This window comes from Zea mays, chromosome 5, assembly GCF_902167145.1.
Source record: "Zea mays cultivar B73 chromosome 5, Zm-B73-REFERENCE-NAM-5.0, whole genome shotgun sequence".
Classification (NCBI taxonomy): Eukaryota; Viridiplantae; Streptophyta; class Magnoliopsida; order Poales; family Poaceae; genus Zea; species Zea mays.
In genome coordinates, this window is record NC_050100.1 from 221,368,605 (window position 1) to 221,436,474 (window position 67,870).

At 45.9% G+C, this 67,870-nt stretch overlaps 4 protein-coding genes across 15 annotated transcripts; 3 read left to right on the forward strand and 1 right to left on the reverse strand.

Moving 5' to 3' along the window:
- The first annotated feature begins 6,472 nt into the window (after positions 1–6,472).
- LOC100384835 (uncharacterized) lies at positions 6,473–8,215 on the forward strand. The gene is made up of 2 exons (NM_001177272.1): positions 6,473–6,755; positions 7,221–8,215. The coding sequence occupies exons 1-2, from the start codon at positions 6,501–6,503 to the stop codon at positions 7,893–7,895; spliced, it is 930 nt and encodes a 309-aa protein (NP_001170743.1). The 5' UTR covers positions 6,473–6,500; the 3' UTR covers positions 7,896–8,215.
- A 21,344-nt stretch (positions 8,216–29,559) lies between these two features.
- On the forward strand, positions 29,560–33,242 carry LOC100383728 (Transmembrane amino acid transporter family protein). Its single transcript, NM_001176365.1, has 12 exons — positions 29,560–29,840; positions 29,976–30,232; positions 30,321–30,535; positions 30,796–30,819; positions 30,944–31,124; positions 31,214–31,433; positions 31,536–31,671; positions 31,773–31,792; positions 32,037–32,182; positions 32,429–32,472; positions 32,722–32,784; positions 32,893–33,242. The coding sequence occupies exons 1-12, from the start codon at positions 29,653–29,655 to the stop codon at positions 32,983–32,985; spliced, it is 1,587 nt and encodes a 528-aa protein (NP_001169836.1). The 5' UTR covers positions 29,560–29,652; the 3' UTR covers positions 32,986–33,242.
- A 2,694-nt stretch (positions 33,243–35,936) lies between these two features.
- LOC100194283 (uncharacterized) lies at positions 35,937–39,839 on the reverse strand. Of its 12 annotated transcripts, none has more exons than XR_004858123.1 (7): positions 39,348–39,839; positions 38,721–38,826; positions 37,864–37,952; positions 37,404–37,665; positions 37,033–37,128; positions 36,782–36,920; positions 35,937–36,668 (listed from the first exon to the last, which is right to left on the reverse strand). XR_004858123.1 is itself a non-coding variant. In XM_035967735.1 (6 exons), exons 2-5 carry the CDS (start codon positions 38,807–38,809, stop codon positions 37,047–37,049), a joined length of 522 nt encoding a protein of 173 aa, XP_035823628.1. In that variant the 5' UTR covers positions 38,810–38,826; positions 39,348–39,839; the 3' UTR covers positions 35,939–36,920; positions 37,033–37,046. The 12 variants fall into 12 exon arrangements, 5 of the variants coding, with proteins under 5 accessions (XP_035823628.1, XP_035823627.1, XP_035823629.1 ...); XR_004858122.1 differs by having other exon boundaries at positions 37,010–37,128; XR_566521.3 differs by having other exon boundaries at positions 38,721–38,821; positions 39,348–39,550.
- A 16,314-nt stretch (positions 39,840–56,153) lies between these two features.
- LOC100281927 (uncharacterized) lies at positions 56,154–59,927 on the forward strand. The gene is made up of 3 exons (NM_001154846.2): positions 56,154–58,264; positions 58,628–58,901; positions 59,359–59,927. Exons 1-3 carry the CDS (start codon positions 56,316–56,318, stop codon positions 59,689–59,691), a joined length of 2,556 nt encoding a protein of 851 aa, NP_001148318.2. The 5' UTR covers positions 56,154–56,315; the 3' UTR covers positions 59,692–59,927.
- The last annotated feature ends 7,943 nt before the right edge of the window (positions 59,928–67,870 follow it).

Below are 67,870 nucleotides of genomic sequence, written 5' to 3' on the forward strand. Positions count from 1 at the left end.
GGCTGGTCCCCTTGCAAAAAAGTGTGGCAAAAGCCTCCAAGCGAGTATTAGTACTTCCTTGGAGGCTCGGGGGCTACTGTCGGGGACCATAATTAGGGGTACCCTCAAGGCCCCTAAATCTCAGCTGGTAACCCCCATCAACACAAAGCTGCTAAGGCCTGATGGGTGCGATTAAGTCAAGGATCGGTCCATTCAAGGGACACGATCGTGCCTCGCCCGAGCCTAGCCTCGAGCAAGAGAAGCCGACCTCGGAGAACCTACGTCTCGCCCGAGGACCCCCCCCTCCAGCAACGGGCACGCTATCGGCTCGCCCGAGGCCCAGTCTTCACCGAGAAGCAACCTTGGCCACATCGCCACGCCGACCGACCAAATCGCAGGGGCATTCAATGCAAAGGTGGCCTGACACCTTTATCCTGACGCGCGCCCTCCAGTCGACAGAGCCAAAGTGATCGCAGTCACTTCGCCGCTCTACTGACCGGTCTGACAAGAGGACAGTGCCGCCTGCGCCGCTCCGACTGCTGAGCCACCCGACAGAGTGAGGCTGACAGCAGCCAAGGCCGGCCTCGGGCGTCATAGGAAACTCCGCCTCGCCCGACCCCAGGGCTCGGACTCGGGCTCAGCCCCGGAAGACGGCGAACTCCGCTCCGCCCGACCCAGGGCTCAGACTCGGGCTCAGCCCCGGAAGACGGCGAACTCCGCTCCGCCCGACCCAGGGCTCGGACTCGGGCTCAGCCCCGGAAGACGGCGAACTCCGCTCCGCCCGACCCAGGGCTCGGACTTGGGCTCAGCCCCAGAAGACGACGAACTCCGCTTCGCCCGACCCCAGGGCTCGGACTCAGCCCTGGCCTCAGCCGACGGTCTCCGCCTCGCCCGACCCAGGGGCTCGGACTCGACCACGGCCACGGAAGACAGACTCGACCTCGACCTCGGAGGAGCCTCCACATCACCCAACCTAGGGCGCGGACCGACCACGTCGACAGGAGGCGCCATCATTACCCTACCCCGAGCTGACTCAGACTACGGGGAACAAGACCGGCGTCCCATCTGGCTCGCTCCGCCAGATAGGCAATGATGGTGCCCCGCGCGCTCTGTGACGACGGCGGCTCTCGGCCCCCTTACGGAAGCAAGAGGACGTCAGCAAGGACTCGACAGCCCCAACAGCTGTCCTCTCGCCAGGCTCCAGCACTCCTCCGACGGCCACGACACCACACGAACCGGGTGCCAAACACCTCTCCGGCTGCCACGACGGCGTGTACTTAGGGCGCTAGCTCTCCTCCGCTAGACACGTAGCACTCTGCTACACTCCCCATTGTACACCTGGATCCTCTCCTTACGCCTATAAAAGGAAGGACCAGGGCCCTCTTACAGAGGGTTGGCCCGCGCGGAGAAGGACGGGACGGCGCTCGCGCAAGGCCGCTCGCTCCCACTCCCGCGTGGACGCTTGTATCCCCCTACTGCAAGCGCACCCGACTCAGGCACGGGGCTAACACGAAGGCCGCGGGATCCACTCTCTCACGTCCGCCTCTCTCCGGCTGCTTTCTTTCCCCCCTTCGCGTTCCGCCTCGCGTCGACCCATCTGGGCTGGGGCACGCGGCGACAATTTACTCGTCGGTCCAGGGACCCCCGGGGTTCAAAACACCGACAGGTATAATATCTTACTAGCACCGACTACGTGCGGGTATACTTGCAGGCACATAATTACATAAATATTATATATATATATACAATGTATAATGTACGATATGGGTAGTTCACGGGCACGAGAAAACATTCGTTGTATTGATAATTAAACCCGAACCCATGGCTATTGGTACGAATTCGCGTCCAAACTCACACCATATAAGATTTATATCTCTGGACACACAGACAAAATATGCCCGTTGCCATTTCTAATAGAGATGGTGCCACACATTTCCGACCAAAAAATAGGGACAACGCAATGGAAAAATAACATGATGAAGATTACTTAGGTTAGAGATATCATGGCACTTAAATGGATGTGAACGTCAAAAATGATCCGATCTAGTTTAAATTATTATTTTTTTTATAAATTTATGGGAATTATTGGGGATTGAAAGAATATCCACTTCAAATATTTTTTAGGCTGCTTCAAAAAACATGGTTTAGAAGTGCTCTAAATACTTCAAGTCAACTCCGTTCTAGATGAACGCTCGTTTCCCTCCCGGCGACTACTTGCATCCATTACCGGCTATTGCTTCCATTACCGTCCGCGCTTAGCACTAACCACAGTGAAAACTGCGCCACTAACCGCAGCTTTAACCCCAATTCCATCAATTAGCGGCGACTGATAAAGTAATTAAGCCGGTGGCGAAGCATCCTCGTCCGCGTCCGCATCCGCACCGATCCGGTACGGGAGTTCTCGGCTCCGACGCCCCACGCGGCCCCGCCTCGCGCTCCTTCCTCGAACACCTCGCCGCCGGCTCTCCTCAGCTCCGCCGACTCGCTTCGCTGTCCTCCTCGCCCCCAGCCTCCTCCTGATCCCAGATTCGCCTCGCCGGCCCCCGGCGCCCGCCACGAGCGCCGTCAAGCGAAGCCGTTCTTCCCTGGCGCGCGCCGCTGGCGTAGCTGCCAGGCTCCTTCCGCCGAAGCACATCGCGGCCAGCTGGCGCTCGTCGTCCACCGTCGTCGCGGCGGACTTCGTCCTCCTCCCGGAAGCACAGATCCGCACAGGCTCGGCTGCATTTCTCCACTTGCTGGTAAGGAAGCTCGCTCCGATGGATTACTCCGAGGGTTAGTTCCGCCCTGGTCTTCCGTTTCTACGCTGCCAGCAATCAAGTTCCAACAAGTCGTCGATGGACTGCGATTTGTTCGCTGCGTGGTGGAGCAGCAGCACCAGATTAGTCTCCAGGATTTTTCGGGGGTCAGCTGATGCCCCGGGCCCGTCGCCAGCGAGGCCAGCCATGCCGCTTCACCAGAAGCAGGCGGGGCTCGCTGCTAGCAAGCTGGGCGTGGGGACCTCGAAGAAACACAGGGCTTTTGTCGCAAGCGATGAGCAGTGGTACAACAAGATTTTTGATCCGTCAAGCGACTTCATCTTGACATGGAACCGCATTTTCCTCTTCTCCTGCTTCGTCGCGCTATTTATAGACCCCCTCTATTTCTATGTGCCCAAGATCAGCTACGGCAGCCCCAAATTCTGTATCGGAACAGACACCCGTTTCGCCGTCGGTGTTACATTCTTCAGATCGATTGCGGATTTATTGTATGTCCTGCACATCATAATAAAGTTCAGAACAGCATATATCAATCCAAGCTCGACTCTGAGGGTGTTTGGAAGAGGGGATCTTGTCACAAATCCCAAGGAAATTGCGTGGAAATATATCAGATCTGACTTAGCTGTTGATGTGGCAGCTGCTTTGCCTTTGCCACAGGTAAATTGGTACTTCTATTGTTTTTTGTTCTTATTAATTATATAGTATACTACTTATGACCCTTGCTGATAAGCTGGTTTGTCATGAGTATTTGCTATTCTTGATCTTATTTTAGGCAATTATTGTCTACATACAACCAAACCACCAAAATTCACCGGGCAGACTATGCTAATAATTCTAGGTACACATATATATGTTGAACTTGAACCTGGGTTTGTAATTACTCTTTGCTGTTCTGATGCAATTCAAACAGGCTGTCGGGGCAGGTCCCTTTATACAACTTCTAGAAAACGTGTTATAGATATTTGTTAATGCTGCTCAGGTAACACTTAAAGACAACAATTACAACCATTTCCATGTTCAATCATCCTAGCCTGATTATCTGTGAAGAAGGCATTCCATAAATAAACAGTGCCATTTTCTTCTGTGATCTATGTTCAACTTCATCTTAAAAAATCGTAGAGCTGCGTTCCATTTCATTAAGAAAAATAAGTAGCAGGGGAAAGAACCCCAGAGTACAGCACGCCTAAAGCCTATTACATGAAAGAGAGAGGGAATACATGACCAGGACAGCCAAGAGTTATCCTCTCCTGCCTACTGCCCCCTCCAGCAGGGAGCGGAGACCCTTAGCTCCAGCCTCACAAGTCACACCACAGCGAGCCCTCATTGGCAATATTTTGGAGCACCACCGAAGCGTCCGGTGCAGAGCTCTCAAAGGTGCAGGCATTTCGATGCTTCCAAATCTCCCAAGCTACAAGAAAAACTAGAGTGTTGAGGCCCTTTTGTAGTTCCTTTGGTGTCAATCTGATGGAACTACTCCACCACTTCATAAAGCTGCCATTCCAGGGTTGAGGCAAAACAGACCCAAGTCAAAGAGTAGTAGAAACCAAACTTGTTTGGCAAAGACACAGGAGACCAACAGGTGTTGTATTGATTCAGCCTCTTGATCACAGAGAGGGCAAGCTGCAGCATGCGGGAGGCCTCTCATCGCAAGGCGGTCTGCATATTTCTTTTAGTTTGTGCACTTCTAGTTTGTGTATCAAAAAGTATGTGTACATACATATTTCTTTTGGAAACAAGTAACTGCATCCATTTCAATACGGTTTCATTAGTATCGTTGTTACATCATTGACAAACACATGTCATTGTGTGTCCTGTACTGTACCTATGTTAAACTTTATTTCCTTCGTCCCAAACTATAAGCCACTTTAATATGTATTTAGACATAATATATATCTAGATGCGTAGCAAAAGCTACGAATCTAAAAAAGCCAAAATGTCTTATAATTTGGAACAGAGGGGTAACTTCCTATTGCTTCTTCATTTCCTTTTGTGTTCCAGTACTGAACATCGTTGAAACATCAGTTTCATGTTAGTTTGTCAGTTGATGAGCTTACTAGTTACTGCAATTGGCTTTTAAATATGAAACTTCTATCATGTGCATAACATCTGTCTACTGGAAGCCTAGGACCTTTTATTTTGCTCCCATTTAATGAATGCCATCGCCCCTGCCAGTTTTGGTTAAAACACCTAGTTTTTCCTGGTTCCCTTTTATTGAGCTATATACGCCTTAGAGGCCAAAATAATAAAGGAAAAACATTTTCCTGTGCTCTCTTTGGGAACTCCACCTATGTTGTTTGAAATGGTCCATAAAGCCCAGATGAAGGCGGAGCCAGTCATATGGACATAGGGGTGACAAAGGGGGGTTCTAAATTTTACACTACAAAATTTAAGGATCGAATCGGATTAGGATCGGACCCTATTTCTATTCATTTTCGAACTAAAATTTATTTAGAGTCCTACTATTTTGTGAAGAAGCATTTGGATCGCGATCCGTTACCACCCCTATATGGACATGGAACCCAATAGAAGATTGTTGGCATGTAACCCTCCTTTCGGTTATTATCTGTTTCCAGTTTGGATTGTACCTTTTATTTACACATCTTCCACTGTTTGTGCAGATTATTGTCTGGTTTGTGATACCAGCTATAAAGTATTCCTCTGCTGAGCACAACAATAACATTCTGGTGCTCATAGTTCTTGCTCAGTATCTTCCAAGATTGTATCTCATATTCCCCTTAACTTATGAAATTGTCAAAGCTACTGGAGTTGTTGCAAAGACTGCTTGGGAAGGAGCTGCATACAACATGGTGCTCTATCTGATAGCTAGTCATGTATGACACTCATATGTACTTAAGTGGTTTCATCATTCCGTATCTTGATGTAACTAATTGTTAGATGTGATGCAAATCATTCATCTTTCCCCCCTTTTCTTTCAGGTGCTAGGTGCACTGTGGTATTTGCTATCTGTTGATCGCCAGACATTCTGCTGGAAGACGAACTGCCTGAATGAAACTGGTTGTGATCTTAAGTACCTAGATTGTGACACGACACCAAATGCTACATGGGCGAATACGACTGCTGTCTTCAGTAATTGTAATGCTAGCGATACCAATATAAGTTTTGATTTTGGCATGTTCGAGCCTGCATTGTCTAATCAAGCCCCTGCTCAAAGTTTTGCGATGAAGTATTTCTATTCCCTCTGGTGGGGATTGCAGAATTTAAGGTATGTCCATAGCAGGCATTTTTGTAACTATAGTTCAAATTAGAGTGCTATATGGAAACTTATCTTGTGTGTTCCTTTCATAAACCAGCTGTTGTTTACACTGTATGGGTTAGGGACCTTGACAAGAACAACATACTGCATCTTACTCTTGATTTTGCAATCGCACTTTCACATTTAAGCTTTGAAAGTTTAACCTAATTCAGTATTTCTTTAGTGTGTTCCTCTCTTTTTAACTTTTACAGTTCTAAGCTAATAACTTTATATATGTGGATTTGCTAATGTCCTATATATTCTTTCATTCTGAAACAGCTGCTACGGTCAGACTCTTACTGTGAGCACCTATCTTGGCGAGACGCTGTATTGTATATTCTTGGCGGTACTTGGTCTTGTCTTGTTTGCGCATTTGATTGGAAATGTGCAGGTACTTTTTATCCACTCTACTGCATACTTTATATTGTACAGGCTTTTTATATGTGAACAATAATACTCGCTTTGGATAATTTATTAATTTTGACATAATTTGGAATTTTCTGTCTTACAACATGATGATTATTATCAAGACCTACCTGCAATCTATTACTGTGAGGGTTGAGGAATGGAGATTAAAGCAAAGAGATACTGAGGAATGGATGAGACATCGTCAGCTTCCTTGTGAACTGCGGGAAAGGGTGAGACGATTTATCCAGTACAAGTGGCTTGCAACAAGAGGAGTGAACGAAGAGTCAATATTGCATGCTCTGCCTGCAGACCTTCGACGTGACATTAAGCGCCACCTTTGCCTGGGTCTTGTTCGACGGGTAAATACTTCTACATGCTTTTGTCAATGTACATATGAAATAAACTTTTGAAACTTCTATGGTTGGATGATGGTTACCACCATTTCATTTCTGCATATACCAAACTTGTCTATCACCATTATAGCCATGAATGTATATGTATCCTTTTTATGTTAGAAGTTGACATCATATTTCTAGTGTCGCTAGAGGAATTTGAGGTGATATGCTTCTCATGTTGAGGATACACTTGTAGTCAGGAAATGTCTTGGTACAGCTACAATGTGTGTTATGGCCCTGTTTTCACTATAAAAAGGAATTTTTTTCAAGTACACCACTCAAATGTTGCTGAGAATCCAGAGTAACATATTTTAGCAATACAAGTATATATCCTTTGCCCCCTGAAAAAGATTGCATCGTAAATTTGAACTACACATTGCTTTCTACATAATTGCATGGTAAATCTCGCTTTGTATCGCAATGTTGCAGGTTCCTTTTTTCTCCCAGATGGATGATCAGCTTCTTGATGCCATCTGTGAGCGTCTTGTATCATCACTGTGCACAAAAGGCACATACATTGTCCGTGAGGGTGATCCGGTGACAGAGATGCTCTTCATCATCCGTGGAAAACTGGAAAGCTCCACAACAAATGGTGGCCGCACTGGCTTCTTCAATTCAATCACCCTGAAACCCGGTGATTTCTGTGGCGAGGAGCTTCTTGGATGGGCTCTTGTCCCCAGGCCTACTACAAATTTGCCGTCATCCACTCGGACAGTGAAGGCACTGATAGAAGTAGAGGCCTTTGCGCTCCAGGCGGAGGATCTCAAGTTTGTTGCCAGCCAGTTCAGGCGGCTGCACAGCAAGAAACTGCAGCACACTTTCCGGTACTACTCGCACCACTGGAGGACGTGGGCCTCATGCTTCATCCAAGCTGCCTGGAGACGGTACAAGCGAAGGAAGATGGCAAAGGACCTGAGTATGAGGGAGTCATTCAACTCCGTTAGATTAGACGAAGTGGATAACGAAGATGACGATTCTCCGCCCAAGAATAGCCTTGCTCTAAAATTCATAGCTAGGACTAGAAAAGTGCCTCAGAACATGAAAGAGTTGCCGAAGATAACGAAGCCAGACGAGCCAGATTTCTCAGCTGAACCCGAAGACTAAAGTTGTCTTTGCTTATGCTATCATGTACAGTGGTCATAGCTGACTATTGTGAATTGCTAGTCCTATTTGGTTCGTGATGGAGGTTACAAGCCAACTAGGTATGGTGGGTGAATTGAACTTGGGTTGACGGTGCCATCTGTGGATGTGAGGAAGGTAACTCAGAATATCAATGAAAGCGTAATGAAGCTTCTGACTGGTATATAGACTGAATGGTTGTAAGTTAACTAGTTGCTACGTTCATGTTGTATATTCAGACATCTCTGTGCCTATAGATTTCTTGAAAAAAAAAGGAAAGAAAAAACAAGAATACATCATTACATAGACTGTAATCTTAAACATCTGACATAAGGGTGTGGCTACGTTGTCCGTGGCCGTGGAGGACTGTAAATCATGAGGGTGTGGCTTCTGGTAAAATGGCTAGCACCACGCAGTGATGAGAGATATCTCGTTGAGTCATCAGGGCGCAGATTCGAACAGGGGCGGAGCTAGGCCGCGGATTCGAACAGGCGCAGAGCTAGGCCTGTTTATCGGTGTCAGCTGACACCGGCGGCTTTTTGCAAAATCAATGAGAAATATTTGATATGCGTTGTTTATCCATAGAGCTGATATCAGTGTCTAGTGGAATCGGCTCCTTCAGCTGGCTTCGCTCCGCATTTGTGAGACAAAGGTTTATCTTTTTAAAAATGCCATGTACAATTGCACCTGTGGCTGCTTTCACGCTGTAATGTAATATTTGTAAACTGTATCAATGTGTTGTTCCTGCGATATGTTATCGTTAATGGCACGGTAGACGAAATTGTATTGCAATCAATTGTTGCCTGACCTCAGGGTCTGGGCATATTGTGCAGGCCAACACGATCTGTGCTCGTGTAATAAGCTGCTAGTTCGTTCGTCAGTTCGTGCATCAGGCGATTTGTTTGGTATGAGCTGCTAGTTCGTTCGTGCATCATGCCATTTGTTCGGTTGGCTGCGGAAGGCGTCGAAGCCGAGTTGCTAACTCAAGATGGGCCATGCGCTTTTCAGTTTATCTGTCCTGTCTCTTATAAGTATATACTAGTTAGTTACTCGTGCGTTGCAACGGGACATAGATTATCATTTAGTAAAATGTTAGTGCATAATATATCTAGAGCATACAAAAGAGATATAGAAACATGAAGGAAAAAAATACACGGAATAGTAGTAAGAGAAGTAATCATGCCAAACCCTAAACCTTTTATCATTGATTCAGTCAAATCCGCATGCAAACTGTCCATGACTTGAGTGCCAAGTAGTATGATCCGTTGAAATCTAAAATGAATCAGAAAACCTCGAGTGGTACATCTATTAAGCTCTTGGAAGTTTGGCATAAGATGTATACAGTTTATCTCTCAGAAAGAAAGAAAACCAAAAGAGATCAGTTCTCTCATCTATCATGTATTGTACCATAGTGACGTGAAATGAAATCTTTTCAAATACAACTTGTTTATTACAGTTGATATAAGCATAGGGAAAGGAGACAACAAAACATGTACAACTTTATCATATTGTCACAACAAACCTGTATTGGTGTGTATCCATATACGAACCATGAAATCAGAACTATGAACTGAACAAGCTGAGAATTTCAACAAATGAAAGAATTGTTGTCATTCATCAAGTAGAGTTGACAGACCAACTAACCGTATCCTTTCTCACCATGTGTATTGCAAATGCCACATCGTCACGTATCTTGTACCATAGAGAGAAAAAATTGCATGAAATCGTGTTTTTATATATAGAAAAAGGAAATTTTAATTCCTACAGACTACAATGGAACTCTTTACTGCAAAAAGTTGTGCACACAAGATCTATTTCCCTACCATTAAGGGCACACAATAAATTAAATGTGGTTTTGAAAGGGAATTAGGCTTACACCTAGTTCCTAAATAGTTTTGGTGGTTGAATCGCCCAACACAAACAATTGGACTAACTAGTTTGCTCTAGATTATATGTTCTACAGGTGCCAAAGGTTCATATACAACTATACTAAATCGACTGTCCGGAATACCGTAGATTATTCCGGACAGGAGAAGCTTTTTGGAAAAACAGGCCAAGCGCGGACCGTCCGGGCCCTTGCGGCGGACCGTCCGCGACACGAGGATGACACTCGGACAGAATCAATGCGAAAATCCAAGTCTGCACTATGGACCGTCCGGAGAAAAGGGCGGACCGTCTGGGTCCTCGTGCGGACCGTCCGGCCTCTAGCGCGGACAGTCCGGTAGGCAAGAAGCCGAAAAACCCGAAGGTGACGGGTTCAGAGAAATGAATTATAGAGTGCCTCGCGGACCGTCCGGAGTGCACGACCGGACCGTCCGCGACTGGCTTTATCTGACATCTGACGACGCATTAAATGCAATATAGCCGTTGATATAGCCGTTACTGCTGACCGTTGCATTTTCAGCCGTTGATCTATAGGGGCGGACCGTCCGGACCTGGCACGCGGACCGTCCGCGCTCAGCAGAATGGCCCAACGGCTAGGAAGTGGTTGGGGGCTATAAATACCACCCCAACCACCTCCATTCATATCATCCAAGCATTCCAACCTTCAACATTCAATACAAGAGCTAGCAATCCATTCCAAGACACATTCAAAGCCTCCATCTCTCCAAGTTTCACTATTGAGATAAGAGATCATTAGTGATTAGTGGCTTGAGAGAGAAAGTGATCTGTGTGTCATTTGTCGCTCTTGTTGCTTGGCTTTTTTAAATCGTGCTTTCTTGATTCTTTCATTGCGATCAAACTCACTTGTAATTGAGGCAAGAGACACCAATCTTGTGGTGATCCTTGTAGGAACTTTGTGTTCCAAATGATTGAGAAAAGAAAGCTCACTCGATCCGTGGATCGTTTGAGAGAGGGAAGGGTTGAAAGAGACCCGGCCTTTGTGGCCTCCTCAACGGGGAGTAGGTTTGCAAGAACCGAACCTCGGTAAAACAAATCCGCGTGTCACACTCTCCATTTGGTTGCGATTTGTTTTCCACCCTCTCTCGCGGACTCATTTCTTTATCACTAACGCTAACCCGGCTTGTAGTTGTGTTTATATTTGTAAATTTCAGTTTCGCCCTATTCACCCCCCCTCTAGGCGACTTTCAATTGGTATCGGAGCCCGGTGCTTCATTAGAGCCTAACCGCTCGAAGTGATGTCGGGAGATCACGCCAAGAAAGAGATGGAGACCGGCGAAAAGCCCACTACAAGCCACGGGAGCACTTCATCGGAAGAGTCCCGCACCAAGCGGAGGGAGAAGAAGAAGAGCTCCTCCAACAAAGGGAAGGAGAAGAAATCTTCTTCTCACCACAAAGAGAAGAAGGAAAAATCTTCTTCCCACAAGCCGCATCGAAGCGGAGACAAGCAAAAGAGGATGAGGAAAGTGGTCTACTACGAGACCGACACTTCATCAACATCGACCTCCGGCTCCGATGCGCCCTCCGTAACTTCTAAACGCCAAGAGCGTAAGAAGTTTAGTAAGATCCCCCTACACTACCCTCGCATTTCTAAACATGCACCTTTACTTTCCGTCCCATTAGGCAAACCACCAACTTTTGATGGTGAAGATTATGCTAGGTGGAGTGATTTAATGCGATTTCATCTAACCTCACTCCACAAAAGTATATGGGATGTTGTTGAGTTTGGTGCACAGGTACCGTCGGTAGGGGATAAAGACTATGACGAGGATGAGGTGGCCCAAATCGAGCACTTCAACTCTCAAGCGACAACAATACTCCTCGCCTCTTTGAGTAGAGAGGAGTATAACAAAGTTCAAGGGTTGAAGAGCGCCAAGGAGGTTTGGGATGTGCTCAAAACCGCGCACGAGGGAGACGAGCTCACCAAGATCACCAAGCGGGAAACGATCGAGGGGGAGCTCGGTCGGTTCCGGCTTCGCAAAGGGGAGGAGCCACAACACATGTACAACCGGCTCAAAACCTTGGTGAACCAAGTGCGCAACCTCGGGAGCGTAAAGTGGGATGACCACGAAGTGGTTAAGGTTATTCTAAGATCTCTTATTTTCCTTAACCCTTCTCAAGTTCAACTAATTCGTGGTAATCCTAGATATACTAAAATGACCCCCGAGGAAGTAATCGGGCATTTTGTAAGTTTTGAGTGCATGATCGAAGGCTCGAGGAAAATCAACGAGCTTGACGAACCCACCACATCCGAAGCTCAACCCGTCGCATTCAAGGCGACGGAAGAAAAGGAGGAGGAGTCTACACCAAGTAGACAACCAATCGACGCCTCCAAGCTTGACAATGAGGAGATGGCGCTCGTCATCAAGAGCTTCCGCCAAATCCTCAAGCAAAGGAGAGGGAAAGACTACAAGTCCCGCTCCAAGAAAGTTTGCTACAAGTGTGGTAAGCCCGGTCACTTTATTGCAAAATGTCCATTATCAAGTGACAGTGACAGGGATAACGACAAGAAGGGCAAGAGGAGAGAAAAGAAGAGGTACTACAAAAGAAAGGGCGGCGATGCCCATGTTTGTCGGGAATGGGATTCCGACGAAAGCTCAAGCGACTCCTCCGACGACGAGGACGCCGCCAACATCGCCGTCACTAAGGGACTTCTCTTCCCCAACGTCGGCCACAAGTGCCTCATGGCAAAGGACGGCAAAAGGAAGAAGGTAAAATCAAGATCCTCCACTAAATATGAAACCTCTAGTGATGAAAATGCTAGTGATGAGGAGGATAACTTGCGTACCCTTTTTGCCAATCTTAACATGGAACAAAAAGAAAAATTAAATGAATTAATTAGTGCTATTCATGAAAAGGATGACCTTTTGGATTCCCAAGAGGATTGTCTAATTAAAGAAAATAAGAAACATGTTAAGGTTAAAAATGCTTATGCTCTAGAAGTAGAAAAATGTGAAAAATTATCTAGTGAGCTAAGCACTTGCCGTGAGATGATTGACAACCTTAGACATGAAAATGCTAGTTTAAATGCTAAGGTTGATTCACATGTTTGTAATGTTTCAATTCCCAATCCTAGAGATAATGATGATGATTTGCTTGCTAGGATTGAAGAATTGAACATTTCTCTTGCTAGCCTTAGAAATGAAAATGAAAAATTGCTTGCTAAGGCTAAAGATTTTGATGTTTGCAATGCTACTATTTCCGACCTTAGAAGTAAAAATGAAATATTGCATGCTAAGGTTGTAGAACTAACATCTTGCAAACCCTCTACATCTACCGTTGAGCACACTTCTATTTGCACTAGATGTAGAGATATTAACATCGATGCTATACATGATCACATGGCTTTAATTAAACAACAAAATGATCATATAGCTAAATTAGATGCTAAAATTGCCGAGCATAACTTGGAAAATGAAAAATTTAAATTTGCTAGAAGTATGCTCTATAATGGGAGACGTCCGGGCATTAAGGATGGCATTGGCTTCCAAAGGGGAGACAATGTCAAACTTAGTGCCCCTCCTAAAAGATTGTCCAATTTTGTTAAGGGCAAGGCTCCCATGCCTCAGGATAACGAGGGTTACATTTTATACCCTGCCGGTTATCCCGAGAGCAAAATTAGGAGAATTCATTCTAGGAAGTCTCACTCTGGCCCAAATCATGCTTTTATGTATAAGGGTGAGACATCTAGTTCTAGGCAACCAACCCGTGCTAAGTTGCCTAAGAAAACTCCTAGTGCATCAAATGAGCATGACATTTCATTTAAGACTTTTGATGCATCTTATGTTTTAACTAACAAATCAGGCAAAGTAGTTGCCAAGTATGTTGGGGGCAAGCACAAGGGGTCAAAGACTTGTGTTTGGGTACCCAAAGTTCTTGTGTCTAATGCCAAAGGACCCAAAACCATTTGGGTACCTAAAGTCAAGAACTAAATTTGTTTTGTAGGTTTATGCATCCGGGGGCTCAAGTTGGATACTCGACAGCGGGTGCACAAACCACATGACTGGGGAGAAAAAGATGTTCTCCTCATATGAGAAAAACCAAGATCCCCAAAGAGCGATCACATTTGGGGATGGAAATCAAGGTTTGGTCAAAGGCTTGGGTAAAATTGCTATATCTCCTGACCATTCCATTTCCAATGTTTTTCTTGTTGATTCCTTAGATTACAATTTGCTTTCCGTATCTCAATTATGTCAAATGGGTTACAACTGTCTATTCACTGATGTAGGTGTCACTGTCTTTAGAAGAAGTGATGATTCAATAGCATTTAAGGGAGTGTTAGAGGGTCAGCTATACTTGGTAGATTTTGATAGAGCTGAACTCGACACTTGCTTAATTGCTAAGACTAACATGGGTTGGCTCTGGCACCGCCGACTAGCTCATGTTGGGATGAAGAATCTTCATAAGCTTCTAAAGGGAGAACACATTTTAGGACTAACAAATGTTCATTTTGAGAAAGACAGAATTTGTAGCGCATGCCAAGCAGGAAAGCAAGTTGGCATTCATCATCCGCATAAGAACATAATGACGACCGACAGGCCACTGGAGCTCCTGCACATGGATCTATTCGGCCCGATCGCTTACATAAGCATCGGCGGGAGTAAGTACTGTCTAGTTATTGTGGATGATTATTCTCGCTTCACTTGGGTATTCTTTTTGCAGGAAAAATCTCAAACCCAAGAGACCTTAAAGGGATTCTTGAGACGGGCTCAAAATGAGTTCGGCTTAAGGATCAAGAAAATTAGAAGCGACAACGGGACGGAGTTCAAGAACTCACAAATCGAAGGCTTCCTTGAGGAGGAGGGCATCAAGCATGAGTTCTCTTCTCCCTACACTCCACAACAAAATGGTGTAGTGGAGAGGAAGAATCGAACTCTATTGGACATGGCAAGGACCATGCTTGATGAGTACAAGACTTCGGATCGGTTTTGGGCGGAGGCAGTCAACACCGCCTGCTACGCCATCAACCGGTTGTATCTTCACTGAATCCTCAAGAAGACATCATATGAACTCCTAACCGGTAAAAAGCCCAACATTTCATATTTTAGAGTCTTTGGTAGCAAATGCTTTATTCTTGTTAAAAGAGGTAGAAAATCTAAATTTGCTCCTAAGACTGTAGAAGGCTTTTTACTTGGTTATGACTCAAACACAAGGGCATATAGGGTCTTTAACAAGTCCACTGGACTAGTTGAAGTCTCATGTGACGTTGTGTTTGATGAAACTAACGGCTCTCAAGTAGAGCAAGTTGATCTTGATGAGATAGGTGAAGAAGAGGCTCCATGCATCGCGCTAAGGAACATGTCCATTGGGGATGTGTGTCCTAAGGAATCCGAAGAGCCTCCAAATGCACAAGATCAACCATCCTCCTCAATGCAAGCATCTCCACCGACTCAAAATGAGGATGAAGCTCGAGTTGATGAAGTAGAAGATCAAGCAAATGAGCCACCTCAAGATGATGGCATTGATCAAGGGGGAGATGCAAATGAGGAAGACAAGGAGGAAGAAGAGCAAAGGCCACCACACCCAAGAGTCCACCAAGCAATCCAACGAGATCACCCCGTCGACACCATCCTCGGCGATATTCATAAGGGGGTAACCACTAGATCTCGTGTTGCTCATTTTTGTGAACATTACTCTTTTGTTTCCTCTATTGAGCCACACAGGGTAGAGGAAGCACTTCAAGATTCGGATTGGGTGGTGGCGATGCAAGAGGAGCTCAACAACTTCACTAGAAATGAGGTATGGCATTTAGTTCCACGTCCTAACCAAAATGTTGTAGGAACCAAATGGGTCTTCCGCAACAAGCAAGATGAGCATGGTGTGGTGACAAGGAACAAAGCTCGACTTGTGGCCAAAGGATACTCCCAAGTCGAAGGTTTGGATTTCGGTGAAACCTATGCACCCGTAGCTAGGCTTGAGTCAATTCGCATATTATTAGCCTATGCTACTTACCATGGCTTTAAGCTTTATCAAATGGACGTGAAAAGTGCCTTCCTCAATGGACCGATCAAGGAAGAGGTCTATGTTGAGCAACCTCCCGGCTTTGAAGACAGTGAGTATCCTAACCATGTCTATAAGCTCTCTAAGGCGCTTTATGGGCTCAAGCAAGCCCCAAGAGCATGGTATGAATGCCTTAGAGATTTTCTTATTGCAAATGGATTCAAAGTCGGAAAGGCCGATCCTACACTCTTTACCAAAACACTTGAAAATGATTTGTTCGTATGCCAAATTTATGTTGATGATATTATATTTGGGTCTACTAACGAATCTACATGTGAAGAGTTTAGTAGGATCATGACACAGAAATTCGAGATGTCTATGATGGGGGAGTTGAAGTATTTCTTAGGATTCCAAGTGAAGCAACTCCAAGAAGGCACCTTCATTAGCCAAACGAAGTACACTCAAGACATTCTAACCAAGTTTGGGATGAAGGATGCCAAACCCATCAAGACACCCATGGGAACTAATGGGCATCTCGACCTCGACACGGGAGGTAAGTCCGTGGATCAAAAGGTATACCGGTCGATGATAGGTTCTTTGCTTTATTTATGTGCATCTCGACCGGATATTATGCTTTCCGTATGCATGTGTGCAAGATTCCAAGCCGACCCTAAGGAAGCTCACCTTACGGCCGTAAAACGAATCTTGAGATATTTGGCTTATACTCCTAAGTTTGGGCTTTGGTATCCTAGGGGATCCACATTTGATTTGATTGGTTATTCGGATGCCGATTGGGCGGGGTGCAAAATCAATAGGAAGAGCACATCGGGGACTTGCCAGTTCTTGGGAAGATCCTTGGTGTCTTGGGCTTCAAAGAAGCAAAATTCGGTCGCTCTTTCCACTGCCGAAGCCGAGTATATTGCCGCAGGCCATTGTTGCGCGCAATTGCTTTGGATGAGGCAAACCCTGCGGGACTATGGTTACAAATTAACCAAAGTCCCTTTGCTATGTGATAATGAGAGTGCAATCAAAATGGCCGACAATCCCGTCGAGCACAGCCGCACTAAGCACATAGCCATTCGGTATCATTTTCTTAGGGATCACCAACAAAAGGGAGATATCGAGATTTCTTACATTAACACTAAAGATCAATTAGCCGATATCTTTACCAAGCCTCTTGATGAACAATCTTTTAACAAACTTAGGCATGAGCTCAATATTCTTGATTCTAGGAACTTCTTTTGCTAGATTGCACACATAGCCCATTTATATACCTTTGATCATATCTCTTTCATATGCTATGACTAATGTGTCGTCAAGTATATTTCAAACCAAGTCATAGGTGTATTGAAAGGGAATTGGAGTCTTCGGCGAAGACAAAGGCTTCCACTACGTAACTCATCCTTCGCCGTCGCTCCAAGCAACTCTCCATTCTAGGAGGAGAAAACATGAGCACCAAGCAAAAGGACTTCGTCTTTGGTATAATCTTAACTCATTTATTTATGACCAAATGAGGAAGATAGCACTTCGAGGGCTCTAATAATTCCGTTTTTGGCGATTCATGCCAAAAAGGGGGAGAAATGAGCCCAAAGCAAAAGGACCACACCACCACCATTTTCAAAAACTTAAGTGTTGAATATTTTCAATTGGTATCCTATTGTGTTCAAAAGGGGGAGAAAGTAGTATTTCAAAATGATATATCAAAACCCTCTTGAACACTAAGAGGAGAATTTCAAAAAGGGGGAGTTTTGTTTAGTCAAAGGAAAAGCATTTGAAACAGGGGGAGAAAATTTCAAATCAATCTTGAAAATGGTTTGCAAACTCTTATTCATTTACCTTTGACTATTTGCAAAAGAACTTAGAAAAGATTTACAAAAGATTTTGCAAAAACAAAACATGTGGTGCAAGCGTGGTCCAAAATGTTATAAGTAAGAAACAATCCATGCATATCTTGTAAGTATTTATATTGGCTCAATTCCAAGCAACCTTTGCACTCACATTATGCAAACTAGTTCAATTATGCATTTTTATATTTGCTTTGGTTTGTGTTGGCATCAATCACCAAAAAGGGGGAGATTGAAAGGGAATTAGGCTTACACCTAGTTCCTAAATAGTTTTGGTGGTTGAATCGCCCAACACAAACAATTGGACTAACTAGTTTGCTCTAGATTATATGTTCTACAGGTGCCAAAGGTTCATATACAACTATACTAAATCGACTGTCCGGAATACCGTAGATTATTCCGGACAGGAGAAGCTTTTTGGAAAAACAGGCCAAGCGCGGACCGTCCGGGCCCTTGCGGCGGACCGTCCGCGACACGAGGATGACACTCGGACAGAATCAATGCGAAAATCCAAGTCTGCACTATGGACCGTCCGGAGAAAAGGGCGGACCGTCTGGGTCCTCGTGCGGACCGTCCGGCCTCTAGCGCGGACAGTCCGGTAGGCAAGAAGCCGAAAAACCCGAAGGTGACGGGTTCAGAGAAATGAATTATAGAGTGCCTCGCGGACCGTCCGGAGTGCACGACCGGACCGTCCGCGACTGGCTTTATCTGACATCTGACGACGCATTAAATGCAATATAGCCGTTGATATAGCCGTTACTGCTGACCGTTGCATTTTCAGCCGTTGATCTATAGGGGCGGACCGTCCGGACCTGGCACGCGGACCGTCCGCGCTCAGCAGAATGGCCCAACGGCTAGGAAGTGGTTGGGGGCTATAAATACCACCCCAACCACCTCCATTCATATCATCCAAGCATTCCAACCTTCAACATTCAATACAAGAGCTAGCAATCCATTCCAAGACACATTCAAAGCCTCCATCTCTCCAAGTTTCACTATTGAGATAAGAGATCATTAGTGATTAGTGGCTTGAGAGAGAAAGTGATCCGTGTGTCATTTGTCGCTCTTGTTGCTTGGCTTTTTTAAATCGTGCTTTCTTGATTCTTTCATTGTGATCAAACTCACTTGTAATTGAGGCAAGAGACACCAATCTTGTGGTGATCCTTGTAGGAACTTTGTGTTCCAAGTGATTGAGAAAAGAAAGCTCACTCGATCCGTGGATCGTTTGAGAGAGGGAAGGGTTGAAAGAGACCCGGCCTTTGTGGCCTCCTCAACGGGGAGTAGGTTTGCAAGAACCGAACCTCGGTAAAACAAATCCGCGTGTCACACTCTCCATTTGGTTGCGATTTGTTTTCCACCCTCTCTCGCGGACTCATTTCTTTATCACTAACGCTAACCCGGCTTGTAGTTGTGTTTATATTTGTAAATTTCAGTTTCGCCCTATTCACCCCCCCCTCTAGGCGACTTTCAGGTTTTCAATAACGCCCAATGAAAATGCATAGCAATGCTAATCAATCTAATACTAAACATCAAGCAGAAAGTGATGTTTAGCCGTTTTCAGGTGCAAGCAAATAAAAAGTACATGAAGGAATATATCTAGTATGAAATTGACCCTAACATGTGCAAGTATAAGGAAATTACTACTACTTTTAGCTTTATCCAATAGCCTATCTTTGAAGGAGTGAAATACGCAAACCGTAATAATTTATCTAGTGGAGGTGCACATAGCTGATCACCATTTTAGTGAATCTACCAAAACATAAAGTTACAAAAAAAGAGTAAGAATTGACTTGACAAAAACATGCCAATTCACTTTTTCACCCATAATTATCCTTTGCCAAAAGCAGCGCTTGTGCACCATTGGACGATTGGGTGGCCAACAAACATTTAAGTATAAAAGAGTTCTTTTTCAATAACCAAGTCAGTTTGTTGCTTTTCCAAATCTATTGCCACGACAAGCCAAATGTTAATATGAATAAAAAATGGGATGTTCAACACTCCAACTTAGGCATTTGGATATGGAGTGCATGGTGGCCAGAACATTTCAGAGCAAATTTTTTACATAGTGGACATTTTTACCACTATCTTGTCAGAGTACTGTCAAGAAACAACACTAAGTTGCAGATTAATTTCTATAGCAGTCATCAGGTTATTTGATTTAAAATGCACCATAGAGGATGGAAGGATCGAGGAAAGGCTATTTGATTTTTATGGCCTGAATGTTTCATCTTATAACCATTTTCCTGCGACTATCTACAACTATTCACCCTAATTTTGGCCCCAAATATCCCACTATCTTGCCATGTCAAAGTCAGTGTCTGAAGAAAAAATATATCGCCGTGACTGTTTAGAGCCTAAATGGCCTTCTCGACACCATTGCTTAAATTTTAATGAAACTTATCTCACGTTGATGGAATATGAAGGGCATAATGGTGGAAAATGCACCACCAATTTAATGGCTATTCCTAACTTAAACATATGGCTGTATTTCACTTGTAGAGATGCGTCACAACTAATAAGCAACATAATTTTAGGTAGTTGCAACTTACAAATAGTCAAGAACATACCTCGTGTTTCATTTTGTCCTGGAAAGTTGATGGAAGCATGTTTGGAAACAACTGTAAAGTAAGAACTACCAAACAACTGAGAGATAAAATGAGCAATTAAATTGGATCTGTTGGAAACTGTTTGAACACAACAAATATAGTCATACAAATATAGTCATCAGTTACACACTGCAAATGGTGAACTAACCGCTGAGTTTCAATGTGTAATGCATGTCAGAAATTACAGCTACAGATTATAATAAGGATTTGATGAATTAAGTTGAGCATGAGAGCAAGGAGTCCTCAACGCAAATGAAACGATCCAATAAAAATGTAGAGAAAAAAGTTAATGGCAAATAAAAGGGGAAAGTTGTTAACCAATAGCAGTCTTTGAGCCGACATACTCTTCCAATCACGATCAAAGCTACAAGAAATTAAAAAATGAATTTGAGAAATTTCGTTGAATCATCCAAGTCTATGGAGGCCTATAGACACCTGCTGCTGGGAGCCGGGAGGTCTCTCCCACCAAATTTCGTTGAGCATGAGACTGCTTCATGATCTATGGAGGGCATGCGGCGAACGCCTCGGCTCGGCATCGCAAGCAAGAGCGCCGGGAGGTCTGCTCGGTGAAGGTGGCGGCGCCAGTCTACCTAGACTGGTCCGACAAGCCCATCACCTTCGACCAGGCTGACCACCCCGACCATGTGCCGAGCCCGGGGAAGTACCCGCTCGTCGTCGACCCCGTTGTCGGCAATGTCAGGCTCACCAAGGTCCTGATGGATGGGGGCAGCTGCCTCAACATCATCTACGCCGAGACCCTCAAGCTCCTGCGCGTCGATCTGTCCTCCGTCCGAGCAGGCGCTGCGCCCTTCCACAGGATCATCCCTGGGAAGCGCGTCCAGCCCCTCGGGCGACTCGACCTCCCCGTCTGCTTCGGGACGCCCTCCAACTTCCGAAGGGAGACCCTGACGTTCGAGGTGGTCGGGTTCCGAGGAACCTACCACGTCGTGCTAGGGAGGCCATGCTACGCGAAGTTCATGGCCGTCCCCAACTACACCTACCTGAAGCTCAAGATGCCGGGCCCCAACGGGGTCATCACCGTCGGCCCCACGTACAAACACGCGTTCGAATGCGACGTGGAGTGCGTGGAGTACGCCGAGGACCTCGCCGAGTCCGAGGCCCTCATCGCCGACCTGGAGAACCTCTCCAAGGAGGTGCCAGACGTGAAGCGCCATGCCGGCAACTTCGAGCCAGCAGAGACGGTTAAGGCCGTCCCTCTTGACCCCAGTGGCGACACCACCAAGCAGATCCGGATCGGTTCCGGGCTCGACCCCAAATAGGAAGCAGTGCTCGTCGACTTTCTCCGCGCAAACGCCGACGTCTTTGCGTGGAGTCCCTCGGACATGTCCGGCATACCGAGGGATGTCGCCGAGCACTCGCTGGGTATTCGGGCCGGAGCCCGACCCGTCAGGCAGTCTCTGCGCCGATTCGACGAGGAGAAGCGCAGAGTGATTGGCGAAGAGATCCACAAGCTAATGGCAGCAGGGTTCATCAAAGAGGTATTCCATCCCGAATGGCTTGCCAACCCTGTGCTTGTGAGGAAGAAAGGGGGGAAATGGCGGATGTGTGTAGACTACACTGGTCTCAACAAAGCATGTCCGAAGGTTCCCTACCCTCTACCTCGCATCGATCAAATCGTGGATTCCACCGCTGGGTGCGAAACCCTGTCCTTCCTCGATGCCTACTCAGGGTATCACCAGATCCGGATGAAAGAGTCCGACCAGCTCGCGACTTCTTTCATCACGCCGTTCGGCATGTACTGCTATGTCACCATGCCGTTCGGTTTGAGGAATGCGGGCGCGACGTACCAGCGGTGCATGAACCATGTGTTCGGCGAACACATCGGTCGCACAGTCGAGGCCTACGTCGATGACATCGTAGTCAAGACAAGGAAGGCTTCCGACCTCCTCTCCGACCTTGAAGTGACATTCCAGCTAGTTCGTTCGTGCATCATGCCATTTGTTCGGTTGGCTGCGGAAGGCGTCGAAGCCGAGTTGCTAACTCAAGATGGGCCATGCGCTTTTCAGTTTATCTGTCCTGTCTCTTATAAGTATATATATACTGTCAAAGCAGGTTGAGGATTCTTGTTGTCTCACTTTACTCCCATGTGTGTGGCTGTCTGTCTGGCCATAGATATATACCATAGCGCTAGCTGTACGTTGCATGCTAATTCGCACGATACAGTAGGGGCTGTAGGCACATGCCATTCCATATATCCGTCTCCCCAATACGCCGCGCGTACTTGTCACGTAGCCGAAAAGGTGCCCTGTCCGTCCCCGTCCGTTCTATCGTCCTGCATGGCATTGCATGCATCGACCGCGCGCCTTCGTTCTCCCCCCCATCCACTGATGCACCCTGTCCCTCGACGGCTGGACGTACGTCGTCGTCCACTCACAATACTATCATGTGCATCAGTGCATGTGATGTGCCCACGCTAAAGTTGAGAGATACACAACTGTTTATTGCAAGCAAGCAAGCAAGCACATCCGGCCATCATGTTTTCCATATAGAAATAACTGTACGTACGTACGTGGAGACATCCGGTACGGTCGTCACTCGTCAGCTAAGATACATACGTACGTAGCTGATGCTGATCAATGATGAGACGACGGACATAGGAGTTCCATCGATCCGTCCGGCACTCCAGTACAGTACTGCACTGTATACACATCTGCATGTACGTTCTCCTCGTCCACAGTCATCCAGCTGCAGGCGCATGCACGTACGTTCTCCTCTGCTGGTTGCTTTGTTTTGGTCGTGAGCACCCATCACCTGCTACTACTCCTCCCGATCGATCCAGCAGTGCACTGTGCACAGGGGTCTCGTTGATCCTACCTGCTACTACTCCTCCCGATCGATGCTCACCGATCCATAGGGTTGAAAACGGACGGACCATTTTCTACATTTGATCCGTATTTACGGAAAAATATGAAAAAGGGATGGAAATGGGAGATGGCTTATTCCGTCCGTTTTTGCGGGATCACATTTTTCCGGATTGAACCCGTATTTATTCTATATTTGATAAATATGCGACGAGCCTAATATTCATTATTATATAAACTAAAGCCTCGTGTATTTAGGTGACAAATTATAGCATAATTGGCCATTGTAATCACCGACTCTTTTCAATGACAAGTGATATAAAGTCTTAAATAACATCGGATGTAGCTAAATGTACACATTTAGCAACCAAACAACAATAAAATGTTACCTCTCTATATATATTTGTTTTATGTTATTGTTCTGCCAATCAATCACTAGTCAAACATCAATAACATTTCTATTTGTATTAAATTATAAGTTTCGTTAGTATTTCCGTTTCCGTTTTGTTTTATGCTAACTCTGGTCAGGCGCGGACGGTCCGCGGCACAGGGCCAGACGGTCCGCAACCTGGTGCAGGAGCTCGGGTTCCCTGCCTAACGGTCGGACGGTCCGCGCCCTAGGGCCGGACGGTCCACGACCTGGCGACAGGGTCGTCTTCCTCCTCCTTGCTGGAATCTAGATCTCGTCCCCTGGGGGAAAAGATCTTAAGGTGCTCCGGGTCGACAGGTCACCCGGGGTGTCCCCAGACGACGTGGAGTCGCCTAGGAATTAAGAGATCAATTCGAGGAATAGGTCTTGGATGGACAACTAGATCTTGCCCCCGGGAGGGGTGAGATCCTAGGGTCGTCTTGGGATCGGCAGACCACCCAAGATAGATCTAGACGACGTAGAGTCGAATAGGGGTGGAGGTGGATATGTGGAAGACTACAACTAGAACTATGCTACATCTACTCCTAGAGCAGGAAAAGTAAATAAGGTAATTGGTTCGATTGGAATGTGTTCGGTGGTTCTCAATCGGCCGTACCCCTTTATATTTATAGGGGAGGAGGTCTGGACCTTTTCCTAAGAGATAGCCAACAAACCCCCACGTGATTAGATGGATAACCACGCACGAGATAAGGATAAACATCCGAGTTAATCTAATCTCGGGACACGCGGACCGTCCGGGCCCAAGGGCCGGACCGTCCGCTCATTTTGGTGCCCAACATATGCCCCCCTGCCTTTTGGTGGAGCTTGGCGAACCAAAAGCATCAGTGAAAACTTCGGAAACAATTGACCTCATGAGCTTTTGTTCTCAAAGTAAGGACTCAGCTCGATGCAAGTCATCGACTCTTGCGATCAGATAATATAAATAATTGATGGAACTTTAATGCACAGAGGCCGTTTCGGATCGCATCCTCTTCGGCCATGTCTACCTGATCAACCTGTCAATAGGCAAAAACTTATGGTGCCCCCTAGCCCAAATAAGCAAACGGATTGGGCCAGTAATACGAATTCATCGCCGTACCACCCCACACATGAGCAGGACAACACATCGGCGATGGATAGAACGGGACGCACCATGCTATCCCTGGAGGAGGATGACAAGGCGATCTTGGTTGTGCTACCTTTTGGGTCCGTTTAGTCGGCTTTTGCTTTTGCACAGACCGCCCTTTTGACTTCGTCTGCTTTATTGGCCGGTTGTGTGGAACGTCCTTCTTCGTATATTTGGCAAGCAACTGACCAAAAGTAGGGCCGACTCTACTGAGTCGTCCAGACGTCTTAGTAGTATTTTGTTTCCTAACACTTGTTTTGGAACCTTGTGGTCCGGTGGTCTGAGGTTGCTGCTTCTGACTGTCTGCAGACTGTCCGACCATTATAGCCGGACCGTCCGCTCCTGTCTCGGACTGTTCGGCCTTAGTACCCGGATCGTCTGGCGTACGTAGGACAGGTGACCGTGATCGGGTGTCCGATCGTGCTTGCCCCCCGGTGCCTCCGGTCTTTCTTTTGTTCGGAGTCTTCCGAGTAACCATTATGTGTGACATATTTGGTGTACGGGGATCACCAATGACGATATTTTTATCTTTGCTTTTATCGGCCGCACAGGGCCGAACTATGACTTTTTTGCTTGTCAGCTCTAATGTGGTGGCAGGGACAGGTGGCCTGTCAATCCTCACCTCCTTTTCAAACCTCAACCGGCCTTCGTTTATAGCCGATTGTATTTGCCGACGAAAGACAACACAATCATTGGTGTTATGAAGAAAGGAGCCATGCCATTTACAATATATACGCCCTTTTAATTCTTCAACTGGAGGAATTATATGTGATAATTTAATATTACCATGTTTAAGCAACTCATCAAATATTTTATCACACTTAGTAATATTAAATGTGAACTTAACCTTTTCCTTTTGTGTCGAGTGCGGGTGAGAGCGAACAGAAGGTTTGGCCTTAGTGGGCCAAACAAGCTCAGGGACATGTGACTTTTTTGGTTCTTGTGGCTTGGGTGGCCGGTTATATATACGCCGACCTTCCACACTAGACGGATCACAGGTGACTTCTGGTGCTCCGGACGGTCCGACCTGCACAGTCGGACAGTCTGCGGGTGGATCGGACGGTCCGGTACTATCCTCGGACTGTCCGGTCACGTCAGGCAACACCTGTAACCCTTGCGGTGGGCTCTGTGTAACTCCGGACTGTCCGACGTAGGGTGTCGGACAGTCTGACGGAGGGTCGGACGGTCCACGATTGTGTGCGGATGGTCCGGCCGTGCTCAGGGTTGACTCACCATTTAGCGAAGATGGTGGTGACGGTCGTTCTGGATATGAGTCCATCGGCACACCAGAATATGGCTGGGAAAACCCATTTGTCGCCGATGTGTTTGGCGCAATTGTTTCAGCGCCTAATTTATGTGATAAAAAATCAGGCATGTGAGTTTTTCCTAATGCATGTGCCATCCTCTCTATATCCTCCGTAATACTTTTAATCCGATTATCAAAAGAAATTTTAATAGATGGAATATCATCGGCTGACCTGGCATCACCTATCGTAGGGAGCTGTTGCAGCACAGCTAACATATACTCGGCGTTTATCTCCCTTTCTTGGACGGTCTTCTGGTGGCAGTCTACCCTGAAGTGCGAGAGGTACCACTTATCCGCCACCTTGAGCACCTGATCCTTTTGTCGGTGGGCCTCCTCGTCTATTTTCTTCATGTCATCTTCTAATCTTTTATGCTCAGCGGCCGATAAATTAGTCAGCCTTTTGTTGCTGTTTGGAGAAGCACCGTTGAGATCTTTAGAATCGGCCATGTAAGCCTGATTTTGTAGATCTGCAACTTCGTCCCCAGCGGAGTCGCCAAAAAGTATGTTGACGCCTTTTTGGAGGCGTCAATCACTCAAAAGAACCAGCGGCGGTGCTCTCTGGTCAGGCGCGGACGGTCCATGACCTGGCGCGAGGCGGCGGTGCTCTCTGGTCAGGCGCGGACGGTCCGCGGCACAGGGTCGGACGGTCCGCGACCTGGTGCAGGAGCTCGGGTTCCCTGTCTGACGGCCGGACGGTCCGCGCCCTAGGGTCGGACGGTCCGCGACCTGGCGACAGGGTCGTCTTCCTCCTCCTTGCTAGAATCTAGATCTCGTCCCCTGGAGGAAAAGATCTTAAGGTGCTCCGGGTCGACAGGTCACCCGGGGTGTCCCCAGACGACGTGGAGTCGCTTAGGAATTAAGAGATCAATTCGAGGAAGAGGTCTTGGATGGACAACTAGATCTTGCCCCTTGGGAGGGGTGAGATCTTAGGGTCGTCTTGGGATCGGCAGACCACCCAAGACGGATCTAGACGACGTAGAGTCGAATAGGGGTGGAGGTGGATATGTGGAAGACTACAACTAGAACTATGCTACATCTACTCCTAGAGCAGGAAAAGTAAATAAGGTAATTGGTTCGATTGGAATGTGTTCGGTGGTTCTCAATCGGCCGTACCCCTTTATATTTATAGGGGAGGAGGTCTGGACCTTTTCCTAAGAGATAACCAACAAACTCTCACGTGATTAGATGGATAACCACGCACGAGATAAGGATAAACATCCGAGTTAATCTAATCTCGGGACACGCGGACCGTCCGGGCCCAAGGGCCGGACCGTCCGCTCATTTTGGTGCCCAACAATTATGTATCATCTAAGCATCATGCATAAGCAAAAGCTAGTGTACAATTTTTTTTTGTATATCAAACTATCAAAAAATATGAAAAATCTAAAGAAATTATATATTTTTTATTTACTATTGTTACACCAAATTTTAAGGTCTAATCCATCTTATGTCAAACTCAAAATTAATAGCACTACTTGCTAATTAACTGCATTTGATTATTTAACGGAATAACATCTATCCTGCCACTGCTATATACAATCCTCAAACGAGTACTGCTAGTTATTTCATTTTTAGTCACGTGAAGCTTCGCTTGGGTGCATACCAGGGTTAAAAAAACAGTGGGAAACCGCGGTCCAGCCCAGGAACAGTTTACCAGTCGGTTTCTCAATAGAACTAGATATATGTGTCTATGCGTTGCCAGGAGAGCTAAAAATCTGTATAAAATATAGATATGTAACGACAACTGTTATTATGATATACAAAATTCGTGTAGCAAAATATTACCTTAACACTAATATTATACTCTAAGTATAAACTGAATGCTTTGGTATCTATTCACAGTCGAAGATTTAACTGGGAAAACTTGATTAATCATTCACTGCCCAGATTTTTAACCGGGAAAACTTGATTAATCATTCACTGCCAGTTGCAGATGCAACTGAGAACACAACAAGAACCCAATTTGGAAGGACAAGAAAGAACCAAATGCACACGGTTCAGCTCATCCTTCCGAATTGAACATCCATCAAAGCTAGCATAGTATAGCTATATGCATTGATAAGTAGGTTAAAATAGCTCAAACAATCTGGGAGATAAATAATGTACTCCTGTGAGTAGCTAACACGACATTTGATATAGGTTTCAGATCCTTACTTCTCACATATGAGCATTCATATCTGCTAGTTATAAGCAGCATGTTGTAAAAGTGTTGTGGAAATGATTAAATAAATTTGTCGGTAGTTGATAGTTAGTCACCATTTTCTATATATTGTGCATAAAGAGAAGTAAGCCTAAGAAACTGAGTATATCTATTTAAAAAACTTGATCAACTTAGAAGAATTTTTAATTAAGGGTTTTTAATTAAGAACGCATACAAAAATTTACCTCGACAATGACTTAGACTTGATGGGTCGAGTCTGGGCGTACATGCATACTGTCGACCGGCTGAGCTACACTCGGCTTCTTCAAATTTTTATTTTAATTAAGAACACATGCAAAAAATTTATCTCAGAACACATGCAGCGTGAGGGGAGAGAGCCATGGGGCCTGCCTTCAGCGGCTTGCATGAGTGGATAAGGGGGGTATCCATAGCTTGCATAGTTGCAACGTGAGTGGGAGAGCAGGTGCATGCCCACACAATAAAGTGAGCGGAGGCATGTTTTATTCTACGTTACTTTCTTAATAGTTAGTAGAGATTTGGCAGTCCTTCGGAAGTTTCACCGGTTTCTTTTTAATTTAAACGTCAAACCGGTTGCTTTTCCAGTTTTAGTGGTTTTTTATTTGAAAACGGTTTAGCAGACTTTAGGTGGTAATGGATCAAGATCCAAATGTTTTCTCCAAAATTAATTTGAGTCCTTAATTAATTTTAGTTTTAAAAAATAACACTCTTAATCTTATCTAATCCTTAAATTTTATAGTATAAAATTTAGAGCTTATTATTACTACCCCTATGCATACTACGTAATGTATTTTACCTTTTTTTTTCCGTTCCACTCATACTCCTACAGTGGTAGTAGCTAGACAGCAGCCCTTATCCGAAAACTTATTTGGCCAACGAGGCCAAGCCATTGTTTTTTGGCGTATGATTTCCCGTCATTATTGTTTTTTGAGTTTGTGAAACTTTTGGTCTATGGATTTTTGTGCATGCATGCATATGCGTCATGGATGAGGAAACTTTCTTTGGCAGTTTACAAAACTGACTCGATCTCACTCTGCATGCCGCCTTGTAGTAGAGTGAAAATTTGACTCTGCATGTACTCCATCCGTTTCTTTTTATTTGTCGCTGGATAGTGTAATTTTGCACTATCCAGCGACAAATAAAAAGAAACGGAGGGAGTATCAGTTTGGAGCATGCAGCTTCAGACGACCGAAAACCCCATATGCAAGTACACCGCCAGGTCAGTGAGCCCCAAGCCACGGCACTGACGGCAGTCGGCAGCAGCGGCTCGGTCAGGGCCACGGCCCACGCCACTAGCCGATCGACGGCGCTCGCCGGGTGAAAAAACTGCATATATTTTGATATTTTTATAGTTTTTTCAATAGATTCTAAGGCCAACTGCCTCCTCCGAGCAGGTCGCTCGGTCTCGCTCTCGCCGCGCGCTGCGCGTATGCGCTTTCCCTATATTTCGGCGCCGCGCGCCCCCTCTTCCCTCCGCCGCCGCACCGCGCCTCGCCAAAAAAAAAAAAACGTTCACAGCCGTCTTCCCCCTCGCTCGTCTCCAAACGAGGTCGCTTCACTCCTCCAAAGTCCAAACCCGGGGCATTATCGCGCGTGAGGTAGGGCGAGATGGCGGCGGCGGAGGAGGAGGAGGAGTGGGAGGATGGGCGTTCGGTGATGCCGGAGGAGGAGGACGGAGACATCGAGGACGTCCCACCGCCGCCGCTGCTAGGCAGGAACTTCGGCAGCGAGGACGAGGACGAGGACGAGGCGGGCTCGTTGAACTCCCAGTCCCAGTGGTGGCCGCGGAGCTTCCGGTACGTCCGCGCGTGGTGCATTCTCTACGATCTCATTCCTGCCTCGAAAGCCACGGGCGATCTTGTTCCGAAACGATTAACAAACGATCGTGTTGACATGTTACATGTCGTTTATGTTTTTTCAAACACCCCTAGGGAAGCGACTGACACCTATACCATTGCCGCGCCCCCGGGCCTCCGTCACCTCGTCGTCGGTGACTGCAATGGCCTGGGCTCTGACCTGAAGCTGCCTCTTCTGTCGGACAAGCTAGATGGGAGGCAAGATTCATCCAACAACTTGCTGCCAGTAGCAGACCCCTTCGGTTCAGTGCTAAGCGACGGGAGATTCTCAGATAGAGTGCAACAAGCCCCAACCACTCCAGGATGCAATCTGACGCAAACCGTGTTCAATGGTACAGTTCTACCCTTGCAATATACTGTAACTGAAATGACACTTTCCTAGGGTTGGACGTGTCTCATGTTTTGTCTTGTCGTTGGCAGGGGTCAACGTGCTTGCTGGCATTGGCATTTTCTCTGCTCCATACACGATTCGTGAGGCCGGATGGGCCAGCCTTGTGGTTCTGGCTTTTTTCGCTGTGGTGTGCTGCTACACTGGAGTTCTTCTAAAGTACTGCTTTGAGAGCAAAGATGGTGTCAAAACTTTCCCAGACATTGGGGAGCTTGCCTTTGGAAGGATCGGCCGGTTTCTCATTTCTGTAAGTCCTGGTTTTTGTTAGCATGAAATTTAATTTATTGCACAGATCTTACAGATAAGATTTTAGAACGTGTGAGCACCGAGCCACCACCTCTTCTCATTTTAAAAATCAGAAATAAAACACAGTTGGCGATTTCTATATTCCTTTCATGACTATCTCACATTACGTAGATAAAACAGAGTCGTCGGCACAGATAAACCATATATATATCGAAATCTCCAAGACTCTAACCATTTGATATTTGTGTTTTGTTTGTGCAGATAGTTCTGTACACCGAGCTCTATGTAAGGAACCCATTTTCCCTGGCTTATATTGTGCATAATTTTGTTTTTTTATTGCAGTGTTGGTGGATAAACACAGTACTCCATTATTTTCACATTCGAGTTATCTATGATTTTTTTACTGCAGTCCTTTTGTGTGGAGTTCGTTATTCTGGAAGGTGATAACCTGGCATCAATTTTCACGAGCACCACTTTCGATTGGAATGGGATTCATGCCGATGGCAGACATTTCTTTGGGATTCTATTTGCTCTTGTTGTCTTACCCAGCGTGTGGTTGCGAGATCTTCGAGTAATATCTTACCTTTCAGGTCTCGCTGCTCTCATCCAACTTCATTTTCCTCGATCTCGTCACTGATATGATAAACTGGTTGATTAACGCACCTAATTATTCCTTCAGTGGGTGGTGTGTTTGCAACTCTTCTGGTTTTCCTATCTGTTGGTGTAGTTGGTGCTACTGGCAACGTAGGGTTCCACTTGGCAGGGAAAGCAGTGAAGTGGGATGGTATACCATTTGCAATTGGCATTTATGGTTTTTGCTACGCTGGACACTCAGTGTTTCCAAATATCTATCAGTCAATGTCCGATCGCACCAAATTCAACAAGGCACTCTACATATGGTATGTAGATAACTAAGTCAATTCGAACTGCATTCTGGTGGGAGTCACTCATGTGGTTCATTAATGATTTTTCTCAATGTTATGTCTAACCGTGTTGTTCAGTTTTGCAATATGCACGACAATTTATGGCGCTATAGCTGTTATTGGCTACCTCATGTTTGGAGATAAGACTCTCTCACAAATAACTTTGAATCTTCCGAAAGATTCATTTGTGGCAAAAGTTGCACTGGGGACCACGGTAACTATTATTGTTGGTTTCTCTGATTCAATTAAGTGAGAACCCTTTGTATTGATTCAATTAAGTGGGAACTCTCATTGTGCTATTTTTTTATGTTTCAGGTGATCATTCCTTTCACAAAGTATCCTTAGACATCTTAGTTATCACTTCTGTAACTTGAGGTTTTTAGGATAGCGTCGTGTTTCTGAAATTGTCTGAATCCTTTAGGCCTTGTTCGTTTCTGTCGGATCGGTGGGTCGGAACGAATCCTAACCGGATTGCTTCTCTAATTTATATAAACTTTGATTGAGTGGAACGATTCCGGGTGCAATCCGACACAAACGAACAAGGCCTTAAGGGATTTCTTCATCCTTAACCACTTGCAGATATTCTTTGGTGATAAACCCATTGGCTCGGAGTATAGAAGAGTTGCGTCCAGAAGGGTTTCTAACCGATAGACTCTTCGCTGTTATGCTGCGTACTGCCATTGTTGCATCAACTCTATGTGTTGCCTTTCTCCTGCCATTCTTTGGTATGTAATTGACGCATAATGCTGAAACGGGAGTCATGTCTGCATATGTAGTTATCAACTACTGTTATATGTCATACAAGATTTTTTGAGTTTTAGGACATAGCCTCAGTCTTTTTAACTATAGCCAAGAATGTTAGGCAGTGGGCTACCACTAAAAATGCACAGGATACCTATGCATCTTCATGTTTTTTCCTGGTTTATTATCTATGTATAACATGTGACTGTGACTTGTATTGTACATTCCAGGTCTTGTGATGGCTCTCATTGGGTCTCTTCTCAGTATACTTGTGGTATGTCGCTTCTCTTCAGTTTCACTGCTTATCTGGTCATGGTAGTATAATATTAAAACAAAATGCATGAAAACAATTCTGTCAAGCCAATTATAGTTCTTATTGAAACAAAGCTAGCTAGATTCTAAAACCTCGTTCTACATACCATATTCATGGAAAAAATGAAAACAATGTGATAATTAACTGAATAAACACGTTTCAGCATCATATACCAATCAAAGCATCTGCATGATTATCTGTCATTTTCAGGCGCTCATAATGCCTGCCCTGTGCTTCCTGAAGATCGCTCGGAACAAAGCGACGCGCTTGCAGGTACACACCTGGCATTCTCCTCAAGGACAGTACATGTGGACAACACATCGCTAACGTTCCAATGTCTGACTGTTTTTCACTGTGATCCGTTGGCACCAACCACCGCAGGTCATCGCAAGCGTCGCGACCGTGGTGCTGGGCTCCGTCTGCGCAGTTCTTGGGACGTACAACTCTATCGCCAAGATAGCCGAAAGCTACTAGCTAGCAAGCGTCCAAAGGCCAAGAGGTCTGCCATGGCCCGGCCGCCGCGCCTGCACAGGGCGCCATCGTGCCCTGTGTCTAGGCCTCCCTTGTATGAACTGCACGGCTGCACCGTGCATGCAGAAACGCGAACTGTACTCTGTCTGTCCGTGGCCCGTCCCGGCCTGTACAGGGTACCATCGTGCCCTGTCGGCCTGAAATAAGAGGGTACCTCTGTCCGTGACTGTGTTTTCTGAAGACCTGCTGTTTCTGCTCGCATTTCAGTGTATTTCTGTGTTTCTGCCTTGGCCCAGGACCGTGCCGTGCCAACGGGCGGCGGTCGTCGGTACTCGGTTGCCGATGCTTGCCGGCGCAGTGAGGAGTCGCGGTAGTTTGGGCGTAGCCGGCCAATGGATGGCACCGGGTTGTTTGCCTAAAAATACTCAGCTCCTAGAAATCCACAGAATTTCTTGTACTTCTGACAAACAGGATCTCTATGCCTGATAGAATCGTAGCACGTCAAAGGCTCAAAGCACACCCATGTACTTGAGAGCAATTAGATGTTCTTTCACATATGAAAAATATGAAAACATATATATTGACGATACCAACTTGCTACTATCAATTTCTTAGGAGGATATGTCAGTGGACTAAATTTACAGAAACTATTGACAACACTGTTTGACTTCTGAGAGGGATTATGATATTTTTATTGGACGGACGGAGTAGTATTTTTATGGACATTCAGATTGAAATCATTAAGCATTATTGGGACTCGGTTATTTGCTTCAGATTGTTCTGAATTTGATCGACGGAACTTACTGATGCAGCCTTTTGAAGTTACGGAGAGAAGAGACGTGAATCCTACTGTTAAACGATCCGCCATTCCGCCCGGACCTCGTTGCTAAATCAAGAGCCAGCGAGAAAAAGTCGTACTACAGCTGTGACGTCAAGAACAGAGACGAGAATATGTACTACCGCCTCGAGCAAGACAGTCACGGGATTCGGTCAGTTTAGCCATTGCTATCTTCAGCGAGATACCACCCAGCTACAAGATTTCAGGCATTGAAACCTAAACTATCTGAGTGGCACATAACTTATACACTTATACATATCTAGTATTTAATTGTCTTGTGGGAATTATGAAACAACTTACTACCTCTGATCTCGAATATTTTTCATTCACTAATTCATTTTTTGGCTAAATCGCGATAAATAAAAAAGAACGGGAGAGTATGATAATATACATTGGACAGCGATATCTACAATAGTAACGTATGTTATGACAACTTTGGATAATGTGATCATGATATAACGTATAAGGAGGTCCGCTTGCACTTAAAAACTGTTTGCACAACCGTCGTTGCCGAGAATAGCCTGGGAGAGTTTCGGGATGAAAATTTAGATACACCATATTCTAGACAAATGTTGCCTAGAAACAATGCGGTGAAACTAACAAACTTAATTAGTTCATAGATCGGATTAATATAGTGACTGAAGTTGAAGGACTACAATTGTATTTTACTAATATGTCGTTGTGTTTGTTTGATTGTTTTCGCGTTTGCAGCACTTAGGCTGTATCCAATGAAAATATATCCGATGCACATATGAAACACATGAACTAACAGAGTTTACAAAAAAATCTGAAAAAAATCATACATGTTCTTTTCATCCTACATCTATTATATACAAAAATTCAAGTTCAAATTCGTTATACTTTAGCTTTAATAAAAAGATAGAATATTTTAGCCGATTTTTTAATTTAAACTTGTCAAAATAATGAATTTGAACTTAAAATTTTGTATATAATTGGAGTAAAATGGAAAGAATCTGTATGACTTTTTTTAGAATTTATCCCTCTCGATCCCCTCAAATCCTATATGAAATGAAAATAACCAAACAATGTCCTTAACTAATCGCTAGTACAATAGACAACACACAAAACATAAATTATTCAATAACGAAAAGCGAAAAAGTAGTCATGGATTTTGCCTGTAACTGTAAGTGCCCCCATAGTATTTTTTTTCTAAATTCAGGATAAAAAATAGGGAGAACTAGGTCTACTATATTGAACTCAATATTACTGCAAGTGGACTGCTAACTCAATTTTTCTAGTCAATGGAAAGAGCAAGAGAATAAATAAGGTCTACATGATTAAAAAAACAAATAAAACTCACTCTAGCTTTCTGAAATCCATCTTTCAAGCCCATTATATACATTATATCAAGTAAGTCAACAAGGGTTGCTTCAAGACCACCAAAACTATTGATGCCATTCTTTGATTGTGGCTGGGAATAGAGGCGAACAAAGCAAAAGACAGAAGACATTTTAGATCTAGAATCACTTAGGAAATGCAAAAACAACTGCAGATCAGAATTACTACTGACTAAATACACATGAAGCTCATCCATTCCCTAGGCATACTTCACATAAGAATTCCAGGCATGGAGCATTGCCTCTTTATAATTAGTATTTAATACTAGTAATTGACATTTAAACATCAGATGTGACGCACCGTCTTCTATTTCAAACGGCACTCCGTCCTATAGCTAGCCAGTAGCCACAACCTAAGAGAAGTAGCCGAGAACGCACGCCGTATAGAAGACACCACAGAAAAACAAACATACGTGACACATCGACTCCAAAGACAGAAACAGACACGACGACAATATAGTGTTGCCTCAAATGTTTCGAAGGAAAACACATCAAAAATAAGTGGACGAGGATCTGGCTCAAAAAGTAATTTCCATAAATTTACTCAAGCCACACCAGATTAACCGAGCTAATTACACTGGTGCACCACATCCTCTACAGAACGCAAATGCAATGTAAGAGCAACAGGAACCATTCTTCTTTCCATGAGTAAGTGACCTTAAAACGCAGCATGAATGCCAAGCAATAAGAAAGCAATATTGCAAACATGCGGGAGTCCAGCATTGCCTAAAGTAAGTAATAAAAGGAAGAAAGCTACAGGTGAAACTAGAATGATCTTTAAAAAATCATTTGACAAGAGCAGATTATACCTCAAATCTGAGTATTCAGATAGAATTACAATTACCTTCCAGAGAAAAAAAGAACATATTTATACTACAATTGGTGCTAACTCTATCAGAAAGTCCAACATACACTGATCAGGGGGTAAAGAAGAGCCATTGTACCAAGAATAACTTACCACAGACAGAAGCATTGTTCGACCACTACCAATAGGGTGCAGTGAAGGCAGAACACAATGAACAGAAGTGAAGAATCAAACCACAAGAAATAAAACCAACATGTTTAGTCAAAGGATGCGCCTCTTGCTGTAGTGAGCCTGACTAGGTTCCTGGGATGCCCAACTAGGTGCAGCTGAAGGCCACACTTCAATCGCCCCAATCCCCACCATGCAGAGTAGATCTATTTTCACACGAGTGCTGCAATTAAAATAGCTGTCTTGTTCTATGACGAAAAACGGTCTTACTTTCGCGAGCTGCATTTGTTAGTGCTCAGTACACTCAAACCTTATCAACTATATGAGGGGAAAGGATGTTACTAATTTGTGATGAAGTAGCATCTTCGGTGAAGAATTTCATGATGAAACATCGAAGGCAGCTAGTAATGGAACGTTGACATTTGTTTGCAGATAAGGACGTGCCAAGAATGGAGGAACAAAACCATGAAGACTAACTGAGAGCCGTAGTTGGCCGAGTCGTTTAAGCAGAACATGCCTTTTCAACAGAGAAGAAAGGTAATATGTCTTAGTCGCATAATACATCCAAATATTAAGTTCTATAATGGCATAATCAAGGCAATCACAATTAAGCTAGATAAGGTTTTAAACCTGAACTGAAGTCATGCAGTTGACGACAGTTCCAAATTTGTTCCTGACAGCCAAACCAAGGACTAAGTTCTCACACCAAGAAGTATCAGGCACGGGCTTCAGGCCTAGCTCCTGCTACACCAGTACCTGCCACCATTACCTGTGCATAACAGCACTGGCAATGTGATATATATGTATTCTATAAAGCTATCCAGGAACATAGAATTGTATTTTCACTGATTCGCATACCCATTAGCAATAGAGATACATACTCGTTGCAGTTGTACTATGGTGACCTGCTATAGCTGCGCGCGCGAGCTGGCGAAGGACTACGGCGCCTTGGAGAGCGATAACGAGGGCTATAGCTCCTGCAAGCAGAGTAATTAATTTAAGTCTGCTGTGTACAAGGTAATTAAAAGAAATAATTAGAGAAACCTGCTAAATGACAAATACAATTTTGGCAAAGTAGCAAATTGCGGGCTTAGCTAGCCAAAAGCCAAGCCCACAATGAATATACAATAGAAGCACATTAAAACAGAATAATATCAGTTACCAAAGAAAGATATAAGCAGCATTTAATGTTGAGCAATAAAATTGGGGAGTTAATTTACAAATGAAATCTACAAAGTAAAGAAATGCTAACCTTCTACTATAGCTTGGACTCCTGCGGTATCTAGGGCTGCGGCTTCTGCTCCTGCTCCTGCTGCGACTGCGACTGCGACTGCGGCTGCGACTGCGACGTCTTCCACTGCCTAGACCTCCAGAGCCAATGCGCAGACGACATTCACGTGCAAAGTGCCCAGTCTCACCACATTCATAGCACTTCGACTCAGATCCACCATACCGATCACGACCACCACGACCACTGGAATTACGAGATAGTTCAACTCTCCATCCATTCTTACCTATTTTGGACACCATGCACAAAAGAATGCCAGCAAAAAAAGTAGTAAGAGCAAAGCGAGGGGTAAGAGCAATGCAGTGTCTTAATATACACCTGACTGAACAACTCCCCAAACAATCACAGGATTCCTCTTTATAAAACTAAAGAGTGTCCAGGCAGAGCTTCAAACAAGTTCAACCAAAAGACACTTCTAACATACCATCTAGATCACGAATAGCATCCTCCGCATCCCTCCTGTCGTCAAAATCAATAAATGCAAAGCCAGGTGGTTTACGTGCAATCCAAACACTGCATTGAGAACAACAGTTAGCGACCTGCACCAGGTGAAACAACAAACTCCATCTCACAAAGAAAAAAAAAACGCAAAGGACGCAACAAGTAAAACCTATCTGTCTCACTAGATCCAACATGAAGATATGGATGACTGGCAATGTTCTTAAGGCGCCTAAGCGAGCAAGCAAACACTCGGAGCGCCTTAGCACCTAGGCGACGCCTAGGCAGGCAAGGCGGCTAGGTTTAGCCGAGCGCCTGGACACCTAGGCGACGCCTTAAAAACATTCTGCATACCTCCATCTAAAAGATCCAAAAAAATCTTGAAATAAAACAGAGTTGGATGAGAATGCACAATGGATATAAACATTTCAAAGCACCTCTGCAGACAAATAGTTGGACGATCAAGTTTGCAAAGTTTTACACCACTGCAATCAATAATTTTTAGATGGGAACCTGAATCCCTTGAAAAGTCAAATATCACGGTAAATGAAACAAGTTTAACAGACTGGATAGGATGTTGGCCACACAAACATCCAGTGAAGAATATGAGCAAGTTGAAATCAAAGTTAGCTCTGAACTATGAGTCTATGACCCTCTCTAATAAGTTTGTGAGCTCGTAAATAAATCACCAGAACATCATAAAACTATTCTCTTGGGTTTCATCACCATATGAATGACAAGGTTCTTAGTTAACTTGCCAATCATTCAAGGCTCGAGGGACAACATGAAAAAACTATGAAATGTATCTATACAAAACCTGAATAAAGTTTGAAAAAAAGTGACCTTCGCAGAACTCCAAACACGCGGAACTCATCTTCGAGTTCCCCAGAAGTCACCCGTGAATCCAAGTTGCCAACATACACGCGGGCCATTGAGAACAATTCCTGAACTTGTCACAAGAGAAACAAATAGAGTTAATTCAAATTAGTACTCCCAAACAATCAGCCAAAAGACCACATTACAAACAATTTTCATGTCCAAAGGATATTGAGGGTAGTTATAAATAGCCAACCAGATTCGTAACCAATAATGTTCTAAACAAAACACCCGCCACAATTCATCATAGCCAACCAGATTCGTAACCCAACAATGTTCTAAACAAAAAAAGAAATAGTGCCAGTCGTCAGTCGATGCTTTGCTGCTACAGCCAGCATAAAGCGTCAGAGTCATATTTGGAATACTAGAGAATTTTCGTTCCTTGCAACCAAAGCTAGACCCCAATTCCTTAAACCAGGGTCCTACTGACCCAAAGAAACAATGATGTAACAATATAATAAACGCCAGGCGGATTTTCGCCTGAATGCGCAACAACTGTTACGCTTTTTAGGGTTGCAAAACGTTGTGGGGACAAACACAGGTACGGAATCAGACATGAGACTGGAATACTGGATCAGAGAGCTTTGGGATTACCTGCGCGGAAACGAGATGAGAGCAGCGTAGCACGTCCAAGCTCCCGCCCGCGGCAGCTGCGTCTGCGGTGTTGGAGGCGGCGGAAGAGGAGTAGGGCAGATTGCAGCGAAGCTTCCAGTTGCGTGGAGGTGTGGAGCCGATAGGAAGGAGAGAACGAGAGACGGACGGGTTGTCTGGGTAGGAGACCGGGCCATATATGGGGCTGCTTGTGTGTCAGGCGAGATGTACACTTGCGTGGGCCTTTCAGTTCCTAGGCCCATATGCACATTGGCAGCACGCCTAACCCCAGCTTTCGCCAAGACCGGACCCAACGCCCACCATGGGCTTTCCTACTCACCTCTATGAGAGCTTATTATGGACTTTCTTTACATCGCTGAACCGTGTGATACGAGAGCAACAAATGGGGCATGAGTTGGGCTGACCAACAGCCAGACCGAACGGCCCACCAAGTCTAAAATAAATGCAACAGCGAACAGAACCCTTCTCTCGTCTGCTCATCCTACTACCATCGTCAGTTCGACGCCACTTAAAAGGAGAACAGGACCGTCGTCCTCACGGGCACATACACAGACAGACACACCCTGCCGCCTCACCACCGCGAACCATGCTGGCGCAGAGAATGTCATCATCAATCTTAGCGACGCTCCACTGCTCCTGCCGTATCCACCACCACTGTGCAGTGCTTGATATCAACTACTACGTACAAGGCTTGTAGCAAAGAAGTACGGCCTCTGTCCTATCCTTCCATAATCACGACACGAGAAGATCGCTAGTAATTAACAACCACCACTGTCGCTGTTTCTCTCCTAATCCAACCAGCTCCCTCCCTTTCTAGATAGAAACCGGATAAGGCCCCAAGCAACAGTGCACGATGGACCTCCCCGCACCGCACCTAACGTCTGTCCAGTACGGGCCCAGCGCCGTCGTCCCATTGCCATTGGGCATTTCCCCACGTCCGTCCCGGCGTACTATACAGCATGCTTCCGCCCCGCAGAAAAACAACTCGCGGCGCTCCATCCCGTCCAGTGTCCCGTGTCCTGAAGGATCCTGCCTGCCGCCCTTATCCAATCCGATGATCTTTTTCTTTTCCTCGCGCTTTGTTTCGGTCAATGGTCAGGTAAGCACGGAAGACGTCGCTGGCTTGGCGATTGGCGTTTTAATTAGCGGGAGTTTTGGACAGCACGCCGTGGAAGCAATGTCACGCACGCACATGCATAGCGTAGTAGCAAGCTCGGTCGGTCTTCGTAGCTTCTCCTGTCTCTCTCTCTTCCTGTCTCCGGTCCCATCCACAGCAGGGGTGAGCTGTGAAGACCGAGCTCCAGCTTCTCCCAGCGTGTGTGTGAGGTGAGCTGTTGCGTGCAGCGCAGGTGCACCGTGGCCATGGAACTGCTAGAAGGAAGGGGGAAAAAAAGGGAGAAAAATGTTAGAAAACCTTTCATGTGATCTAATTCTAAGGGGTACGACCCTTCGTGGTATCTCTTCACTATGTATATATATGTACACACTTCATGAGATCAAGACAACAGTCCCTGTCATTTGTCTCTGGCTTTTCTCTCCTTACCGCTGAGTTTTCCAACATGTTATCAGACACTTTGCTCTCCAACGAAGGCCGTCATCACTTTGCTCTCAACGAAGGCCGTCATGGTGAACCACTGCACACGCCGGTACGCTACGGCCGCCAGGGCGGTAATTGCTATCATCAGCCATGACAAGGTGGAGGAATTTTTGGTTTCGATCAAGCGTAGCAGCAATGGAAATTGAATAATACTTGTAAGTATTAATCTCAAATTGCGCTTGATTCTTTCAATTTACTCCTGGCAAATCCATTGTCGTTGCCGTTGCCGGGTCTGTGCGCCTGGGCATGAGCCGCGCCCGTGCTGCCGTAGCCACGCGCCGCCGGGATGCACTCCCGCGTGCTCGCGCTTCTGACCGCGCGGCCAAGCGCCGAGGCTTGTGCCCTCCGGGCTGCGCCCGAGCCGCCCATGGGGCCGGCGCCGCCAGGGCCGCTGTGGCTACGCCCATGCCGCCGGGGTCGGGGCCGGCGCGCCCTGGCCGAGGGCTTGGAAGAATCGCCGCCAGGGGTGCCTTGGCCGAACCCGCGCCGCCGGAACGGTCGCTCGCCCGCCGAGCCTTCCGCCCCGCGCATCGTTGGGGCTGAGGCCGCGTGCCGGTGTCTACGCAGGGTCGGTCGACCGCGACCGAGACGGGCTGCGTGCCCGTGCGCCGTCGAGCCGTCGCGCCCGCTCGACTCCAGGGGGCCGCGACGCCGCCGCCAGGAAAGGCCGCGAGCCGGGGCTGCCCGCGCCGCCGCGGGGGGCCGCGCGCCCGCGCCCTCGAGCGCCGGGTCTACCCGGCCGCCGCCGGGAGACCGCGCGTCCGCACGCCTGCACCGTCTGCCCGCGCTGCCGCCGGGGGGCCGCGCGCCGGGGCCTGCACCGCGTACCGCTGGGGTCGAGGCTGACCGCCTGGCCGCTGCCGGAGGACCCGTGCCCGCGCGCGCCGGACCGAGGTCGGGGCAGGAGGCCGCGCCCGCCTGGACGGGCCGCCCGCCGGTGAGCCGGAGTTTTGGGTTCGCCCTGACCGCCGGGAGAGGACACCCACACGCCACCGAGGGCCCTGGCGGTGGCTTGGGCGCTCCCTGGGAGACGACGGCTGGGGCAGTTAGGGTTTGGAAAACCTAACTGCTCATATTTCTAATGGGCTTTGTGGTCTCAGTTGGGCCGCTTAGGCCGGCCAGCCAGGCTGGGCCGGCGTGCTGGTCACCAGGCCGCTGCCTGGCCCGCCTGGCAGGCCGCCTGGGCTGCTTCTGAGGGCCCATAATGGCATATTTTATCATTTTAATTCTGGATTTTAAGTATAAGACTTTGTTTTATACGTAAATTCAGTTCTAACTTATGTTAGTGCGTCTAATTTCGATATTTAGACTACAAATTATTCTATGTATTGTACATACTTGTCTGTTTTTAAAATGAAAATTGCAGACCCGTTTATGAATTATAGTTGTTTTACATTTATAATTCATATACCTCTATGTGCTTTTATTTTTGCATAAAAAAACATAGCACATAATTAAGTCAACACTTATTGGTCCACATGCAAAATAAGGCTGTATTTTTTTTGGAAAAGCATAGGGTGATGGAGTCCTAAGCACTGGCTGCGCTAAATTCTTTATAGAGTTTAGTAGCCCAGAGACCGTGCTTTAGGCCGCATTTGAAATGCCTATCACTATGAGGTCTACATCTTTCGAGATGATTACCTATATGTGCTAACCCAAAAAGATCACGGACCAAGCAGGCGTTGCGGGCTATGGAGCCAGGCTAGACGCTGTGATCATGCTTGCAACTATAAGAATTCTTTTAATTAAGTTCTGCTTAATTAAACGATGAATTCTTGCAAAATATGACACATATCTTGAACTTGGGATTATTCAACACATGATGGAGATCTAGGCTTTGGCTGCAATAAGTTCTTGGAATTTATTTGCCTAGAGACCAAGCTTTTAGACAGCAAAATGTTATTTGCCCATCAATAAGAGGTCTACATCATATGGTTATGATGATTACCTATGTGTTCTCCCAAGTAGATATGTAGGAGATTTGATGTTGGTTATTCACCTTTATGGTGATTACCATTTTGTTTCTGAAAATTTGGTCAACCACAGGGTAGTGGAGTCCTAAGCATTGGCTGCGGTATGTTCCTTGAATATATCAGCCCAGAGACCATGCTTTCAGGCAGCAAAAGTTTTGCCCACTACTAAGAGATCTACTCCATTGTTTCATTACATGGAGATTATCTACATTGTGTCCACCAATTTTCAGAAATCTTTTGGTACACTGTATGTGATACCTAGAATTCTCCAACATATAATGATATGATATACTTTGCGGCAAAGTTGCAACAGCAAACAAAAATGGTTAAGCCATTTGGAGGATAATTATTTAATAGAGTTTGATGAACTCGCCTAATGGCCCTAATTATCCTTAATGTTCATTGGATATGTTCATTTCATTTTTGCATGACATGGGAATTCACCTCTTCATTTTGGAGGAAATGAGATGCTCTCTTTCTCTTGTGGTTCTTATGAAAAGAACTTATGTGCTTTTGCGGCTTGATATGCAAGCGCAAAATGAATAGCAAAGAAAATCATAAGTCTTGTGGACTTATGAGTATGTGTCTACATTATGTTGTAGACTAACACTTTGTATTCATATATTTTGCTTGAAAGCAAATATATAAGCACATTAAAAAGGGAAGAGAAATGAGTATGACAAACTCTTTTGTCATTACACTATATGTGATATAGTGTTGTATGCCTAAGCATCTAATCATGTATATGGAATCCGAATAGATGCATACTACTCATGAAAGCTAAGATATGAAGTGTACTTCAATCTTCCATCTGACATGATAACAGTGGTTAGTTGTGTAAATCATGATTTGGACTAATCATGTAACAACACTTCTTTTTCTAAGAGAAGACCACTTTGTTAGATGATTTGCTTTTGAGTACTATTTAAATGATGCATGAGATTTGGTATAATCTCATAATTGATAGGTTCAACTCATGCGATGTGAGTTGAACACACTCATGTGATTTGAGTGTAAAAACTCATATGAATTTGAGTTAAACAAACTCATCGATTGGAGTTGATCACTCATGTGATTTGAGTTGAACAAGCTCATCGATTAGAGTTGAACCAACTCATCAAGGGAGTTGAAGACTCATTAATTTGAGTTGTGCAAACTTGTACAGGGATTCTTCCAATTGAGGAAGAAGAATGCAATGTGGAGAATTGAGCCACAAACTCTATAAGTGGGGAAACAAAATATTCTCATATTCCTTTGGAAAGAGGAAAGAATATTTTAACAATCGCTTCGCGTGATATCATGATATGTTATTATCATATCCCCTTTGGTATTGGAAGTATCAAGGATGTGTTGATATATCCTAATTGTTATCTTACCATATTATAGAGATATCCATATAATTTCTATCATGTGGAAACACAAAGTGATAGTGATGGATATTGCATGTGTTTCTCGGAAACATTTCTTATGGACTGTATTCTACATACATCCTCCCATACAAAGTGTTGCATATGTTATAACTTTTCATGTGATGATACTTACCATGCTGGGTAAGACTGAATTGGTAATTCCATTATTGGGATGAAATGAAAAGTTATGGACAATTCTGTTGGTCATGTTTTTCCCATAAGGTGGATACTTGATGAGTATCATTGGGAATGGGATTTTAAGTCCCTCTTATCTTAAAATCTGATCTGAATTGGTTAAGTTCTTTGAATTGTTTCAAAGGAACGAGTGTGGTCCATTACATAGATGGTATGGACATTGAAGGCTTTATATGGTTATTTGGTGCATCTATATGATGACTTGAAGTGTGTCCTTCGGACAACACATGACCATTAAGTAATAATGTCTCAAGCTTGAGCACATTAGCCTCCACACTACTGAATTTACCAAATGTGCTTACAATGATGATTGTTTGTCTTGGTATTCAGAATGATATCCATAAAGGATATGATGAATCTGTGATAGATTCGAAAAATTTCAGATCATTAATGACCATCAGTAATGAATTGTCATTTCCAACTGGTTATGGTTGGAGTCAGGAAGTTTTGCATGCTCTTGACTTGTGATGAACTGCATGTACTGCATGTACAAGTTCCCCTATGGTTTTAGTACGTGGGAATCCATGAAAGATTTCCCATGCGTACATTGGGTATGTTCCCAATCTCACCACCGCAGCGTACATGTATGGGCACACAGAAAGCTGGGGATCTATGTGAGAATTCATTCTCCGTCGATCATTAAGTTTTAGAATCTCTTCATGAGAATCTACTTACGGCTCGTACGCTTGCTTGAATCATGAGCTTTTCCAGGCATTAGGGGGAGATTTCAAGTACCAAAAAGAATGCCAGGAAATTATAATGAATGCAGTAAGTATTCAGGCTCAGGATCACGTACTAAAACTGAACCTTTGGGTTCGAATGATTTGCAAGAAGTTGCAAATTGACTGCCATGTGCATTTACTATGAGGTGTCACTCAAATTAATCCTATGAGGAAGTGCCAGAAAGAGTGGTTAAATGGAACACCACTCAACTCCCTATTACAATAATATTGTAAATAAGAGGGGGAGAAGTATGGTCACAAATCCTAGGATTAATATGCTTGCAAGCTAATGAAGGCTAGACCTTCTGAGATAGTAAATGCAGACCAACTATTCGTTGGTAACCAACCTAGTGTTGGTAGACACCTAGAGGATATGGATTATCCTGTGAATGGAAGATATTCACAACCTAGCTCAGTGCGCACTGATGAGGCTAGGTTATCGGAAGCCCTTGATTCTCGTTTTGGGATTTCACGAGGAATCATAAGGGTACATAAAAATGACTTTATGTCAACTGGAGAATTGTGTTATTTAAAAGCTACAAGTGTCGACACATACATCTCAACAAATTGTATATGCACTCCAAGTGATCCAAAAGACTATGGCCATAGCAGAGCACGAGTATGCTCAAATTGGATCTTGTTGAGTGATACAATGTTGCAGAGATAGCCTTGCTCACCTGAAAGAAGTGTTAACTTATTTTCACTTCAAGGTATCTTACTGTGGATACAAGTTTGTTTTCATGGACTTGGAAACAATGAGGTGGTGAAAAAGCATGGCTAGTAGCAACTGGGTTTATACGCAAACTCAAGCATTATTTTAATGCTATAAATTCTCCCCTACTGTGAGTAGTAAAATTCCGATACAATAATATGGGCAGTAAATCATCTATCTGTGCAGTTGATAGATGTAGTGACAACATGTGCATATGTGGTCACTGGATTATGGTATTTATGGAGTCTTGAAGGATTCCAAATACATAATCACCAATCACAAATTCGCAATGCTTGGAAAGTCTTTGTGACTTAGAGCATCCTGGTCAAATATGGTACATTCGACCTAGTGAATCCTTCTTTTTGAAAGGATACACAAAGTATGGTATGTTAAGTGTAAATATGTGCAACATATTTTAAACATACATTACTTATCGACGGAGTTTAAGATAGAGGATATGAATTGAAAGAGATTTCCAATTCAAAGTAAAGTATCTTAAGTATCTTGATACAAAGTTGTCTATATCCAACATATATTGAAGAAATTCAATATGAGAGAATCATTGTTATTTGATTCTTTCCTATCATGAGATGTGCTATTGTATCTTGCAAGAGCATCCGGCCGGATATTGCTTTGCAATGATTTGCTAGCTAACAGCACATGAGATCGAGTTATGATCTCCAGATGTACTCATGCTCTCCTTATGTTTGGATATACTGATCTTGGATATCTATAGAAGATCCCCAGGTACAAGATCAATGACATACTTCTGGTAAGTTGGACCTACTGTTTGATAAATGTCAATCAACAGAGATTATTGGTCACTTACACTAATCATTCTATAGTACAGAATGATATACTACATACTGAAGGTATGTGGTGGTCATGATTTTATATCACTGACCTTATTATCTATGAAGATAATATACTTTGTGTTGTTTAGATGAAAAACAAGTTACGAACTAAGTCTCTACCTTACTTCACATTTTAAATGTGTTTGAGAGCAGGTATGAGATGACTTAGTAATTTGCAAAGATCAGGGGGAGTTTCCTCTTGATCGGGAAAACTTGTTTTTACATCATGTTGTACTCTTTTCTTTGCATGAGTTTTCCCCTGTTTGGGTTTCTCATTCAAAGTTTTTAACGAGGCAACATCAACACAAGGCCTATGTCGTATCATCTATTTTTCCCATAGAGGTTTTTCGAGGATGATACATTATGACATAGCTATTGTTGTATTTGAACTAGGTTATGAGTTTATCTCATAAAAGTTTAAATGATCAACAATAGATCGTGATTACTCTCCTTATTTCTCCCACTGGGTTTTTAAGGAGACTCGGCTCATATGTTGATTTCCCAGATTTTCTGACACGATTATCTTGGAAAAATATTAGCCTGAGTTATATGTCTCATCATTTATTTTCCCCACTGGGGTTTTTGAGATGATGGCTATAGACATATTATTGTTCTTTGGGCTAGAGGTCCATTGGAGAACAACGTACCATGATTCGATTGAATCACCGACAATTATCTATAAGGATAATTGAGCTTGTGTTGTTCAGATGGAAACAGGGAAATGGAAATATCAACATCTTGCAGACAAAGTCTTGTGATAATCGTGCTGATCTATTCACAAAATCTCTACCATGCTCCACGTTTCGGAAATATGTTAAAGTGGTTGGTATGAGAAGACTTAAGTGATTGCAAGAATCAGGGGGAGAAATTCTCCGTGATATTTGACCTGTTTTGTCCATCATATTACACTCTTTTCTTTGTATGAGTTTTGCCTTTAAGGTTTTCTCATCCAAAGTTTTTAACGAGGTAATATCAACTAAGCTATATGCTTCATCATTTTTTTTTCCCACGTGGTTTTTATACATGATGATTACAAGCATATTTTCCTTTTGGAGTTCAAGTGAGATTAACTCACTATCCAAAAGATATTGTATACTCCTTATTTTTCCCACAGGGTTTTTAAGGAGATATGACTTGGAATAACGGCTGACAGATGATCAAATGAAGTTGGAATTGATCAAGGGGGAGTGTTAGAAAACCTTTCATGTGATCTAATTCCAAGGGGTACGACCCTTCGTGATATCTCTTCACTATGTATATATATGTACACACTTCATAAGATCAAGACAACAGTCCCTGTCATTTGTCTCTGGCTTTTCTCTCCTTACCGCTGAGTTTTCCAACAAAAAATACCCAGAGCCGTACCATCCTTTCCCACGATCCCGGTGTGTAGCAGACACGTCGACGTGTCACACTCGCACCGGGTCTTGTCTCCCGTCCTGCGGACCACCCAAATGGTTTTCAAAACAGGCCGCCGATCACGGTTGCTCCTGCAGCGGCCATGTGGAATTCCTGCGGGGCAGGCAGCAGAATGGTCGTGCATGCGGCGCTCGGCAATTCAGCATGCATGGCCCATATCGTTTAGGCGCACGATTCATGTATGTTATAATAAGTGCATGTTTGGTTGGATTGGATGTATTCAGCCAGATCTGGACCGCGTGCGATGGATGCATACATAGTTCGGTGCGTTTGCATGGATGGATCGGCAGACCCTAGTTTGGTAACTAACCCAGGCCCCAGGGAAGTTAACCTCGCCGTGTGGTTTTCACGGCAATGCATTTATTCCCCCGTGTTGAAAAGCCTCTCTGGGGAGAATTTCCTGTGGCCATTCGGGAGGCTGATAGGTTGTCCGTGGAGAAAGAGACAAGGAACTGCGTGTCCATGCTGCCACACGACAGGGAATAGGGTCGTGAACGGGGTGGACAAAAAATAATAATAAAGGAAAACAGGGTGAACAAAAGAAACGCGTCATTCTTAGAAATCGCAATGACGCAAAGTGTTGCAACGCAGACGTAGATATGTGTGCACATGCACTTGGCTGCAGTGTTTGTAGGCATGCTAATGGCAAAAAATCCAATCCACTCCCACCCATACCCAAATCTAATTACTTTGATATCCATCCCACACCCAACCAAAAATACTAGAAGGAAGTTAAACCCAACCCATCCAATAACATTATTGATTCCAAACCAACCCGTAATTGGGTGGAAACCCATGGAAAACCCGTGGGTTTTTCCAACACTAGGCAAAGACAATTTAAAAATCACATTTTAAAGCAGTAAATTAATTCAAATGAAAAAGTTTTCAACTACAAATTTGTATAACTCATCATGATGTACATTTTATATTTTGAACATTTCTTCATATGACAAACTAAAAATAAATTTGTTCATAAAACCTATATCTCTCTCGTAGTTTATGGAACTACGAGAGATATGCATAGAATTTATGTATATTGTTAGAACTATCATGTGAGATGAACAAATGATCAAACAACCAAAATAAACTTTGTAGATCTTGAAAAGTTATAGAAGTTTGTAGTTGACAACTTTTTCATTTGAAGTCATATTGTCAACGAAAACTATGTCTGAATTTAAAAAATTTAAAATTTGAATTTTGAAAACAACCTCAAAAGAAAAAACCACCAACATGAAAGTTGTAGGTATTCAAGAGTTATGAAACTTTGTAGTTGACAATGTTTTGGTTTGAAATCAGCTTGTCATGCAAAACTATGTTTGAATTTTGAAATTTGAATTTTTCAAACTACCTCGGATGGAAAAACCACCAAAATAAAAGTTGTAGGTCTTGAAATGTAATGAAACTTTGTAATTGTCAACTTTTTTATTTGAAATCATCTTATCATTGAAAAATTCGTGTGAAGTTTTCAAATTTAAAATTCAAATTTTGTAAACGGCATCGGATGTAGAAACTATTAAAATAGATTTTGTAGATCTCAAAAAGTTATGCAACTTTATAGTTGGTCACATTTTCAAATAAAATGGTACTGATAAAATTGTATAGTATAGTGTGTTGTGTGTGACTAAAGAAATCAAAGACTTCTCTAAACCTGAAATAAAATGGTACTGATTAGGGTGGCAGTCTGATTGGTGAATACCCATGGAAACCCATACCTATACAAATCCATCTATACCCATGGGTATCAACCATTCTGACCCGCAATATAAAATAAACCCACCCAACCCAACCCGTTAATAATTAAAATCCATCATAACCCACCAAAACAAAACCATTTCTTAAACCCACCTAAAATACCCATTTACACCCACCCCATTTGCAGGCCTAAGTGTTTGACTGTTTGTACTCAACAGCTTCTAACATAGTAACATCATTATATAATTACCATCCGTAACGAATAACAATAGAGGGTGAGTGGCCGGATTACCATGATAGTACATTACGTGCCATTGATAACCATTCATTCGATGGTCGATGCACCTGCTTTCAGTTTCAACGCTACACACACAAGTTGCAACGCGGCACGGCACGGCCTGGCCTGGCGGGCGAGCATATATACTCAGATTACCATAGGCGTGAAGATATATAACTAGACGAGGTCACGCGCACGCGGTCGTGCCCCCACATCCACACTGGCGATAAAGAAAAAGTGGCCTGTACCACCCTGGCCGGAGAGAACTACGGTGTACGTGTTCGGTGCTAAGCGTTTCCACGCGCAAAAAAAAAAAAATCTGGGAACATGAGCTGCCGCCAAACCTTCTCCACCAGGCAAAGGCTGCTGGCTGCCGGCGGCCTGCAGTGCTTGCATGCATGGTCCTTTGAACTCCCACGGTCGCACCATCCTCGACCGGATCCGATCCGATCCGATCCTATCCACTCGACGAGATACGCGAATTGCTTCCACTTGATAAGTACATCTAAGACGATGGGAGGGACACGACACGATGGTCCCTTTTAGCCGCGTGCTCAAAGCCAGTACGCAGTGGTCAGTGGAAGCGATTAGATTAGCAGCAGGCAGAACGTCAAGTCAAAACCCACACACAAAGCAAGCAATCCCGGCACCCGGCCGAAAAATCCGAAAGAAAGCAAAAGCAGCGCGCTCGCCCAGCATATCCTCCTCGTTATCCTCGAGCTACAGCTACTACTAATCTTGCGCCGTTCAGAATCCGATTCGGACCGGCGCCATAATCCTTATCCCCCAGCGCCGGATGCGATCGATCATTCATTCATTTGACCACCGATGAGGCAACCCCGCCGCCGCCGGTCCCTGTAGTTGCGTGCGGTCATAGGCCGGAGGAAGGAAACCGAGACGGGGACGGAAGCCGAGCATTCTCGAGTGCTGGCGAAAAAAAGGTTGTCGGCCTCGACACTTGGAAGTGGCATCCAACCTCGGAAATCTACCGTGTCGCTCGCTCGCTGCATCCCGGTTCGTTGCAGAGGATTGTTGGAGTCAAAGACACGTAGGTGGCCCAACAACATGCGCATCTATCAGTGCGATTTTGGTCGCTGGCCAAGGTAGGTTACACGTGGGCGACCAGCGGTTCGCCGCTGGGCTCCCGTGCTGTGCTCCGTGCATCAGTCACGATCCATCCATCCATCCATTCCATGCGACCGAGCCAACCACGGGACGCGCGGCGGGCTAAGGGCAGGGCCAACGCAACGCAACCCCGCGCGCCCCAAGTTTCCTCGTGGACCGAGCGCGTTCCCGCGCCGCTGACTTGTCGGCACGGCGGTTTCCCGGCACGAGGGCATGCAAGAAAGATGCACCAGCACCACACTAGGACGCGCGCGCGGGGGGAGCTAGCGAGTGGGTCGTCGCGTCGTCAAGACGGGACAGACAGGCCGGGATGTGAAAACCGGTTCAGCGTTTAGTCAGTGGCTGAGCGACGTTAACGCCTAGTAGTAGTCGCCTAGTGGGCTGTGGTTTGTACAGCACATCCTCCAGCCAATATGTAGCTACGCCTACGGTCAATCTTTGCCGGTCGCACACACAAGGCAAGGCAAATCCAATTAGTATCATCCAACCCTTGACGTTTCATTCCGGGCAAATCCAGGCCGGGCCCTCGTGGACATATTGCCGTTGAGAGACGCAAACGACCCTCTCGTCTCGTACCTAACTCGATCACCGAGGCCAAGACCAGGCCCTACTCTCCTAGCTACTCTACTCTCTCTCTCTCTTTCCTTTCTCTATGTCAGCAGCAGCATGTAGGCATGGCGAGTTGTAGATTGCACTAATCCCCGAAAGTTGTTGATCCACCCAGTGCAGCCAGTGCGTGCAAATCGCAGCGCTTATGATAATGTACAGTATATGTTATCCGGGTCGTCCTAGGATTTCCTTTTTTATGCCGTACTTTATTACTTCCAGCCAGACCGAGGATCTGGATGGATTGGATTTCGCATGCGGCATAGTATGCCACTCTGGCAGCCACCGGACTGGACCGGACGGCGTCATTGTCACTCCCTGTCACCTCTGGATCTCTCACACCTCGCAGCACAGGAGCTGAAGCTGAACACAGAGGCGACGACGAGCAAGTTGCAGCCAGTAACATGGGGTCGGCACAGGCAGGCGGCAAAGGGAGGACGATGGTATCGTCCCCGCACAGGAACGTTAGCTGTTTGGATAGGAATAGTAGGAGGAGGGGTAGTAGGGTCGGCAAGTTGCGGCATGGAGAATGCAGTGCGTCCGTACGGCCGCGGGCCCATGCATCCGGGTTCCAATGAGTGCCATGCTACTGCTGATACTCCTGTTTCTACGATTGGGAGGTTGGGGTAGGGTGGGGGAGGGTCCCACGCTTTCCCTGGGCCTCCTGCTGTCGTTCTCCCTCCCCTTCGAGGCTAGACAAATGGATAGGATCAAGGAGGGATAGCCCGGATATACGGCCCATGATGTTTTATACGCTTTCCTTTTAGTAGATACGATAAACTTTTACGTACTGTTTTTTTGTTATGACCCATGAAGCAGCTCAGCTACAGACGCGCGGGTAGGAGTAGAGTAGGACCGAACGAAGGGATTTCATTTCATTCTCGATATCTCTCCTGGGTTCCTTTCGGTTTCCCGAAATTTCAGAAAGGCACAGATTCAAAGTTGGGTCTGGACGGTTGGCGCAGCCTCTATGGACCATGGACATGCTTTGCCTGTCCTTCTGTGCAAAAACATGCTCGCTACAGCTTATTTAGGCTGCGGGTGCATGTGTTGCTAGTCATAGCTAGTACAGTACAGTACAGACGCGAGCTGCAGTCAGATCTGCTTGTTTGCCCGCGTGATTTCCGTTCCATACTCCCTCCCTCCCTCGGTCCCTCCCCTGCAGCTGCCCAGATCCGATGCCCATGGCCTCCTGCTAAATAGCTTGTTGTGCGTGCCTCACCTCACGGCCGTAGCTAGATCATATGGACTACAACTACAAGCATAGCCAGTCTGCCAATGCTCCGTCGCGTCGTCTCTGGCAACGTATATGCCGGAATAGTAATAATGCTCCAACAGACGCGTGGATTAGTTGGTAGGAGGATAGCGTCTGGAGTCTGGTTGCCATAGCTACCCCCTTAGATATTTTCTGTGCGCATGGCATGGAACGCACCAGTGCACCATCGCTTGCCTGGAAAAGTCTGGCAGAGTTGTGATACACGTGCATACACGTCTGAGCGCGCCCCCAGCCACGGCCTTCCTGCCCAAGTCGGCAACTCGCCAGCGATGACCTTCCTGGTTCCTGGAGCGGGGTGCCGGCTGGGCTCTTTGCACGTTGCACGCGACTTCAGGCCTCAGCTGCCTCGTGGCAACCGCGGGGGCGACACCGCGAGAGAGGCTTTGCGCGGGTGACCGGCAGTGACCGCGGGAACGTGCATCCGCAGTCACTCCGTTTACAGCTGTGCAAAACAGGGCCTCGTGGCAAAACAATGCGATAGACTTTCACACAAAAAATAAACTTCAAAATAAATTGAATCTTCTCAAAAAATAAATTTAAAATTAAAGTAGACATATGTCACAGATATCATATATTAAACTACAGATTCTTCGCTTCATCTTAGCCAAAAAAAGGCGAGAATAAACTTTGGAACAACACAAGTGATTCAAATAAGGATTAATACAAGAGAACTTTTAGAGAAGTGTACAGGAAAACAAATCGCAACCAATCAATTCCAATGAATATCAATGCAAAATAACTTTTAGGGGGTGAGAGGACAACAAATTGCAAGCGATCAAACACAAAGACACGATGATCCTACGAGTTGTTTTGTGTCCGAATCTGAACCCAATAGGTTAGATATCCGACCCTACGAGTAAAATTTCTATCCCTATTTAAAAGCCTATCTACACCCACTTAACCAACAAGCCACATGCATTTTTATGTATAATACCTCGTAATCATGTGTAATATTGATATTTCTAAACAAATGGGAAAACATAAAATTGGGTTGTGTCGGGCTGAGCCCGCCGTGCCTAGCCTCAGGCCCAAGCACGACCCCCGATAACCCACTATGTCGGGTCGTGTTCAGGCCGGGCTAAAACCGTGCCGGGTTACGGTATTACCGGACATGAGCCCTACCATTCGGATATCTATGATTCTTACGTACCTGCAAACATTAATTTAGCAAATTAGTTAGTTCATGATGGTGTACAGGTCATCAAACGCCAAAACCACTATAGAAATGGTTTAAAGCTCATCTCCCTTTCACTCTAGTAAAAAACTTAGCATGCTACTACAACTATGTATGTATTATAGGTGAAGTTTGGACCTCTATCCAGATATGGCATTAGTTAGAGCATGTACTATCTCGGTATCCTATTAGTTATCGTTTTGGACAAGGTTCTAGTCAAACTTATAAAAAGTTCGACTACAAATTGCATCATTCAATGAGGCGTCATTAAAATCAATCATATCGTAAATGTTGTCAAGAAACGAGTGTAGAGATACACTTTTTGTGAAGAGTCTACCTCTTGCATTTTTTACACTTAACCCCTTCGTCATGTAAAACCCTTGGACGGTGGTTCAGTTTTCCAAGTACAAGAGACAGTTAAGAAAACTCCGTGATGCAACCTAGAGACACTAGACCATAAATACAGATAAAAGATAATATGTATGGAGAATCGTGTAGAGACAAGCTCTTCGCGAAGAGACCGTCTTTTGTATTTTTTTAATTAGTCCACTAAAGACCACTCAAGAGACTACATATTAAATGAGATTGTACATGTTCTTAGAGACCCTTAGAAGACTGGTCATTAAATGAGATTGTACATGTCTTTATCGCTAAGGATCCAAGTGATCAATTCTTGCTCGAAAGGTGAAATGAACGGTACACCGATAATTTAAAAAGGCCATAATCTTTTCTCTCCCTCTAATCGAGGGATAAGTTCAGAATCCTAACATTCTAATAAAGTTGGGCCATATTTGTGCCCATGCAATGCATTGTTTTGAAGCCAATCCTAGTACGCATTTATTATGACACGCAAGCTGCGCATGATTTGTCGAAGCACCGCCTAATCCGTTTTCTGTCCAGCCTGCCAGGCAACCATTCTCCACGCCGAAAAGGAAACTTGCGCCTTGCGCGCTTAAACAACGCGCAAAGCAACAGGCTTCTTTCTTCAAGCTCTACTACAGCCGTCCCACCTGTCATCCACCGGAGCCGGGCACCGGTAGGCGGTAGTACCTATCCATCTACCGGGTGCGGGTCGGGGTCGCCGCACGCGAGTCGTACGTATTCCGCCCGCAAGCGAGGCAGCGCGGCGACGACGACGACGACTGGGCGAACGGATACGGTGCGAGAGAGACGGATAGATAACCCCAACCGTTAGGCGACCGCGACACTGATCCATCCCACGTTGGCGAAGGCGGGGGCAGTCCCGTCATTTCCGTGGGCGAGGAAGCGAGCGGTGTGGATAAGGAGGCCCAAGGCCATGCCGCCCCTGCCTACTCCCGGTCGCCCCGTCCGTTCCTTCTTCCTCGCTCCACACACGACGACGAGAAATAAATTCTTTGCATATGGGCATGTAAAGACTTTCTTTTTGTTGGTCTATATATAAATAAAAGAAAAACAAATTATTTAGGACTAGTTTAAAACATCATTTTTTAAAGGGATTTCAATTTTTTAAAATAAAATAAATAATTTTTCTTTGAAAAATGAAACTCTTTAAAAAATAGAGTTCTCAAACTAGCTCTAAAGATTTAATTTACAATTTTTATCTGTTTTTAGCGTCTAAATAGTGAATGTGATGAGCAATAAAAGAGATTGTTTACACCGGGATGTATTTAATTTTTTTCCACAACGGGAGGGGGGCACAGGCACACGCATATCCAGGCTTGCCATATTTATACCACCACCTCACCTCCCTCACGCGCCCGAGACACACCTCGGCCGTTCTTATCCCCAGAAGCTTCCGATCGTCTCCCACACCCGACCGCCTGCCAAACCCGACACACTCGTCGCGGCGCGGCGCTTCTCTCCTCTCCTCTTCATGCGCCATCGCCGCCGCCTCCACCTCTGCGACGCCCACAGATAGGCAGGAGGAGGAGGGGGCGATGCCTTCGATCTCCTGCCACAATCTCCTCGACCTCGCCGCGGCCGACGACGTGCCCCTGCCGTCGCCCACGCCGCTCCGCCTCCCGCGCGTCATGTCCGTCGCGTCCCCGGCCTCGCCCACCTCGCCGCCCGCGCCCGCCCCGCCGCGCCGCGTCATCGTCTCCCACCGCCTGCCGCTCCGCGCGTCGCCGGACCCGGCGGCGCCCTTCGGGTTCGCCTTCTCCGTCGACGCCGGCACCGTCGCGTACCAGCTCCGCTCGGGGCTGCCCGCCAACGCGCCCGTCCTCCACATCGGCACCCTCCCAGCCGCCGCGGCCGAAGCCGCCTCAGATGAGCTGTCCGACTACCTGCTAGCCAATTTCTCGTGCCTGCCGGTGTACCTCCCTACCGACCTCCACCACCGCTTCTACCACGGATTCTGCAAGCACTACCTCTGGCCGCTCCTCCATTACCTCCTCCCGCTGACGCCGTCGTCGCTCGGCGGCCTGCCGTTCCAGCGGACTCTATACCACTCCTTCCTCTCGGCGAACAGGGCCTTCGCCGACCGCCTCACCGAGGTGCTGTGCCCCGACGAGGACCTCGTCTGGATCCACGACTACCACCTCCTCGCGCTCCCGACCTTCCTCCGCAAGCGCTTCCCGCGAGCCAAGGTCGGATTCTTCCTCCACTCACCTTTCCCCTCGTCGGAGATCTTCCGCACCATCCCCGTGCGGGATGACCTCGTCCGCGCCCTCCTCAACGCCGACCTCGTCGGCTTCCACACCTTCGACTACGCGCGGCACTTCCTGACCGCGTGCTCGCGGCTGCTCGGACTCGACTACCAGTCCAAGCGCGGCTACATCGGCATCGAGTACTACGGCCGCACCGTCACGGTCAAGATTCTCCCCGTCGGGATCGACATGGGCCAGCTCAGATCGGTGGTCTCGGCGCCGGAGACGGAGGATGCGGTGCGGCGGGTGACCGAGGCGTACAAGGGGCGGCGCCTCATGGTCGGCGTCGACGACGTCGATCTGTTCAAGGGGATCGGGCTCAAGTTCCTGGCGATGGAGCAGCTGCTCGTGGAGCACCGGGAGCTCCGCGGCCACGCCGTGCTCGTGCAGATCGCCAACCCTGCGCGCAGCGAGGGGCGCGACGTGCAGGGCGTGCAGGACGAGGCCAGGGCCATCAGCGCCCGGGTCAATGCGCGCTTCGGCACCCCCGGGTACACGCCGATCGTGCTCATCGACGCCCCGGTGACGCCGCAGGAGAAGGCTGCCTACTACGCGGCTGCCGAGTGCTGCGTCGTCAGCGCCGTCCGCGACGGGCTCAACCGGATCCCCTACATCTACACGGTGTGCCGGCAGGAGAGCACCGCGCTCGGAGACGACTCGCCCAAGCGGAGCGTCATCGTGCTCTCGGAGTTCGTCGGTTGCTCCCCGTCCCTGAGCGGCGCGATCCGCGTCAACCCGTGGAGCGTGGAGTCCGTGGCGGAGGCCATGAACGCCGCGCTGCGGATGCCGGAGGCCGAGCAGCGGCTGCGGCACGAGAAGCACTACAAGTACGTGAGCACCCACGACGTCGCCTACTGGGCGCGGTCCTTCGACTCGGACCTGCAGCGCGCCTGCAAGGACCATTTCTCGCGCCGGCATTGGGGGATCGGCTTCGGCATGAGTTTCAAGGTGGTGGCCCTTGGCCCGAATTTCCGGCGCCTCTCCGTGGAGCACATTGTCCCGTCGTATCGGAGGACGGATAACCGGCTGATTCTCCTGGACTACGACGGCACCGTGATGCCGGAGAACTCCATCGACAGGACGCCGAGCAGTGAGGTCATTTCTGTGTTGAATCGTCTGTGCGAGGACCCCAAGAACAGAGTGTTCATCGTAAGCGGACGGGGGAAGGACGAGCTGAGCAGGTGGTTCGCCCCCTGCGAGAAGCTGGGCATCGCCGCGGAGCACGGTTACCTCACAAGGTAAAGAAGGAAAAATCTTACTAGTACACTGTTCCACCGGCGAAGATCTGCTAGTAGTTGGTACCACGTTTGCTTTGCTTGGATTTGGGTTCTTACTGTTCCAGATTCGGTCCATAGAATAGAATTATTACGAATTAAGCAATGGTACTCGTACGACTGCAATCCGCACATTTAAGGAAAACATTTCACTGACCGACATGTCTAGATTCCGAGCTAGTGCAATGCCTACTGTAGATCATTGCTAGCAGTAGCAGTAGTGCCAATCACTTTTGTTTACAGCTTACAAAAGAGCATTCCTGTTGGGCTGTTCCTAACGTGCAGTAGGGTGGTACGATGACCGGTCACCGACTCTTGTGGCTGCAGGTGGAGCAGGGACGCGCCATGGGATACCTCCGGGTTGGCCGCCGACTTCGACTGGAAGAAGACCGCGGAGCCGGTGATGCAGCTGTACACGGAGGCAACAGATGGCTCCTACATCGAGCACAAGGAGAGCGCCATCGTGTGGCACCACCACGAGGCGGATCCGGACTTCGGTTCCTGCCAGGCCAAGGAACTGCTCGACCATCTCGAGAACGTGCTGGCCAACGAGCCCGTGGTGGTGAAGAGAGGCCAGCACATCGTCGAGGTTAACCCCCAGGTGAGCGGCGAGCCGGATGCGTGTCTTTTTTTTCTCTTTCTGCTCATTAATTTATTCCATAGCTGCTGCTGTTCGTTGGCTGTTCATTCAGTTCACTTTTTTTTTTCTGGATGTGTATGAATCATGCCCACCGACTAGACGTAGCTGTCAAACAAAAAATGCATCGGATAAGGATCGATCCGATCCAATCCAATCCACTACATGCATGGCTGGGACAATCTGTATCTTCTGCACAAATAGAATGTGAATCAGCATGGACCATTCCCGTGTGGCCTGGGAAATCCACGGTCTTTTTAATTGTGCCCCTCCCCCCTCCGAAAGCAACCTGCCACGCAACTGAACCATCATCCATTTGTCCGCAATCACAATTGGGAAATTCCTGGGACTGGCGAGAGAGGGGGAGAGCAGCAAATGGCATAAATAACACGCGTGAAAATATCTCCGTGCTGTCGTGCAGGGCATCAGCAAAGGCGTGGTAGTGGACAGCCTCCTGTCGTCGATGGTGAGGACGGGGAAGCCGCCGGACTTCGTGCTGTGCATCGGCGACGACCGGTCGGACGAGGACATGTTCGAGAGCATCGTGTGCCCGGCCTCCAACAGCGGCGTGAAGCTGCCGGCCAGCAGCGAGGTGTTCGCGTGCACGGTGGGCAAGAAGCCGAGCATGGCCAGGTACTACCTGGACGACACGGTGGACGTGGTCAAGATGCTGGACGGCCTGGCCAGCGCGCCGTCGCAGCAGCGGTCCAGGCCGGCGGTGCAGCTGCGGGTCTCGTTCGAAGGCTCGCTCTGAGGGGGAAGAGGAGAACACACAGCGCTAGTAGCAGCAGTAAACAGCAAACATCGAGCAAGGATAACCAGTGGTGATGAACACAACGAGATTCAGCAGACGGCGTGGTGTAGGATTGATTAGCTGCAGTTTACAGGATCGACAATTTTTTTTTGCTTTCTTCTACATTGCTACCCCCAAATCTTTCGTGCCTGTATATGCCCGCATGGTAATATGCAAAGAATAACGTTTCGACCACCAACCAAACCACCATTGTACATGTAGTTGACGATGACGACGAGATCAGAAAAGGAGAAGTGGGGAAAATGATTCTTTCACTCTGCCTGCTTGCTTGCCCTGTTGGCAGTCCCATTCAGTCACGCTTTTTTTCCCTCCATCCTGCTGCATTACACAGTCCCGGCCTGGTATGGATAGGATAGGAGCCTGATCCGGCTCTGGTGCTCCTTATCCACCCCTATCCCCTCTTGACGGCAACAGGAACCTGGCCGCCAGCCATGTCAAAAACGAAGGGAGGCCAGGCTGTAGCTTGCAGTTCATATCACAAGGACATGTTTATCGCTAGCGAGCTTTCCGCACGCCTGAGCCTGAGGCAGACGTTTCCTAGGACTGGGGGAAGGATTATGTAACAAGGCACCTAGGGTTTTTACTGGTCCGGTTGCTGCCATGATTGAGGCCGTCTTTTCTTTCCTCTCGTTGCCAGCCACACCCCAGGCCCGGGCAACAGCTTCGAGGTCGCTCGCTCGTTCGTCCTCCCGTTTCCAGCAGCAGGCTGTACCTGATGTGGTACACGCGAGACCGTGATGTCAGTTAAAGGCCACAGCGCGCGCGGCGGGTGATCCATCATTTCATTCACCTCGCCAGGCAAGCGGCTTTAGGCACACCCCTGTCGCTTCGTAGCTAGAGAGAAGGTGGTGGCAATGGTTGTCTGACCCTAACTAAAGCCCGGAGATGCTGGGATAAGAAGCACGCACCATCGGCTGCGCACGCCGAGCTTTCATGTTCTTTTCGCCAACCCCATCTCCCGTCGATTCTAGGATCTGACAGCCTTATCTCGTTATCTCATGTCTGGTCCGACGTCGGAAACGACACGGCAGCGGCATCAGTAAACCAGGCTGGACACGTTTGGTTATGCGTCATATTACTAATATTTTTTTTTCTGATTCGAATACGAATATGGAAACCTTCAGATAAAGATACAGATACAAATTATCTTGGTTACGGATACGAATATTTATATATTGAATACGGAACGAGTCAGATGCAGATACCTTCAGTTACAAATATTTTTTTAATATAAAGACACATTATTTATTCAGTGGCCGACGTAGGACCAAAATTTATAGAGCTAAAACACCACATTACAAAATCAAGCAAGACAAAAAAACTACGATGGCACAAAATTCAAATTCCATGTCTAACAATATAGCATACAAGTTCAAAGAATATGAACAAAAAAAGCTAACATACAACTAAATTTTTCTTGCCCGAATCAAAACCGTGCGTACATTGTCGAATGCCAATCTCCTCGAAGGGTGGGGCACCGAGAAAGAGGCGGGGTCAGACGACATCTCTAGCTGAGAGCCCGAGCTCGCTGGTTCGTCAAGCTCCCCAGTCGTCGAGGCTGGATCGCATCGTCGCGACGAGCGAGGTCTACCTATGAGCGAGACGGTGTCGTGACGATTACCAGTGGGGCGAGGACGTTGGGAAGAGGGGCAGGGTTAAGCGACATCGTGCGTCGGGAAGGAGGCGACGGTGTCATGAACGAGGCATTAGGGCAGATTGGCTCCGGCGGCGTCATAAATGGGATCTGATGAATAGATGCGAGAACTAAACCAAAGAGGAGGGAAGTTGAGAGAACTAGTCAGGGCAATTTTATGGTTTCCTTTTCTTTGTATCAGACCCTTTCACTCTGATATCAGTTGTTCTTTCTCCACCTTCTCCTTCTCCACCTCCATTAACTGGAGTTGTTTCTTGCACGACCACAGCTAGAGTGTTTGTAGCAACAAGGGATGCTCTAGTGCTTGCGCGCCCACTGCCACTTGCAGATGCCATCCTACATCCAAAAGGTTCAATGAAAAAGCTAGTGTTATAGCCAGTTTAACAACAATTAATCAACACATCATGAATCTTAATATTAAATCATTTTGGCAGCATAGACACATGACTAGTGCACTTGAAAGTTTATATCAACATTACTACATCAAAAAGACTCACTCACCACTCACCAGTACTACGCGAGGGAGCGGCCTGCCGCCTGTGGCTATCCGATTGAGATGGTGAAGTGCCGAGAAGGCAAGGAACCGAGGACTGCGGTCGTCGACTCGTCGTCGCCGAGCCTGTCGTTTGTGTGTCGGTACGTGGCTACCGGCTGGAGCTGCCCACCTACCATCACCGCTAGGGCTGGAAACGAGCCGAGCCTGGCTCGGCTTGACGCGGCTCAGTGCAGTTGCGAGCCAAGCTAGGCTCGGCTCGGTCATGTTGCGAGCCTAACCTAGAGGCTCGGCTCGGTAACGGCTCACGAGGCGGCTCGAGCCAGCTTGCGAGACTCACACTAAATCACGTTTAGAGTATAAACTATTTATTTTTTATTATATATAGGATAAAAAATTATGTATAATATATTTTTAGACTACAATATAAGTGTATCACCTATCAAGTTTTCAAGAAATTGAATAAAATAGTTCAAAACATAATAATAATAATAATAATAATAATAATAATATGGTATAATAGTATACTTAACGTTGTTAGCTCGGCTCGCGAGCTGGACCGAGCCGGTTCGACTTCGCTCGTAGTTCTGACGAGCTGCAAAACCAGGCTCGGCTCAGGCTCGTTTTGGCTCGCGAGTCGGCTCGAGCCGAGCCTCACCAACCCGACCTGGCTCGTCAAGCCTGAGCCAAATTTCCACCCATAGTCGTTGCCGGCTTCTAGGTCTAGGGTTTGGAATTGCGGTTGTGTCTGTGTGGTGCGACTGCGAGTATGCGTGCGGGTGCGCGGTGCGCTTGCTAGCTTCCACACACATCTAAGGCCATGTACAACCCTGACACGGTGTTTCAGTTTTCAAGTACAAGAGATAGTTAACATACTATATGATACAACTTTGAGACACTAAACCATAAGTGCAGTTAAGAAACAATATTCATGGGGAGTCGTGTAGAGACAGGTTCTTCGTGAAGAGCCCATCTCTTGTATTTTTAAAATTAAGGCATGTACAATGGTGTTTAATATAGAGGCTCTTGACGTGTCTAAAGGGGTATACGCATAAAAATTTGTGGAGTCGTCTCTCCATGAAGAGACATCTCTGGTTCGTAACCCAAGTAGTAATAAACGTATTCATTTCCTTGTACGAATATGTCGTATGTTATATCGATCTGATGCTCTATATACATATTGACTTATGCATTTATTAATAGACTATATTTATGGACACTCCATTGTATAATAGAATATTTTAATTGTCTCTTGTGCTTGGAGAACTATTTTGGTACCTCTCCACTATACATGCCATTAGACCCCATAAGAGACCCCACATTAAAATGGGGTTGTAGATGCCCTAACGATCGATGTGTCCACGCGCCGGGTCTGCTCTGTCTATCTCCACTGGACATGATCCTACACCAACCTAGCTAATATCTACCATATGAAGGTAATATCAATGTGTTGTTTGGTTCACGAAATGTAACGTAAATGATAATGGCAATGATTCACACTTGGTATGATAATAAATTTGAATAAACCGTTAGCAATTTTCTTGTGTGGTATCTAATTACGATTAGATTTAAACTAACATGGTTTAACGTTGTCTGTTATCCATTTCGTTATAAATTTGTGAACCAAACGACTTCAAGTGTATTCGTTCCCACTCCACGCATATTCGCCTCCACCATTACGTTTCAATATGTGAACCAAACGACACCTAGGTAACGGATACCTGGAATTTAAGAATACATATACGTATACATATACATGACACATGTGTCGTATGCATATTATATTGACTACTAGCTTATTTAATACTGCATCCGTTTATAGATATATGACACAATTGGTTTTTTAATGAGTTATTATTTATTTATTATTTATTTGTTTTATCATTTAAGGATTTAAGGTAGTTTATGTTTGACTTAATATTTGACATTTTCAATAAATATTTTGAATATGACAAGTGGTCAAAATTTTCGAAAAAAGTCAAGTAGCATATATTTGTGAACGGAGATAGTATATAATTTATGTTCTACAACAATATACTATCAAACTACAAAATATAATATTTCTATACATAACCGAATAAAATATTTTTTATAAATAACTGGATACTTTTTTAACAGTTAACTGAGTAAAGTGTCATTTTTATGGAGGGCGATGGGCAACAAGTCGCCGTGTAGCTGCAGTGCAAAGGTGCCCTTCGCGTCGCCTTGTCTACTCCTCCCCAACCTGTATACGGGATCTTCCTCGGCATCAAGATCGTCATTACCTACCGTGCCAATGGCCATCGCCGCCCAGTGCGCGCACTTCTGTCAGGTCGTACCCGTTTGGTAGCTGCCAACCATCTTCGTGTTTTTTCTCTATTCTCTTTAATTGTTGTGTTTTCAAATGCCTGTGCAGATGCAGAACACATACGATCGGTGTGATGGATCATTTTAAATATTTTTCTTCTTCTTGGATCTGATTTAGGTGGCTTACCAATTGATGGGTATATATACGCTGGTGAACAAGGAATCGATGGGTATCAAAATTATTAAAATGGCGTCGGGATATAAAAAAACCTTGGGCCTTCGGGCCTACTAGTCAGAAGGGGTGTGAACAACTTAGGTAGACCACGGCTGATCCCTTCAAAGATCTCAAAAGGTAGACCTCGAGCCGACCCTCATGGGGCCGAATGGATACGAGCATGAGAGTTGGCTGAGCTGGACCATGACGCATACGGTATGATTGGTTGCCGGCAGCCTCTGCGCCTGGCTTGCACGGGTGTGCACCGGTTGAGACGCTCATATTTGGTTTCTTCACGCATGCAGGCTAATGGGTGTAAAAAAGTCTTGCCTGCAGCCGTGTGTACAGGCTCCAGCATTGTTGTGCAGCCAATCAATCAAAGACACAAGCACAGTTAACGCATGCGGGAACATTGAGCGCCAGGAGCTGGGTAACCAATCACGAGGATAGAGATCAGGTCAACAGATCGTATTACTAACCCTATCATTTCTCCACCTCGCATGATACGGGAGGAAGGGCTCTATCCTAGCCCGACCAGACCCCATGGTCCTCGAAATCTGAGCCGATTGTAGACCGACTATAGAGCTTAAGACCCTAGTATGGAGAATAGAGGAGGACCCGTGAGGTGGGTCACAATTTACAGGAGGATGGGGGTACGAACGAAACCACTATGAACTCAAGCATTCCAACGACGTTGAGGTAGCAAGTGTCACTATGCCACCAACTGTAGTCTGCAGGGCGTTCCCGGTCTAACGGAAGTACCTGTAGATATATAGAATAGTTTATCCTCGTAAGAAGAATAGGACGCCTCACCTCGTCCCGAAGTACACCGGCAAGCACAAGACAAATCGCAAAAGACCTTTTTCTTACCTATTATGTACTCCTCCATGAGGAGACCCTTGTAAGAGGCTCATTCATTGAACAATAAAAGGAAGGGCCAGCCTCAACAAAACGGACAGAGGAACAAAAGCATTGTGCTAGCACAAAGAAAGAGATCTCGAGATTCACAGCACTCGGACTCTCACTCTCACTCGGACTCTCACTGTGCTACACCAAATCAACACTCACACACGCACTCTAGAGACTTGATAACTCTTTCCTCTCTCACATGTATGTCGCCCATACTACGACCAATCCGATATCGATAGCGCAAGTCATTTAAGGCTAGAGTAGAAACATTCAGACCGAACCAGTATAGCTCTTGTGTTCACCCTGTATACACAAATTTACTCGTCGGTGCTCACACAAAACACCTACACATGGCCACTTCACTAAAAACCGTACACATATTCCACGTGTTCTTACACGTTGAGAATTGAACAATTTAGTACTCATAAAACCTTTTTTTTGTGGACATTTGGAGTGTTCTTACTATATTAGATATTGCATCATCATCGGTGGGAACTTAGCTTCTTTACGACTAATTAATGTAGACTGCCGTATCAGTTGGCTTTTCATACATATGGTTTGTACGTCATGAAAACCTGCCGAACCCTTGGTAGACGCAAAGAAACTCTGGACCGAACCGAGTTTGCAAACGCGTATGATGCATATGCATATATCCGTACGTTTATCCGGACCGGCCGAACGAAGCTAGAAGGGGGCAAGGCACATGTGGCCGATGCAGGCTCCTCGAATAATGGGGCCGATACGGCGATGAAGCAAAGAATATCCTGCCTGCCTTCCTTGCTTGCTTCTCGCTCGTTCATATGCATGTACAACGGCATCATTGGGATCACATGCGCGCTCGGCTTGGACGATGCGCCGGGATGGACCGAGCAAGGGCGAGGCAGACAGAGGTGAGCTCTCTCGTTCAAGAAATCCGGCGAGATCCACGGTGAGATTTTTTTTCTTTTTGGAAAACAAAAGCATATCCGCGGCGTGCAGGCTTTGCTGTTGGTCTGAAGCGCTAAACAATGGTGGTGATCCGCAAGCTAGCATGCATCTCGTCAAAGCCTTGACAGGAACGAGGACGACGACCGACTGCCGTTCCGCAGCCACGCCACGCCGCGCCGAGAAGGCGCATGCTCTTGGCGCGTGTTTTTTTTTTATTTGCGGTGTGGCCCACATTCTCGGCGTCCTAGTCGAACGAAGCGAGCATGGACGGCAAGTGAAACATGACGTCGCGGCTGATCCCTCTCTTCTTCTAGCGGACGACCGGATCCCCAAGGGCATATTCGTCGACCTGTGCGTGCCTTGCTTCCATATGCTTGCTGTTGCTGTGCGCACTTTTTATCGAGAGAAAGATGACGTCTGTGGTTCACAGATGACATGCGTGTGTGAGACAATTGCTGAGTAACGAGCGAAAGATTTTTTTTAAAAAAATAGCACAACAACCTTTAAAAAAAATTCTACGGGTCTCCTAAATATTTCATTTATGTACCTTGAGCATATTTTGATTATGACCACAAGAAACAAAATTCAATAAATAGATTAGCTATATTATCATAAGACTTGTGAAATTTGCACCTCATACTTATTTTGGAGCAGGTAGCCATAAAAAATAGGAGAAATATGCTTGATCATATTGCTCTTAATATTTTGTTTTTATTTGCGCAACATATGTTGTATTATCTTCATAAGTAATTCTGGAGATATTTGCTATGTTGAAACCACGTGGCTTCTCGACGTGATTAGTAATATGTCATAGACAGGCACGTTCCCATGGGGCTAATGAAATTATCTTTAGGCCTTGTTCGGTTATTCCCAATATACATGGATTGGATGAGATTGGAAAAAATTAAGAACAAGTTTGACTTGTTTCGGATTCAAACTCATCCAATCCAACTCAATCCACGTGGATTGAGCGTTAACCGAACAAGCCCTTAAGTGGTTAGTAGAGACAATAATGGATAAAAACTTCTTTTGTTATTTACTACGACATGTTATAAATTTATTACATAGAAAAGTATAGGTACTTAAATATATATTTAATATTAGCCCATGTATATCTTCCTAGCCTCTTTGGATCCATGTTGCTAAAGTTTATCACTATATTTTTAGTTAATCTTTAGCACTTGGTGATCTAAACATGTATGTTAAAAGCTGCTAAAAGTGAACCACTGAATTCTAGAACTCATTACTAGTTTAGCTCCTTCAAAATGTAATAAAGTGAACTCAAACTAGTCGAAGATGAGGAAAAAGATATCTCCTATCATCCTCGCCCAACTCTGTCTCTCTCTCTCTCCACCTTACATTAATTAGAGGTATGGATATGTTTCTACATCAATATACTAAACTTTAGCAATTACATCCAAACACTACCCACATGCTCACATGAGATAGTCCCTTATAATAATAGTCCGTCACCTGTCATTTAACCATGTGTTTGGACAAGGGCAGTCTAAACAAGCTAATAATTTGGATAAACGGATAATTCCATAATAATAGTAGGAGGAGGAGCAACAGCAAACAATAGTGATAATACAGTGTTTACCTTACAGACTAAAACATCAATAACATATTTAATTCT

Bases quoted from the DNA above. Each gene is read 5' to 3' on its own strand.
- LOC100384835 (NM_001177272.1), top strand. From the start codon at position 6,501: ATGATGATTATTATCAAGACCTACCTGCAATCTATTACTGTGAGGGTT. The intron at 6,756-7,220 runs GTAAATACTTCT...GCAATGTTGCAG, and splicing joins GCCTGGGTCTTGTTCGACGG to GTTCCTTTTTTCTCCCAGAT.
- LOC100383728 (NM_001176365.1), top strand. From the start codon at position 29,653: ATGGCGGCGGCGGAGGAGGAGGAGGAGTGGGAGGATGGGCGTTCGGTG. The intron at 29,841-29,975 runs GTACGTCCGCGC...AAACACCCCTAG, and splicing joins TGGTGGCCGCGGAGCTTCCG to GGAAGCGACTGACACCTATA. The intron at 31,434-31,535 runs GTATGTAGATAA...CGTGTTGTTCAG, and splicing joins AACAAGGCACTCTACATATG to TTTTGCAATATGCACGACAA.
- LOC100194283 (XM_035967735.1), bottom strand. From the start codon at position 38,809: ATGGCCCGCGTGTATGTTGGCAACTTGGATTCACGGGTGACTTCTGGG. The intron at 37,953-38,720 runs GTCACTTTTTTT...TTCTCAATGCAG, and splicing joins GTGTTTGGAGTTCTGCGAAG to TGTTTGGATTGCACGTAAAC. The intron at 37,129-37,403 runs GTTAGCATTTCT...CTCTGCTTGCAG, and splicing joins AGTCCAAGCTATAGTAGAAG to GAGCTATAGCCCTCGTTATC.
- LOC100281927 (NM_001154846.2), top strand. From the start codon at position 56,316: ATGCCTTCGATCTCCTGCCACAATCTCCTCGACCTCGCCGCGGCCGAC. The intron at 58,265-58,627 runs GTAAAGAAGGAA...TTGTGGCTGCAG, and splicing joins GAGCACGGTTACCTCACAAG to GTGGAGCAGGGACGCGCCAT. The intron at 58,902-59,358 runs GTGAGCGGCGAG...GCTGTCGTGCAG, and splicing joins TCGTCGAGGTTAACCCCCAG to GGCATCAGCAAAGGCGTGGT.